Source organism: Saccopteryx bilineata, chromosome 2, assembly GCF_036850765.1.
Source record: "Saccopteryx bilineata isolate mSacBil1 chromosome 2, mSacBil1_pri_phased_curated, whole genome shotgun sequence".
Classification (NCBI taxonomy): Eukaryota; Metazoa; Chordata; class Mammalia; order Chiroptera; family Emballonuridae; genus Saccopteryx; species Saccopteryx bilineata.
In genome coordinates, this window is record NC_089491.1 from 19,994,328 (window position 1) to 20,066,416 (window position 72,089).

Below are 72,089 nucleotides of genomic sequence, written 5' to 3' on the forward strand. Positions count from 1 at the left end.
CTATAAATTAAATTCTGCCCATCAGCCTTCAAGTCCTATTTTATTTACACTTAACTTTTGCTCACTTCCAGAATCGGATTCTTTAATATCACACTTCTTTTTGAGAAATGTATCCATTTTATATGGGTGTATTTATCTAAAAATAATATAATGATGTGTTAATCATTAATATAATAATGATGTGTTAACAAAAAGAGTAGTATTTCCATAATGAAATGGTATAATACAGTGTGTCCGTAAAGTCATGGTGCACTTTTGACCGGTCACAGGAAAACAGCAAAAGATGATAGAAATGTGAAATCTGCACCAAATTAAAGAAAAACCCTCCCAGTTTCTGTAGGATGATGTGGCAGCATGTGCGCATGCGCAGATGATGATGTAACACCGTGTATACAGCAGAGCAGCCCACGGCCATGCCAGTCAAGATGTGGACGGTACAGAGGAAAGTTTAGTGTGTTCTGTGGCTCGCTAAATTCAAATCCGTGACCAAAGTGCAACGTGAATATCGGCGCGTTTATAACGAAGTGCCATCGCATAGGAATAACATTACTCGGTGGGATAAGCAGTTGAAGGAAACCGGCAGTTTGGTGGAGAAACCCGTTCTGGTAGGCCATCAGTCAGTGACGAGTCTGTAGAGGCTATATGGGATAGCTACCTAAGGAGCCCTAAAAAATCTGTGCGTGAGCCCACATCGAACTGCACTGAATAGGTATGAAACTGGGAGAGTTTTCCTTTTATTTGGTGCAGATTTTACATTTCTATCGTCTTTTGTTGCTTTCCTGTGACCAGTCAAAAGTGCACCATGACTTTATGGACACACTGTATAGTAACTATATTTATTTTTATATCTGGGCACATGCCGTGAAGCAGCACAGCTAGTAATTCCAGGTCCCAAGTGGGGAATGGTGTGGAATTAAAAAAATACAGGGTTGAGAGGGTCCTGTAATTGCTGCTGGCAAGAATAAAGCACGCCCAAAAACCACATCTTGCTTTATTTATAGGGCAAGGTGGGCCATTAGCAAATCAATGAGATCTTTGATCCTGTTTCCAAGGCAACCCAAGAATTTTACCAAGTGCAGAAAACCTCCACCATACATATTATCTTAACTTTACACCAAACAGAGGATAGAAGAAACTTGCCTCCAGTCTTTCTGGGGAACATGGGGGGGGGGGGGTAGTGTAAACAATCCAGCACCACAGTTTAACAGCCTTTTGCAACCTAATCAGGCAAGTGAGGTGGGGAGTTGGGCAGACTGTCAGTTTACAGGCAATTCCCCACACCTCTGTCCCCCAAAAATCTAAACTCCAAAAACCCTGTTGGTTTTTTGGTCCCCAACAGGCACATATTTCTCTGGAATACCATAGGACGTACCTGGAAATCTTCTAGGGTGCACCAGTGTACCCTGACGCACACTTTGAGAACCACTGCCCTAGACAATAACTTCTTATGCTCCCGTTGTCTCATCCATGCAATGGGGTGGGGGGTAGAGTTCATCTGCCCAAAGACCACAGTCTGGACCAGACAATCTCTTGGAGGTTCATCCTGGAATAGACTGTTCAAGATCATTTCCTTAAACTAGTAATTTCCAAATGGTTTCAAGAATCGCAGCTTCCTAAGGTGCTTGTTAAAACACAGATGGCTGGACCCCAGACTGAGTTTTAATTCAGTAAGTCTAGGATGGAGCCCAAGAATTTGCAGTGCCACCAAATTCTGCTACTGCTGGTCTGGGAACCACACTTTGGGAACCACTGGTCTACATGCTAGAGATTTCATAGTCCCTTCTAAGGGGAAACAAACATTGGTAGCGGGAGTTCTAGAGCTTTTTCTTCTTTTAAAAATGGGGCTCCTTCTTGCAGGGATAAGAAGTCAGTTTTTTCTAACCGAGTCTCAGATGTTACAGCCATCCCTCACTACTAATTACAGGCTAAAAGGAGGCTGGTGGTCACCCTCATAAGCCCAGGTGAGCCATCAGGAGAAGGACAGGGAAGTGGGGGACAGTGGAGAAGTAAGAGACAAGTATGCCATTACACAATTCCTTTGTATAAGCCAACCTTCTAGAAGTTTCTCTCTCCATAAACGGAGTCAGCAGAGTCAACAAAAGCATTGACTGAAGTCTGACCATGCCTAGGCCCAGTGCCAAGTAATGCAGGATGGGGTGCAAGGCATCAGAAGGGGACTGGGAAAATGCAGGCTGCTCTCAGGGACTCTGAATCTTACAGAGGAAGGCAAAATTACACGTGTTCATGCACTTGACAGTCATACGTCAAAGCGGTTAGTAGATAATTAGATGCAATGTTAGGTGTCACAGAGATAGAGTTCTGGAAAGAGGATATTGGTGGACCTGAGAGATCTGGACAGGCGATTCCGGAGGAGGTGAGGCAGGCTGCCGGGGGCCTGGACAGACAAGAGGGACCCGCAGGAAGGGAGAGGAGGACATGGAAAGACATTTCGGTGTTCCTGGAATATCAGCAGAGAAAGCACGAGAATGAGCACAGAGGACTTCTAAGTTCGTCGCTGCCTTCCCCTTGTGAACTCCCACAAGCCATTTCCATTTATTTGTCTCAGTTTCCCAGTTTGAGCAATGAGGGTTTTGAACTACATCACAAGTTTCCAAATGTTGCTCCATCTTGAAGAGACCCCAGACCGTGGAAAGGTAAAATGAACAGGCGGGTCTCAGCGCTTCCTCTTGATCCGTCTGCTTCTGCCCGAGAAGCTCTGCTTTCTTACAATTTTCACTCCATGTGCAGTTTCACTTCCAGAAGGGACTTGAGAATCACTCAACAAGAAATTATTGTCAAGGCTTTTTCCATTGGCACGTTGGGTGTCTGAAAAGAACGGAGAAAGCAGCCAGTTAGCACAATGGGTGGCGCCAGGTCGGCTGGCCTCACTTCGGGAACTTCTTGTCAACCAAGGGGGGCAGAATCGGGGAACCATTGAAGGTGTGCAAGTGCAGGAGTCCATAGGCACAGAAGTGGAATCAGGCCCGCAAGCTGCCAGAAAAACCGATCTGAAAATCTCAACTGCTCAGAAGGTTCTCAGTAAACACACAGGTTGGATTTTCCTCCTTGTCAGCCTTCCCCCACTCAGGACACTAGTACTGTATGCAAAACAGGTAACTGTAAAACAAAACATTTTTTTCCACTGCCCTTCTCAGCCCCACAGGCCTTCAGGAAGACCGGCACTTCAAGTAAAGCTTTTTTATTTTTCAACACCCACAGCTTCCATTCGACAATCAGAAGTTTTCCACTTTCATCAAAGAGACTAAAGAGAGGGGCCAAGATAGCAGCCTGTTCTCAGCAGCTCTGGGCCGATGACTGAGCTGCCTGCTGCCCACTCACTGCCTATGCCCACCGCGGGACACAGCCTTCTCCCCAGATCAGCCAGGTACACGTGCAAAAACAACAACAACAACACTGGCTTGTTTTATTCCCACCTCAATTACCAAGCCAAATGAGGACGTGTACTGACTAAACCAAGTTTAGATGTTCACTCAACCTACTGTGGGAATCATTTCACCATTAAAAAAAAAAGCCACTGTATACCTTAAACTTATACAGTGATGGATTTCAATTACTTCTCAATAAAACTGAGTGGATAGGCCCTGGCCGGTTGGCTCAGAGGTAGAGTGTCGGCCTGGCGTGCAGGAGTCCCGGGTGTGATTCCCAGCCAGGGCACACAGGAGAAGCGCCCATCTGCTTCTCCACCCCTCCCCCTCTCCTTCCTCTCTGTTTCTCTCTTCTCCTCCCGCAGCCAAGTCTCCATTGGAGCAAAAGTTTGCCCCGGTCGCTGTAGATAGCTCTGTGGCCTCTGCCTCAGGTGCTAGAATGGCTATGTTTGCAGCAGAGCAATGCCCCAGAGGGGCAGAGCATCGCCCCCTGGTGGGCATGCTGGGTGGATCCCCTAGGCACATGCGGGAGTCTGTCTGACTGCCTCCCTGTTTCCAACTTCAGAAAAATACAAAAAAAAAAAAAACTGAGTGGATAAAAATCCAGCTTGGGATCAAGGGGTCCTCAGCTTCTTTGAGTGCAAAATAGGTATACAGCCACCACTCTATTTAGCCCAAGAAAACAATTTGCTTCTTGATGGCTATTCCGTATCTAGAATCTATGGTTGGACAGATTCCCTGGGAGGGAATATCCAGACCCGTTCCTAAAGTCTGACGGAACTCAAGTGACGCGCAGCAGTCTGGGATCCCTGCCGAGGTGGCAGTGGTAATAATCCATGCCTGGCTTGGGACACAGGACGTTTACTTAAGAGGATCTGGGATTTCTGCCGGCTCTCAGAGATACACTACAGCCAAAAAGTGAGCAGAAAGGGTAGGGGTGCTCAGAGCATTGGGGTACTTCCAGATGTTTTCAAAGAGCTTTCTCTGGAGGCACTAGCTCTGCAATGCTTCACATTCTAAATGGTGTTTTGACACGGAGAGCATTAGGGAGCACAGAAGTGACCAGTTCTGTCCCCCAGAGGATCTACTTATTGAACTCTCTAAATTCCAGACTGGGCTCTGGGGACCACTTCAGATGTTTGACCGGAATGGTCCAGCATCGCAGCCAAGTCTATTCCCGCTCACAAAGTCTTCTTTCATCACTAACCCATTCCATGTTCATGGCAGCTGTCACTGCAGATGGGGAAGATGGAGGGCTGTCAGGATCTGTACCAGGACCCAGGGCCAGTCAGGGGCAGGGCCAAGACCCAACCTCAGGTCTTCAGCCTTCAAGCGCAGTGACGGCTGAATGATTTAGCATCAGCTCGGAGGCTAGCCAGGTGTGGCTCTGCACCCATGTTGTCACATTGATCAACATTTGTGACTTTGGTTGAGACGGTTTTCATTCTCTCTGATACTCAATTTTCCCATTTGGGAAGAAAGAAACATGACCTGCCGCAGAGGGTGGAGGTGAGGGTAGAATGAGGCCATGTGGATAGCTCCCAGCATGTGCCTGGAACAGTAGAGGTTCAACTCTAATAGTCACATATGCACACAGCACACAACATGTACATATGCACACAACATGCCCCACACATCACAGATACACGTCACACACGACCCGCCCACATGCAGCACATGCACACACACCCAGACCTCTTCTTCCCCACCCTCAAGGCCCATTCCTTCCCCTTTCTGTGAGTCTTATGGCGAGCCCAGGTTTATCTGCAACTTCAACAAATCCCAACACACTTCGCAGAAGTTTTTGTTCCAAAGATCAGTGTTTCCAGACTTCCAGCTCACACACAGTCTCTTTGCACCTGTCCCCAAATCTCATAGTGCCATGAGCCTGTCCTTCTTCGGATGACTCTCCACATGGGTCAGCTCTTCCCTCCAGATATCAGGGAGTGCTTCGTTTTCAGCAGGAGCGAGACTGTCAAGCTGAGCCTGAGGCTGAGGAAGGCAGCCCCCCCCCCACCCCCCCGCCAAGGTCCAGTATTTTCTGTGATGAGGTCTTCTGATCTGCCGGCCTCCCTAAAGAGAATGTGCCACTTCTCAGACAGGAAGGCATTCTTGTGGCTGAGTCTAAATGAAACAGAAGTGACTGCGCGCGTGCGCACACACACATATACACACACACACACACACACACACACACACACCAGAATAGGGAAACTGTCATTTTCCTACTCGCCCTCTGACATCAGTCACCTTCTGTGTCGCTACTGTTTCTCTGCACTCAAATTAATCCCTGGCGATGAAAAATGAGCCTCTTCCCCACCCCTGCTGCTGCCTCTCGCCACACGCCCCCAGAGAAGAGTTTCTTCACCAGGCAGCTGGTGAAGTTTTTTTTTCCAAGTCACATGATCCAGGATGCAGGGGAGAATCCTTCTTGGAACGGAGATGGGCCCAGAACCGAATCAGATGAGGAGAGATAAGGTGTGATGCAGAGAAGACTATATAAGAATGGGCCCAGGGCTGCAGCAGGCACTCCACCGAGTGGCCCCCTCTCACGACACAGCCATGCACGAGCCCGCCGGCTCCGTTGCCAGCCACTTGGGAACCACCGGCCGCCACCACTTCTACTTCACCACGGTCACGCTGGCTCTGTGTCTCATCTTTGCCGTGGCAACCATTATGGTGTTGGTGGTGCAGAAGTCGGTAAGTGGACTTCTCTTCCTCACCCTTCCTTCCCAAGTTATGTTCGGTTTTCTCCAGAGAGAGAGCTTGCAAAATAAGCTAATAAATTAGTTGAGAGTTTACAAAAAAAAAAAAAAAAGAAAGAAAGTTACATAGATCATGTAGAGAAAGGGAGAAAAGAAACAGGAACTTCACTCTGAAATATTTTGGCTTTTTTGAGAGAAAAATCTGTTGAGCCTTCATCTCAAAACTTTCCGGACTCTCAGGAGCCAAATGAGAGCAAGAGAGCAATAAACTTTGAGAAATTAAGATTTACATCTGACGGAGCCGGACACTCGTACCTAGGAAGGAAACAGTGAGAAAGCCCGGTAACATATTTGCACAACTTATTATCATATCTTCAAGTTCTACAGACCAGATTCCCAGGTTCTGTATTCTCAGTCCATAAGTTCATTGCCAAGGGCTTTTTTATTTATTTATTTATTTAAACAAGGAGCTAAATTTTAGAAGCCAAGGATCGTAAAGGAAGGAGACAAAAGAGAAGACCAGGGTTGCTTTAGTGCTTTGAGCGTTTCAGCATTAAAACCCACAAGACAACTTGAAAGCTTCCTCCTAAATTACAGCTTTGAAGAGCATAGGGCGTCACAAGAAGCAGAACAGAGAAGCAGAAATGTTTTTTAACACCTGTTCTCTCTGAGACTTCTCAGCAAACTGAAAGGACAAGCAATTATGGGTGCACACAGTAGATCAAACTATCTCAGGAGATTAACTTGGTTTGAAGTAAAAGGTAAACTTTGTTTCAAAAAGCAGAAGAGATGAAGGAGGAAGCCCTCTTCAGATTTTAGGAGATTGGAGAGAACCCACCAGTCTGCATTCTTTAAAAATCTTGTACTGAAAGTACATATTGCTGATGAATTTTTAAGTAAAGTTTTTGTTAATTTTGACATTTTAAGAACTGTACCCTCTCACCACCCTGCCAAAGTGAGAACATTTCTGCCTAGTCCTGATTTCCATGCCTGGTGATTTGGCAATCCTGCAGAATCTCTCTGCTTTCCTTCAGCTCCTGTAGGCTGAATGCTCTATAATTTAAGGATTACTGAAAAGAACCAGGCTCTAAAAGGCTTTGGTATCTTTTCTCAAGAGCCCTCAAGCTTTGAAATTTAAATGAAGCTTTGAGTCTCGTGTCTCTATAAAAGTAAAAGGAAACAGCATTGCTAATATTTTATTTCAGTGGTAGAATTCATGAAACTCATCATTTAATGGCCTTATCTACATCTACTAAGAATAATACTCCTGAAAACACTCTAGGGCAACTTAGCTTTTGGCAAAGGCTCTATGATTTCTGTAATTCTAACTTGATATAAAGCAGGGCTGTATCATTTTATAGCAAAGGTCAAAGAAAAGAAATTGAAGTGGCCTTTAAGGTCTTTAATTAAAGGTTGTATGTAGAACTGCTGAGAGAGAAGCTGAGAGAGAAGGAGAGATGATGATGATGATGATGATGATGATGATGATTGATGATAATGATGATGAGGGTGGGGGGGTGGAGATGGTGACATATTAAACTAGAGGGAGCTCCAGAATGGTTCTATCCTAATTCAACATTTAGTTTACTTGATTTTTTTAATATGTTATAAAGGAACTGGTCTGGATCTTTCAGCCTCATTTTTGCAAATGTGGAAAATGAGGAACAGAAAGGGGACAGGGTTTGAACCAAGTCATCCTGAGAAAGTGGTAAAGTCAATTTGTTTGATTATTTAAAGAGAAAGCATTCCCCTTTCCAACACAAACAGCAACAGAAGCACTAAGAAACATTGTTCTCCTTTTTCTCTGGGGAGTTTTATCTTCTTGTGCATCCACTTCTTTGACTTAGTCCTCATGTTTGGATATGAAAAGATTCACTTCACGATCGGGCTATATGGTTTGGTATGCTGTGATTTCCTAGCCTGAGAAATACCAGTTGTTTATTTAAAAGCATTGTGATATTAAGTGTTAAGTGTTTTACACATGTCATTCCCAATAAATCGCTCAGATATTAACTGTTAAAAGAGCTAAGAAGGTTTATCCCTTTGAGCTCATGCTATCAGGGAAGGCTTCTTGCAGGAAAAGGGAATGCAGGCTGACTTTAGGATAGGAATAACTTAGACAAATGAAGAGACTTTAAAAGGATTTCTGATTTAAAAAGAAAATCAATAAGGGATATCCAAGAAACTTAAACTCACATCCCAATTATTACAAACGAAATGTGTTGAGGGCTACATAGCACTCTGTGAGGTTGGATGGGGCAGGAGTGGAGAACTACAAACATAGTTTTACTGGAATAAGAAGTCACAGTTGTAGGAAAAAAGACATATATATAGACAAAATTAAAACAAGATAAGTCATAGTATATAATAAGTGACAGAGGTAGACACCTAGAGCTACCATGAGATCCCAAGTTAAAGCAACAGAACATTTTCCCAGACAAGTTTACAGAAAACTTCACTGAAGATTGAAGTTTCAGGTTGGCTTGGGAGAGATTGTATAATTTCAAACAGGTAGAGAAGGTCAATCAAAGGAGAGGGCACTCTTGGCCAATAAAACCACGCAAGCAAAGGGATGGAGAAAAGACAATACAAGGCATGTAGGACAATTCACAAAGATTACCTTGAGATTTGTCCTGAAGATCAATTAACTCCAAGGTCAACTCATTGGGCCTTGGGCAAGACAAAGAAGGCACTTAGGTTTCAATCACAAACTTTTATTGAGCATCAGCTGTGCGCAGGACCCTGTGCTAAGCAACGGGGATGTATATAGCCTTCAATCAGGCCAACAGAAGTCCTGATTTTATGTTGCTGAGGGAACAGTAGTCCAGTACTGTCTCTAAGTCTGTGTGGTAGTTGTACTTTGTTTTATTTATGTTTAAACCTGTATATTTGTTATAAAATTATTATATTGAAATTATTTAAGCAAAGTAAATAAGAAACAATGAGAGAGAAAAAAGTAAAAATCTCTTATACCCTCCCCACCTAATCACCAATCCCTCTTTCCTGAGATAACCATCATTACTGTTGACCGTTTTTTCGTTGTCCTTCCAAAAAATTGTGTACCTACAAATATATGGTACACACATCTAATTATTTTGTACCTCACTTTATTGACCTGACAGTATATCTTGGCGATCCTTCCATGCCAATACATGGAAATCCACCTATTATTTTGAGGAGTCTCAGAGTATCCTATGGTATGACTCCCATGATTTATTTCATCTGTACCTAGGAAAGGACACATGTTTTCCCCTAGAATTTTTCTTACCGTGCCCGTCTATGAGTAAATCAGTGGGATAAATTCCTAGTGGTGAGAGTAGAAGGTGTATTTTTCACTTTAATAAATATTGTCAGTGAGCTTCCAAAGAGACTGTACTTGAGGAAGCAAAAGTACTACCAACAAAGAGACACCTCTTCACCTCAACACGGAAAGAAAAGTGATGCATTATTGAGTTAGGACAACATACAGTACACACGTGTATGCCAAGATGAAATTTCACACTATTTACACAGCAAAGCAAAAGCAAAACCAACAAAATTTCTCTTATCTCCTCCAGAGACAAAGGGTTCGTTAGATAAGGAGGGAGGCTGCCAGGTTGACCCCAGAAGGGTTTACATTGCAAGGGACTCTGGGGACTTGGTCTCAGGGACATCTCTGTTACAAACCACAGAGTTCTATTTACATTCAGAAATTTGAGAGCAAAGGGAAGGCTGGTGATCCTCACGCTTTCAAGGAGACCCTTTCTCCGAGAGAAAGTAGCTTCCTCCTTTCTCTTTATAAGCAAAGGAAGTTCCTGTTTAAAACAATGGATTCTTACCGCCAGTCAGTGGAGCTGACTGCCTGTTTAAGAGTAGTGAGTGAGGTGGTAGTATGGATTTATCTGTTTGTTTGTTTACTTTTACGCTTACATTTAAAATGGGGGGTAAGCTGAAATGCTTCTCTTTGCCCAAGTTACTCTCTTTAATGGAATTGATCAGCCAAAATGGTCCTCTGAACATGTCAGGGTAAAGCCCTGTGTTGGGAGGGCCGTGTGAACAGAGTAAGACTTGTGTTTCCTGGGAAATATCTAGACTGGGGGAAATGAGACCCAAATGTCCAAGAGCTTGAGCTTGGGGCAGAGTGGCACAGGACGTCATTGACCACAGAGAGGAGGACAACTTCCGCTGAGAGTGAGGGAGGGGTTCACAGAAGAGCTGGGATGCAAACTGAGCCTACTTTAGGGTTAGAAGGATCCTGTCTTATACCCAAAGTTTTATTTTGAAAATGTTCAAACCTCCAGTAAACTAGCATGGCAAATGCCATATAACCTAACTTCGTTGGGTTCATAGTTTGCCGTATTTGTGCTCTCTTTAGATATACATGCAAGGAAGTTGCAGATGGAGTGACCTTTCACCTGCATGCATTTCAGCTCCCATCTCTTTCTTACGGCAAAGACATTATTATAGCCAAGAAGTTAATGTTGATTCAGCAATATCATCTAATAATGATAAACATAATTTCCCCACTTGTCCAAAGATATCTTCTACAGGCGTTGTGCCTTGTTTTGCTTGGGGATCCAGAATCCCCTCTCAGGCCATACACACAAATCATAACATTGGGTTATGATTGTTCAGCAAGAACATTGCTGTTTAAAGGACGGTCCTGGATGCTCATTAGAAATGCAGAATCTCAGGCTCCATTCTGGACTTACTGAATGAAAATGCATTTTCACAAGGTCCCCGGGTGCTCTATGTGCACATTCAAATTTGAGAAGCAATAATCTACCAACCTCCTCTCCCCTTTGTTGTTTTCACGACATTGACTTCTTTGAAGGCTCCAGGCTAGTTCTAGTGCAGAATAAATAGTTTGCCTTTTGGATTTGTCTTAGTGTCTACTCATGATTATATACAGGTGACACATTTGTGGCAATTACAGTGCACAGGTAATGTTATAGACTTCTTATGTAGCACGGCTAGGGGCTCATGTTAGGTTGTTCCATTACTGGCAAAGATGTTTAGTCACTTGATTAAGGTGGTAACCACTGGCTATCTCTTTGGTAAAGCATTTTCTCTCTCTCTCTTTTTTTTTAATAACTAATCTACTGGGTAACACTCTGAAGACATGTAAATATCCTTCACTCAGTGGTTGTAGTACTCCTTGATGCCCCTCATCTGAATCAGCTAACACACTGAAGACAGAGGAATAATAATTGCCTGATTCTATCATTTCTCCTACATTGATTAGCTGGCATTCTTCAATGGAGATGAGCTCTCCATTGGAAAGGTGGTGGCAGGTGGAGTCAAGACAGGGCATCCCAGATAAGGCAAAGAGTGAGAAGAGAGAGATACAGTCCACAGGAAGGCAAACCGAGGCACAAGGAGGGGAATGGCCGAGCTAGAAGAGTGGGCAGTCCAGACCACACAGGGAGGCAGCGGGAAGTAGACCCAGGTGGCAATAAGCATTGCTAGAGGAAGGTGAGAGGAGAGGATGCCACTCCATCAGCAGTCTGGGAAGTTTTCCTAAACCCACATTTGGGCCCAGTCCACACTCAGCCTCTTACAAGCATTCCCCATTCCTTGAGGAAGGAAGATCTCAAATGTTCTAATTGCCTGTTGAGTGATGTCTTTAAGCCCTTGCCATTCAAAGTATGGTCAGTGACTCAGCAGCACGGGCATCATCTGGAAGCTTGTTAGAAATGCAAAACCTAAGGACCTACCTCAGACCTAATGAATCAGAATCAGCATTTGAACAAGATGTTTTCTGGGAGAACCACTGCTTTAAGCCACTCTATTCCAATTTCCACTTTCACTAACCACACCAATTCAAAGGCTGCCAATAAAAATCATCTTTCTCCTGGAGGTTTTCTATGACCTTCATCCACTTTCTCATAGAGTCACAGGAGAGCTTTCTGCCTCAGCCTAATCCTGCCTTATCCTAACAAGGCAATGTGGCATCCCATCCAAGTCAACCCACCTGGATTTGAATCCTTTCCCTTCCAGTTCTTATCTGTGTGACCTTCTGTAATCATTGAGTATCGTTTCTAAGTCTTCGTTAGTCACCAACTCTTGAGGTAAAGACCAAATAAAATAATGCATGTAAAGCATTGAGCTCCAGAAGATTAAGTGCTTAATCATGTTAACTTGAAAATAAAAGAGGCATGACTGGCAAAGATCTCTGTGGCTCACCATACAAGACAGCATGAGGCCAGCAAGGAAAGGGATGTAGAATCCCCTGGCATACTGCAAATATTTTTTGCCTTTGGCCACTTTCAATAAGAGAGAGCATCCTCTGTCAAGAGCAAATTTGGGAGCTGATTACCCTGCACCGTGAAAGGAAATAGCCTTTCAAGGTACTGATGCAAATTAAGCACATCATTAGGATCGAGAGAATAGCCAAAATGGGTACCATTTTCAAGCATCCACTAACACTTTATATATAACATCTTATTATGTCTGCAACAACCCAGTGCAAGGAAGGATTATTAGCCCTGTAATCACAATGATGAAAGGAAACGGGAAAACAAGAGTCCTCAGCAGGGAATATGACTGGGTTTGGGTCATTTTGGCTGGACGAGAAGGTTAAATGTGCCAGTTCTTCCATCCTAGCACAGAAAAGAAACATTGTTGGAGACATCCATCACATACCAAGTCTGAACCCAAAGAGGTACACTGAAGGAAGTATAGCCGGCTGGTAACCAAGGAGATGAAGTTTCCTGAACTATTCAGTGGAGCTGAGAATGACAACCTGGGAGGGTCTGTTGGCTTGTGTCTGTGTCTAGCTTATGCACTTTTCACATCAAAGCCAAGTCACTGAGCAAGATGGTTCACACTTCCCCATCCAGGACCCCAATCCCCAGGCGAGATATGGGAGAGAACTTGAGGACTGGAGGCATTCGCCTAAGAGAAATCAGTGAACAGCACTTAGCACAGTGCTTAGGGCACATACAGTCCTCAGCAAATTTTAGAAGTCATCATCCCTTTATACCCTGCCTTTTCTGTCTCCAAATGGGTGGAGAGAGCAGGGAAGAATGAGCTTTCCTATCATTGGCTTCTAAAGCTAGCCACTGCTCCCAGGGAAGTGGAAAGAGCCACAGAGAACTTCAGTTCAGATCTACCACTGACTCATAAGTGTCTCCGTTTCCTCTTTGGTAAAATTAGCTTAATGGACTGAAGGAGGTCTTGACTGCCTTCTGGTGCTGATCCTCTGCTCTCATTTACATTGGGCAGCCAGGAGAACTAGGAGATTTTGTACCAAAAGCCCTTCAATACAGGAATAGTCGCATTCCTGTCGTGGATGCCCTGGGCCCCAGGCGAAGGTTTAAGCCATAGGACTCTTTCCTATACAAGACGCTTCATTTCTAACATCTCCTGCCGGAAGTTAGGAAACCAGAGAGCCTTCCAATGACACACAGAGCCCACCCGTGACCCCCATATAAATGAGGTCTTCTTCCCAGACATCAGCTCTTACAACCTTGCTACCCAAAGTGTGTTCTGTGGGCCAGTGGCATCAGGGTCACCAGGGAGATTGTCAGGAATACAGACTCCTGGGCTCCACCCAAAACTGCTGAGTCAGAATTTGCATTTTCACAAGTGTCTGAGGACAGCAGTGTACCCTCCCCACACACACATGCACACACACGCCACCCCTTATCTGTGGTTTCAGTTATCCGTGGTCAACTATGATCTGAAAATATTAAATGAAAAGTTCCAGAAATAAACAATTCTGAAGGGTGTGATAAAATCTCACCATGTCCCACCCCACCCCCCTCTGTCCTGTCCAGGATGTGAATCATCTCTTTGTCCAGTGTCTTTCTGCTATATAGATAGGCCCCACCTATTAGTCATTTAGTGGCCATCTGGGTAATCAGATCTCCCTGTCACAGTGTCAAAACACGGCACTTGTCTTTCAGTCCTTCTTTCACTTCATAATGGCTCCAAAGTCATCATTTGTGCTGGCAATTTGGAGATCGTTTATGTGAAAAGGTATGTACGTGCAGGAAAAACATGGTGTACCTAGGGTTTAGTATCATCCATGGTTTCAGGTACCCAGTAGAGGTCTTGGAATGGATCCCCCTTGGATAAGAGGGGGGCTGTGCTACCATCTTGAAGTATTCAGACTCTTCCTTTATAGCTCTTGCCGCAACTCAAAATTCTGATTACGTACTTATTTTTGTATGTTTTAAATAACTGCTTTAATAATGAAGCCATAAAAGCCACAGGATGTCTTCCAATGACTAGTGCTTGGCACGCACCGGGTGCTCCTTCGATAGGTGCCAGACGTGTGATTCTCTGGTGTTTCCCCACTGCTGGTGGGCCTGCGATGGCTCTGCTGGCGTTGCTCTCCTGCTCTTCTTTCACTGGACCCGCGTACTTTCCTGCACAGCCAACGAGTTCAGTGTTCTTAGTACCACACCCAAACGTCAGTGATTGTCTTTGTACATTTGAACATCACACTAACCGATGGCCACACTTGGCCGTAAACTAGGTGCCCCTTAAATTTTGCAATGCAGTTTATCATCTTGTAGAGGCAACCCAGAGGGGAATTTTGTGAGGTCAGCTTTTCCTATGCACTGCATCACTGAGAGACCACACGTGAACAGACAGCATTGTTAGTTAGGTTAACAGCTTTTGGTTACAAGCAATAAAATCATAGAATATTAAGGCAAAAAAAGGAAGGACCTTCCAAGCCAAGTTCACTTCCTTTCCCTTGAAACACTGAAGCCCAAAAGATCATACTGACCTCTGCCTTCTCCAGATCAGTACCGTGCTAGGACTTTGCCTCAGGTCTCAGACACATTCCCACCCACTGGGGCTAGAGAAAAGATCTGTTTCCCAGGAGAGAAGAGTGGTCAGGGGTAGGCAAAAAACAGAGCCCCTAGGGAAATGGTAGAACAAAAGGGAAACTCCATCTGACCCTAGGTGTTTGCATCTAGCATTAAGACAATAAAACCTAGGCAGCTGCCAACTTCTTCCTCCGTTGGGAAGGTGTTTTCCTCTGTGGAAGTGCTCACACCTCGCCAGGTCTTTATTAATATTTCAATCCAATGGACCATAGGAGATCCCAACCTGGACAGGTCAAAAGATGAGTAAAGCATTTCATTCCTTCTTGGCAGAACACCTGAGGGGTGGCCAAGGTGAGGGAAAGGGGGAGGGAGACTGGGTGCGCAGAAATTAGTCTCTGAAAAATGTACCAGGAGTGAAGAGCTGTGCCCATTTGCTCCTGTTGCCAGCTTGCCCAGGGCACCACAACGAGACCTCCCTTTCACTCCCTGCCCTCCCTCAGCCTAGGAGGCCCCCCTGCGGGAGGCAGCCTATTTCTATTGAGCTCTTCCTTACCTGTGTCAATCCTGACGCATATATTTATGTTCATTATAGAATAAACCATATGAAACATATAATGAGTATATAAATATATCATGATATATTATCTATTATATAAATATATAATAGCTATTTGCATTTGTTTATGCTACATGTTTATAAATATTTGAATGTTACTTTCCATTTTTAGCCTGTAATAAAGCCAGAGGGGCAGGGACTCTAGCTAATTATTTATGTTATCCTCACAACGTTTGGCATGTAAACATTCCATTAATTCAGAATTTCCAACCACAGGAGGGATATAAATGTTCCTTCCCGTGTAGGGTTACAACTTACTTTTACTGCTTGATGAATGAAAGATGGAAAAAAACCCACATATGTTTATATACTATACTTGATTGGTTTTATGTTGACCGAGGGGGGGGGGGTAGATAACGCGTGTAGAGGTGAAAACATACCCAAAGCGCTGGACTGGGAGTGGAGTTTCAGACTCTGGTCCCTGAGCTGCTGTAAACTTTTCATTTTACCTCTCAGCCCCTGGCTCCTCGCCTGTAAATAGTGGCTAGTCATTGAATTGCTTTCCTGATAGCCATGTTGTCCAGCAAATACATAATAACTACATTGGTGGATTTATCTTTTAAAACTTGCATGTCAGCTAGAATGTGTATTCTCACTTACTTTGAGGACAACATAACTGGGAAAGAAAAATGTGACTTGTTTGAATTGACCATCACCCTCACACTGTGTTGTTTTCTTTTCTTTCTTTCTTTCATCTCTTTTAGGACTCCATTCCCAACCCACCAGGAAAATTCCCCCTTAAAGGAGGTAAGACCTTGGAATTAAGAATGCATGTGTAGTGAGTGATCCATATCACAGCATAGTTGGCCCACTACCAGAAACATCACGGCCATGCCCAACAGGAGAGTCGGCAGAGGCGGAGGTGGGCGCTGCTCAGGGCAGAGCCGATGCAAGTTGATTCATCTGCACTCTCATCCCCACAAGTCTCGCACCATCCCTCAACCCTCCCACTCATGAAAATTCCACCGCTGGCATAGGCTGTCGCATGGACGTGGACAGGAACACAAAGCAGTGCTGTGTTAAGAGCTTGAAATCTGGAGTCAGGATAGCGTGGGTGTGAATCTTGGTGCTCCATCCCTGGGAGCCTCAGTTCCTTATCTATGAAATGGGAATAACAATACTACTGTATGAAGGTGTTCAGGAAGCCAATCAGATCTCACCCATAAATTGCTGGGCATGGCGATCAATACTTGGTAATTATTAAATAACTGGTAGTAGCCAGAATGCATAGCGTAGTTGAGAACTTGTGAAAACAGGCCTTCTTCTCCACACGCCCACATTCTCTACCATCGAAGTCACTAATAAATGCATTGTCTCTACTAGCGCCAGAGATAACGCAGAGTTGGGTTAACACTGAAGGTGACAAACTTTGCGATCGTATGATTAATGTTTTCATTATGCAGAGGAGGAAGAGACCCAGTGAAGGGCTGTCTCCAAGGTCATAGGGAGCCAAACCTAGAACCCAGATGTCCTCATCTCTAATCCAGTGTTCTTTCCACCCATGAACATTAACTCATCTCAGTTCTGTAATATTTGGAACCTAGGGAACTACAATAGTATAGCTGGATAACTAGACAGTTCTGAGAAAAAAAAAAAAAGAAAGAAAGAAAAAGAGAAAGAATGGGTCATCATAGGCACCCAGGTAGAGACACCAGAACATCCTTGACTCCAGAGGAAGACATAAGTATCTGGACACAGCCTCTCACATCCACAGCCTCACACTTGGAGTTCCCTTAACCGTGTCTCTCCTGCTCTCTGTCACATAGAGACTTAGAAAGTAGAAGCAAAATGCCCAAACAGACCAGCATTCTGGCTCTCTCAAGGCAGACCAATAATTATAGCTTTGTCAACTATATCTAACCTTGTCTCTAATTAGCATCTGACCTCAATTCCCATAATGCCTCTGTAGGCAGTCATATTAAATAAAGTAAAAAAAATTCATGGTATAATACAGAGGTAAGCAAAAAAAAAATTATTTTTCCATAAAGGGCCAGATAGTAAATATTTTAAGCTGTGCAGGTTGTGCAATCTTTCTTGCAACTAGTCAGCTCTGCTGGTGTCATGCAGAAGCAGCCACGGACGCTGCAATTGAGCGGGCAGGGCTACGGGTCCATAAAGCTTTAATTACAGAAGGAGGTGGTGGGCTGACTCAGACCCACAGACCAGAGCTCGTCGGCCCCTATTATGGAAACAGCATAGGCGTTGAGATCAGAGCACGTCACACACGTTTTCCAGGAGCCTTGCAAAGAGCCGAGGGCACAGAGCAAAGGGCATTTCCCCTCCCCCACGCTCACCATTCTACCAGCACATCCATCCAGATTTTCCAAGAACAGAACTTTTCATTTTCTGAGTGGGGGAGGCGATCTTGAACAGGAACGTGATCTCAGTGACAAGGACAGTTTTGATGAGGCAGTGTGTCCATAGGATCTCAGTTCGGCACCCAGAGAGAACTTCCATCGCAGGCTACCCAGCACAGGCGCTCTGCCTCAGGTTTCTGCCCCTGTGATAGTTCTCCCCAGTCCAGAGTGGAATCAGAAGAGGAAAGACAAGCTCGCCCCTTTTCCTGTGACCATCTCTCTTTCATGGAAGGGGCACTGATTTGCTCGGAGTGTATGTCCTTTCTTTTCAACATGAAGCTGATACGGGTGGAAGTTAAGTTGGTTCACTTTTTGTCCAACTTATTTTTTTTTTAATGGCTGCAACAGGCAAAAATCAAAAGCTGACCACTCTGTCTAGGTCACTGAATTTTTATTTGGGTGTAAATTTCATCCATCCCTGAAATCCTAAATTGTGGGCACCCTAGACTAGATCACTTGCCAGATGCCTTCTTATCTTGACCATCACTGTGAATTATCAGAACACAAACTAACCCCAAACCAACCTCAGTTCATAATTTACGGTTTCTGCAATAAGATTTTTAGAAAATGCTAATAATAATAATAATAATAATAATAATCCTTACCATACCTATGAAACTTTTGGTAAAAACCTTCCAGTACCTCCCTCGGGTAGGCCTTAGCCTCCCCCCCTCTACCACCCCACCCTCCCCCCACCGAGAGTGGGGATTAGTGGTCCCATTTTGCAGATGAGGAGCTGAGGCCCCTGTAATCAAGGTGACTTGCCTAAGGTCATCCAAGGAGTTGCCAGCAGAGCAGAGACCAGGATCCCAGGCTCCTCTCTATTTCCCTGCAAGATGTGCGTCAGCCTCGATGTCCGTGACCTGCTGTGTGTGGTCCCTGGCTCTCCCCTGCTCTTCCCTCCATCTGGCAAGCTACAGATGTGGTGGGAGGGTGAGGTGGAAAGCACAAAACCCTGGGGTAAGACCCGGTCTCCAGAACCGACCTTCACTGCAGCAGGCTGTTTCTCTGGCCAGGTCTTTCTTCTCCTCCGGGTCTCGTCTCTAACAGAACGGCAATGTCCTCAGTGAACTGAAAAGTCCTTCCAGCTTTGACGCTTTAGGATAATTCTGTTGTTTAACATGTAAATATTTAAGAAAAAGTCAAACAATAACCTGGAGGAAATCTGCCACCATAGCTGCTGCCTGCTGCCAACCCATCTTAACCAGGCACAAGCAGCAAGCGGTCCCTTCTGAAAAACCATTGTGAGCTAGTCCGGGGCAGAGAGGAATCATCTCCCAGAAACTCCTAGGAGAAAGCTCCAGAGGCAGCCTGAGGTTGTCACTGGAACGGACAAGGGCAGAAGCCAGACACTTTCCAGGGAGCCCTTTGCCACCAGTTGATGGAAACTATCTCCCATCAGCTGAAAGCTGGCAGCAGCCCAACGCCCGGGAGGCAGGGTCATGTATGAACACTTAAGTAACTTAGCACCGCCTGACAATTAGCTGCAGGGAAACCATGGTAAACCAAGCCATTTTTGTAGTGAAAGGATTTCTCAGTCCCAAGACAAAAGCTTCCTATCCCAGCCAGGACACTGGTCATCAGCAGACACCTCACATTCGCTCCATTGTATTTAGGACTCAGTGGACCACTCCTGGGGTTCAGCCAGGACTGTGGGCCAGGAGGAGCACAGGGAGGAGAGGCTTCCACCACACCCTCCTCTCTCATCTACAGAGAGAGATTTAAGAACTCCCGCACAGGGCCGCAGTGACGGTGAAACGGAACATCAAATACCACCCTCCTCTGCTACCTGGCTGAGCCCGTGTCCTTTGGACACAAGATCCACTCTGTTTCCTCATCACCAAATAAGATGGTTTTGTCCCAGCCCATATATGGGGAGGAACCCAGGAGGGCTGCAGGGAGAGGGAGGCTTGTGCTGCTTCTCTTCAGTTCTTGTCCCGACTGTCTGTTTCCACCACGTTCTGAATCTTGCTTGTGCTCACGTTACCTGGCTTATTTGTCCAAACCACAGAACACAGACGTGCTGCCTTAATTTCCCCAGAGTCCCCACAGCACCCTGCTGCTGTGTATAGTGATATTTACAGCAGGGTTTAGGGAACGGAGAGAAGCTGGCAGGAGGAGCATGCCACCCCTTTGCAGAGGACGATGCAGGTGTGTCCTGTGCACCTCTGTTCATGCAAGACCTCTGCCACTCCAGCCGCTGGGAACATCCTGAGGGATAGCTTTCCTCCAAGGGTTCAGCCCTCCGCCACGCATCCTGACCCCCTCTCCTTCCTACCTAGCCGTCTGTCCTCCTTCTCCCTGTTTCCACCCCTCCCGCCTGTATGCATGACTGCCCCTCACAAACTCTGCTGAAATTCATTTTCTACTGACTGTATTTTGCAGAAAGATTCTGTCACCTAGCTCTCACTCCCAAGCCTTCCCAACATACCTCCAACCAAATGACAGTTCCTCTTCCCTGCACTTGAGAAACTCCATAGACAAGTTTTAAATCAGTTTTCCTTTTATTCCTTCACCTCATGTGAAGGAGGATCTGTCAGAGGGGAAATAATACAGGCTCGTGTGCAAAGCGTTGGGCGGAGGGCTTCGCGATTTACTCCTCACAACAAGCCCTGGGCTTATTATTATCTTGGTCTTATAGGTACAGAAACTGGTGCACAGAAAGGTTTACTGGCTTGCCTAAGATTGCACAGCTAGCAAGGAGCAGGGCAAGACTTCAAAATCCAGGCTGACCTGCCTTGGAGCCCTTTTGCTCAAGCAGGGTTGTAGCAGCAGATTCTTAGTAAAACTGTGCTTTCTTCCAGCGCCCCCACCCGTTCTCCAAGGCAGGGAGCCCCCCCAACACTCCTCCTCCCCTCCCTTCCTCAGCTCCTGCTCCTCTGTCACTGAGCTCTGAGACAGACAGGGCCAAGAGCGTGAGCACATGTGTGGGTCTGCAGGAGAGGTGGGGTGGTAGAGAGCATCAACAGCCCAGGACAGGAGTTCTAGAAGCTGAATTTAAGCCCTTGCTTTGCCTTGGGGGAGCCCTGAAACCTGGGATGGTCCCCTCCGCCCCCCCCCCTGCCATTAGTTAAGTTTGTCTTGCCTGTGAATGCCATGTGCCCCTGCTCCCCAGAGGCTCCTGGAGGCCCTGGGGAAAGTGGATTAACCACACAGGGGTCCTCCCAACCCCTTCCTCTCCTTCCCTACCCTCGCCTGAATCCAGTCTCCTGCTGAGGACCAGGTGCAAAAGGCAGCGAACTGGCTGCAACTTCGGAATACCTACACTCCAGGCTGGGGCCTGGAGGCAACTCACTTGCCCTTGCAGGAACGGAAATTTCCTGTTTTCTAAAATATCAGGTGTGGTGGGGGCAAGCCAGCTGGCCTGACCCTGGCAGTGGCTTTGCCTGGAGTATAACATGCCAGGAATCAAGCCAATATCTTAATTCTTTGCCCATTCTACCATTCTCACAATTACAATCCCCGCGTGGCTTGCCAGGCAACCCTCCTCCCGCCCCCCTACCTAAAAAGAAAATGTGAATATTGAGAGAGATCAAGTAAGGTTGGCTCTCTAATTGTACCTAGTGCTTCCGACCCCCAGGGATACAATAAAATCTGCCCGGTGCAGGCAATGAAGCTAAACCAGTGAGGCTGGCTGCTCACGGACCCCCAGCTATCCCTGAGGTCCCGTGGCTGTGACCCACAGGGTCACAGCCCCACCAGGACGCTGTGCTGGAGTAGAGGAGACAGGTAGAGGGACAGCAGCCCCTTCCCTAGACAGACTGAAAGTAGCAAACAGACCTCACTTCTATCATCTGGATTGATCTGAATCTAGCTCAACTCACCAGATGTTGCTTTTTTTTTTTTTTCCATAGCAAGAAGGGATACCCTGCTTACAGGATAGATTGCTTTTCAGATAGTCACAGGCCTCAGAGAGCCTGGGTGCGTCTTCATTTACTTTAAACACACTCACTCCAAACCCTCTCTTAAACTCACTGGCTTTTCCTTAAGGCAGAGCTAACAGGGGTCAGGAATCTCTCCACAACAAGTAACACAGAAAATGGTCGACTGGGAATAAAGTGGAATGGGGTCCTGGGGAGGCCACTCACAGTGCTAAAGGATCGACACCTAATCCCCACCACCTGCCCCCAGGAGGAGAGAGGGGGTACAAAGGAGGGGGGAGGGGAGGGAGGAGGAAATGGGAGGGGAGGAGAGGAGAGGAGAGGCGAGGAACAGGAAAAAAATATTCCGATCACTGAGACACATTAAAATTTATACTTGAACTTAGCACATACAAATCACAAGTCTCTACACCCACAGGGAATTCTCATTTTTCAAATGCTTTGAGGAAGGAAGACAGAGAGAAATAAAGGTGGGAAAGGGAGGAGGGACAGAGGGAGAGAGCGAAGGAGGGAGGGAAAACAGGCCTATGCCTCAAACTGGCTTCATTATTTATTTCATCCAAGGCCTCAGGATACGAGTAGTGACTTAAATTTCTACAAGCCCTGCAATGCATGTCCTGAACCATGGAACAGGAGCCAACCATGATTGTCTAATGTACTTTGGCAGTGGTGGATACAGGCTCATTGTCATGCATTATCTCCTTTACTCTTCCCAGCAACTCTTCAAAGGAGGTTATCATTATCCTCACTTTGAGGAGAATTCAAAGAGGCTGAGTGACTGGCAAGTGGCAGTGGAAGAATCTGAACCCAAGCCAGTTTGATCCCAAGCCTAGCATGCTAAGTGAGCTGTCATACTTCTGCATCGAGAATAACTTTTTCAAAAAAGTTATTTAAAATGTTGGCAGATGCCACCAGAAGACTCTCGATTTACTTTGCCTTTTAGCTTCTAGCCTTTAAAGGTGCTTCTTAAATGCCCCCAATACTATCTATTCAACCTTCATTTAGTAGAAGTGAATTCCAAAGAAATGTCCATAGGGTCAGACAGGTTTATCTTACATACTGCCACAGGTCAGGATTGAAAAGGCCCCAAAATCTTAAGGAATCTTCAAGGGATTCCAATGAGCCTCAACTAGATCTCAATGTGTACTACAGATGGCTTTCTCTGTGCTTACCACGGTGCCTGCCCGCTTGACTGTTCCCCCACCATCACTAGTTGGCCTAGGGACGGTTAAGTTGGAGACAGTTGCAATGACCCTTAAATTCAAGGAAGGATTCACTTGGGTTCCAAAGTCTACTGACAATGGAGAGACTGTCCCCTAGATGTCACTGTTGGGACTCTCCTGGATATTCTGCCAGACAGATGGAATAAGAAGCCAGGTAGAGGCAGAGTCATTGGAATGGTTCCTCTCCTTCCTCGGAGGATTAAAATGTTTTCAACAGATGGAAGGAGGACTCGGCACACTTTTTTCTGGAAGTGTCAGACGGCCTCAAATACTTATGTACATAATTGAGAAACTCTAATTTACCAGATAATGCCAGGGGCTTTGCTTTAATGAGCATTTCCTCAACCAGACCGCTCTGCTCAGCAGTACTGTTAGGCTGCGCCACTGTAACAACTAGGGGAAGAGGAGGAGGGGAGGAAGGCACTAACTACCATTTGTTGGCCGTCCCCTCTAAGTCACGTGCTGCACTGGCCACTGGACATCCATAATCTCGTTGCATCATCACAACATCCCCACATTTGGGTTGACTGCTATGCCCACTTTATAGATGCCGTGACTGAGGGGCAGTAAGAGGCAGTGACATGTCTGAAGCTAACAGCCTTGGCCAGAACTCAGGTGCTGGTTTTGAGATGCACTGTGTCCGTCTTGTTTTGAAATCAATCCAGGTGGTACCTGACAATCAGACCATATACCATCCAGCTACAATGGTTGGTGTGGTTTGTTTTGCCACTTTGGGCATTGTTGCGTCGTAATGTAGGCCTGATGGCCCATGAGTGGTGACTTGGCAAGGGTCAGCACAGGGGCTTGAAGTCACCTTCTGGCATTTCCCAGCAGAGGGAGCCCAGAGGTTTGTTTTCCTAGCACATTCAGCTGCCTCCTTAGTTTCCAGCCCTGTGTGTGTGGTGGCCGCAAACCCACTCCTTCCTATGTTTAACCCTCTCTGCTCCATGGCAAGACCAAAAAGCAGCAACCGAGCGTTGGACTAGGAGTGCTCTCACCCTGCTCTGCTGCTAACCTGCTGTGGGGTCCTGGGCCACACTGGCAGCCCCTCTGGGTTCAGTCTCCCCACTCAGAAAACTAGGACTGTGGTCAAGTTGGCATCTAACAGCCCTTTCAGGCCAAACTTTTGGAGAGCTCAAGGTGGCGTCCAGTGTTCAGGTTGCCATTATTCTGACTTCTAGAACATGATCCTTTCAGTCACCTTATACAACATCTCCCTTTTGTGCAACTGGCCAGGATGTTGTCGTTGGCACATATTTCTCTTTGGGTTTCCACAAAAAGTTTTAAAAAGTTTCATGATCCTTCCAGAGTAGCCCAGAGCTTGGGAAAAGAGCTTACACACCTCTCCCATCCGGAGGCCTTGGTCCTCAGGAGAATTCACACAGTACGTAAGTTGGCTGAAAGGTGGAATGCCCCACAGGAGTAAGGGGCGCTGGACTTGGTCCTGCTTCAGTCACTAACTCGTGGGCTGACCTAGGACAGGTATGCCGTGGGGCTAACATTGAGGAGCATGTGTATTATGTGGTCACCAAGCCTGGTCCAGGTGACTTCTCAGGGAACTTCCATTTCTATGAACCATGTAAATATATACTTAAGAAACCAGGCTTTTTGGAACTTGGATTATGCCCAGAGCTAAAATGTTCTGTCTTGCCATGGTGGGTGTCTGGCAATCTGAACAGGTGAAGACAGTCTCCTAGCCGGGTAGAGCAACATGCCCACAGAGACAGACAGCTGGAGCCGGGACTGCTTTCCCCCTGCAGCAGGCCTGGGAGTACACAGCTGAGTCGACAGGGTTTGCTAGACTGAGCTCAAAGGGCCTAGATCATCAAATCCACACTGCTCTTCATCTAGCTGGGAACAGGGAGCTCAGAGAGGGGAGGGTCCTAGATTCTAACTCCCAGACCTGATATCAACTCAGCCGTGACTTAAAGAAAGTTCTCATTTTCCACACATCAGCTCTTCAGACTAAAGGCCCAAAGACATGCCGTTCACCTGGGTAAGAATAGAACAGGGAGTGTCTGGCTCCCTGTGCTCCCAGCATTCAAAATTCCAAGACCATTACAGGCTTCCAGCTCATGTAGCACTATCTATTGATAAGTCACTCCTTTCTGTCTTCCTAACCAAGAAGGGAAGTCAGATCATGGACTCCTAGGGCAATGAGGAGACATAAGCCACATAAAGTGTTCATCTAGCTCTTGACAAGGGCCTCATGACCCTCAAAGCAGCCCCAACTCCTCTGTGAGCAGCACTAATTAGTCAGATATTTGAGGTGCCAGTCCTGTGACTTCCGGTGTGATTTGTGTGTTCTTAGTGAGGTCTTTCCATTGCATCGTTGGAGAAATGGGGATGACAACATGTTAGCCATCAGCTGAGTGTGGCATCTCCTTGAACGTGCACTTGGAGCCTTAGAGTCTGGGCCCTGCAGAGCGGCTGTACCATCTTCCTGCTGGTGGCCTTGCAGACCCAGGGGCCAAGGCCTCCTCCGGGCCTCTCTCCAGGTTCACCCCCCATTCATCCCACTGACAACCCTACATCTCCTCCAGTATCCTGGGTCCCAGCCCCCTTTCCTTAGCGACGTCATTGTCAACGGGGGTGGCCCATGTATTTCCTTTCACTTAAAACCATTCTAAAAGGCTCTTTAAGAAAAATTAAAATTAAAAAACACCCCACCATTTGACTCCAGGAAATGCAAATGCTTCAAAATAAGGTTTGCTTTTTTTTTTTTTTTTTCTTTTTTTCCATCCTTGGGTTTCTCAGAATTACAACTGAGGTCAACCCATCAAACATGCAAAGACCAAAGGGGAAAGAGAAAAAAAAGCTGCATGTGTGAGAAGCAAGCCCCGGCTTGTACTTTTGCAGTCATCTGTTTACAGAAGATCACCTGAGGTGGCATGGCCTGAGGGGACCTCTGGCCTAAGAGCAGAGCCTGTCCCTGGTGTGATAGGCTGGCCTCAGTCCGGAAAGCCCAGGTCTTATCCTCTCATTGAATCTAAATTCCATGCAGGACCAATGGGGAAACAAGGCCTGCTGTTATCTCAGCCACGAGGGGAGAGGCAAGCCAGACACCCCCATTCACCTCCCTAGTACCTTAAGAACTTACCTGACAGTCACGGAGGGAAGGAAGAGAGACGAACTAGGTGATTCAGTTCAATAAACACGGGCAGAGCATCTCTGGGCTGCGCACTGGGGAGTACATAGACGGTAATCTACTCACGGTCTAATGGAGGAAAGTCGGCAAACAGAGGGAAGGGTCAGAGAAGGCTTCCTGGAGGAGATGGCCACCAGGCTATGCTGTAAATGGGTCATCACCTGCCCAGTGAAGGGGGATTCCCAGTCGGATGGCAAATCAACACGGTACCAGAAGCCCCCAAACTCCAATGGAGGGGGGAGCAATCCACTCAGGCGTAGGCATCAGGCAGCCTGGGTTTGACTCTCCACTCCACCACCCCCTGGCTGTGTGAATGTGAACAAGTCATTTAAGTCCTCAGTTTTCTCGTGTACAAGATAGAAATTATTATCAGACCTTTCTTCCGAGGTGGCTGTGAGAATTAAATGACAGGATGCATGTAACGTGTTTAGCAAAGTCCCTGGAGAACAGCCATCACTCAGTATGCAATAACTTTATTATTATTATTACTAGCACTGCTGTTACTACTACTGCTGCTATGATTTTTTTTAAGTGAGAAGAGGGGAGATGGTGAGACAGACTCTCACATGTGCCCTGACCTAGATCCATCCAGCAAACCCATCTGGGGCTGATGCTCAAATCAACTGAGTTATTCTCAGGGCCTGAGGCTGATGTTTGGATCAACAAGCCACTGGCTGCAGGAGGGAAAGAGAGAGCCAAAGGGAAGAGGGGGAGGAGTGAAGAAGCAGATGGTCACTTCTCTTGTGCACCCTGACAGGGAATCAAACCCGGGACAGCATCCATACTCCAAGCCAACACTCTATCCACTGAGCCAGCTGGCCAGGGCCAGTTTATTATTACTAATTAGGACAGAGGGTGAGGGATGAGAACACAAGGGAACATGAATGCCATGTGGAGGAGCTTGGCCCTAACCTTGAAGGCACTCTAGAGTCGGAAAGGGGGTTCAAGCAGAGAAGAGACGCAGACAAATGTGCCTCTCTGTGATCCCTCCCTACTTGCTGTTCCACCTCCCACAGAAAAGAGGCAGGACCAGAGAGGTCTCAACAGCAGTCACGGTGCATTAGACAACGAGAAGCCCTTGGTGTTTTTGTTCTGATCCCTCACACCCCACCAGTGTGCGGTGTGGCTGAGACGGGCAGGGCAAGAATGCTCATGGGAGGGCGAGTGGGAGACAGGATCAGAAGTGGAGCAGCTGGCTTACCAGCCCTCATCACCAAAGAGACCTCTGGACCCAGGCCTCTTGAAGGGGCGAGGGCAGGCAAGGATGAAAAGTGCCCCTCCCCCATCCCACCCCCACCCCTCCTCCTGCTGAAGGTGACTCTAGCAGCGAGCTTTTCCAGACAGCAGAGGGAACTCTTCACTTAACAGTGAGCCATTCCATCAAAATTTATTTATTAAAAAAACAAAAACAACAAAACAGTAAGCCATTCCAAGTCTCCCGCTATAAAGGACCAGGAGGGATTTTCTCAGGCCTGGGAGGGGAACCCAGGGAGGGCAGGGGGGAGATTGTGAGCCCAACAAGTACTGGTCAGAGAGCCAGCAAGCAAATTCACGGGTGTGAGTGGCTTCAACTGAATAGACTATGGCTGCCTGGCTTCGGATTATGATGACATCATCCAAAAGAAGTCAACGTCAGGTCCTTGATCTACCAGTTTTACAGCCAGAGAAACCAAGCGCCCCACCCCCACCCCACCCTCCAAAAAGGAATTTGCCCAAAATAAGTTGAAGTTATGATACACTGCAAAAAATGTATAACTTGGTTCTTTGCATGCAAAATAGTTATTATAATAAGGAGAAGCTAAGCTACCATCACCAGTGAATATATTTAAAATATTTTTATATCTTAAATGCCATGACAGAAACATTATCTTTTTCCCCCGCTAAGGAAGCTCTTGATAGCAAGCTCCCTGCTCAGATCTTTTTCATCCTTTATCCTCTTAAAATTGAGCACAAGGATATGTTTATCTCCACTGTCTAGCAAAACAGCTTCAAGAAGGAAACTGGCCTCTGGAACCTTACAGACTTGGAGGTGAATTTTAGCATTTCCAACTTGCTTGCCCATGTTTGTACCCCTGACCATGTCTAAGCATCAGAATCAACCTTGCAGAGTTGTTCAGAGAATTAAATCAGCTAAAGGAGGTACAAGTACACAGTCCAGTATCTGGTGGACTCTCAAAGAAGGACAGCAACAACTACCATCAATATTGTTGCCCTGACTCCCATTTCCTGGCTGTGTGACGTGGGACAACGTGGCCCCAGGCTTTCTTCTACCTGTCAAAGGGACTTTAAAACACCTCTCTCGTGAAGTTGCTTCAAAGATTAAGTGAGATGAAATATGTAAGAGGACTAGAATGGCACCTGGTACATACAGGAACCCAGGTCAAAGATGTTTTCATTCCCTAACTGCCACAGTCTTTTATAAAAGCCCAGGTGGAAACAGTCAATTAAAAAAAATACAAAGGTACTTGATGACAAAATGAGAAATGAACAGATTCCCTTTTGCCCTCAAATGGAAACAGAATGGTAATTGTCTCCATAAAGGGTCACGGAGAAAGGTCTGGTGTTTCCAACCCCCGGAGCAGAGAAAGATAGTTCACATGTGATCTCATTTTCAGGAAGTTGCTCAGAGGACATCTCCTGCATCCTGGAAAGGGCTCCGTTCAAGAAGTCCTGGGCCTACCTCCAAGGTCAGTAACCAAGCCTAAGAACCCAACCTCCGAGGGCCACATCCTATGGCCTTTCTAAAACTTCTAAACCAGAGGTCACAAATGGTGGTCCATGGCCAGATGTGACCTGCAGATGTGTTCTACTTAGCCTGCAAGCTATTTTTTTTTTTTTTTTTTGAATGTGAATTAAAATATCTTAGGAGGAAAAGAGAAGAGAGTTACTGTACTTTAAAACTGCAAGGCTCCTCTTTCTTCAGCCCCATTCACTTCTTGGAGTTGCCTATCTGGTCCCTAAAGGCATCTGTGTCCACTGCCCCCCACCTCCTATTCAGCCACCTCTAAGTTGCAGGCCAAGGGCATACTGCTTTTCCTCATACAAGGGAAGGAGGCTCTTAATCTCTGCCTCTATCAGGTTATTCACAAGGGGACCACAAAATTACTCTGTTCCCAGATTGACAGCTTAATGAACATGTCAGCACAGGGCCGATTTGCATATTGCAGCAAGGTAAGAGGCCCCTTATAAATGAAATAATGAAAGCTACTTACACTGGGACAGATGAGATATGGAGGAGACGGCCAAGATTCTTGGAATAGCCATTCTGCTCATTTTAGAAATTCAATTTTGCAGTTAGATTAGCTTGCCCTCTTCAAATGCATTGCAATGAGGTTTAAAGTAAAGGCACAGAGGCGATTACAACTAAGACACCGGCTTCCCGGTTCTGAAAGGCACCCTGACCAATCAGTGCTGCTTTTCATTTGTTAGGGCTCAGAAGGACTTGGCTTCTGACACGAACATGTTGGCTTAGAGGATCTGCTAACTGTTTCCCTCTAAACCCCAGCTGGGAAGAGCCAAAATATGAGGGACACATACAGGGATGTTTGGCTGCCCTTTCAAAGAGAGGGAGACATTTAAACATTTAGACAAGGAATGCTGAAAGGATGCATCATCGTGTGAAAGTAAACAGACTGAGATTCTCCTGGGCATCTTGATGCCTGAAGTGGTGACTAATTGAACAAAAATAAATATCCTGTTTCTAATATTTTGTGCACTACCTACAAAATAGTAAAAAAAAAACAAAAAACTATTGATCAAATATTGATTGATTGATTGAAAAAAATGAACATGATGACCCAGAACTTGTGGGGAAGACAGTCTAGGAGCTTATAGTCTGAAAAGGCAAAGATAATAACTATAATAATATATTATGTTATATATTATTATAGATTATATTATATATAATATAGGAGATAGAGGCCCAATACCTTGTGTATTCTGACCCTCAGCTTTGAGCATTAGGAAAGGGAAGAGGGGCAGTCTTATCCCTGTGCCTTGAATATTAAACAGCACCTAGAAAGAGTAACACAGAAGACATTCCAGATGGTTGGAACAGCTGACAATATTATAGAAGACTTGGGTCTTGAATGGAAACCCTTGAGTAAAGACATCAAATCATTTCAATCTGCCCAATAATTTCGTTTTGCTTTTCCTTCCCTTTCCAGTGTCAAAGCACATAAACAAATCCAAGTTGTCTTGGAACGAAGATGGCATTATTCACGGAGTCAGCTATCAGGATGGGAATCTAGTGATCCAGTTCCCGGGTTGGTACTTCATTATTTGCCAACTTCAGTTTCTCGTGAATTGCCAGGGACAGGCTGTCGACCTCAAGTTGGAACTCCTCATCAACAAAGATGTCAGAAAGCAGACCCTGGTGACAGTGTGTGAGTCGGGAGTGCAAACCAAAAGCTACCAGAATCTCTCTCAGTTCCTGCTGGAGCATCTCCAGGTCAACAGCACGGTATCAGTTGTGGTGAATGAGTACCAGTACGTGGATACAAACATCTTTCCTCTTGAGAATGTGTTTTCCATCTTCTTATACAGTAGCTCAGACTGAAAACCCTTTCTCCTGGCCTCTACCCTCCAGCACTTCAACCATCTAAACACGTGGGCAAAAAGGACACTTGAGACCGGGACTGAAACCAGACAGGGTGTTAAATAGCATGCTTCTCCTTCTGTCTCTTAGGAAGATACGCTTCTGGAGTTAAAAAGAGAGCTTTGAGGGCAGTATCTTCCAGATAGAAGGCAGGGAAGCAAGGACGCGTAGGGGACAGAGCCCCACATGGCAATCAGAAGGATGGATTTATGCCCCAACCACTAGCTAGCTGTATGCCCTGGAGCTGTTCCTTTCCCCTCCTTGGAACTCGGGAGCCACGTCCGCAAAATAAAGGAGCTGGATTGGAATCTCTCCAAAGTGTCCTCCATCTTAGAAGACCAGCGTCTCTCGTCACACATCTGTGAACTAAGATTCCTGACAGTGTTCTGGAATTCCCCAACCAAAGGGAAGGCCCCCCACCCCAGTATAAAACCAATGGTACTGGCGGCACCTGGCTGCACATTGCTTCAGCAGAGTCAGAATTTGCAGACCAGGTTCAGGGCACCTTGCCCAAATGGTGTGAATTGGAAGACCTAAAATGTATAAAAGAAAGGACTGACTGCCAAACTGACCGCCGTGAATCTAAGAGGCCGTGTGGCCTCTTAGAAAACCACCTGTCCAGGCTAGACTCCATTCCAGCTAAGATGGACCATAACTCAACAACAGACAGTTTCTGTGTCCTCTCAGGAAAGTGCTGTGCATTCAGCAAGCTCTTGAATCAGCATCAGTGGTCAAGGGCACAGCTGCTGCCACCACGCCCACAGGATCTCACTCTGTCTCCTGCATCAAACATGTCTCTGAAAACCATTTCTGTGGAGGGTTGTTGAGGCTCCACAAAGACAGTGATGACTAATAAAAAATGGGGGAAAGGACTTCCTAGAAATGGCCACCTTGTCCCCTGATGTGGGCAGCACAGAGGTTTCTCTAGCTCCATCCAGCTTTGCATCAGTCCATCATCTTCAAAGGAGCATCTCATGGTGAAAAGGACCACTGGACTTGAAATATAAGCCCCTGAGCTCATGCCTCACAAAGAAAAGGGACCCTTTAACTGCCATGCCAAAGAATGAAGCAACATTTGCATTTTTTTCTCTAGAAGGAGTAGAGAAAAGAAAGGAGCAGGAATGCAAGAAAGTGTGTCAGAGAAAGATTAGAAAAGATTGAAAGAAAGAGAAAGTTGGCCGTGGCAGTGTGGATGGGAGGCACTTGGGAGAACAGAAATGGCTGAAGGGAAGTTGTAAGTCATCTGCTGGGAGCAGCATGCTCTATTGAGTCCGCCACAGTCAATGAAATATTCAGTAAAGTCTACCTTTCTCTTAAATGCTTTCTGTGAGTAGATTCTTTGGGAGCAGGGGGCATTTGAACAGGTGTGGAGCTCAGCAAGCCAAACGGTATGTGGTAAAAAGCTAAGCAGGTTTTGATGACCCAAAGCTAGAGAAGGAAGCCTCGGGCATCTGAGATACTAGCTCTGCAGGACAAATGAATCGTGCCTTACACCAACTCATGCATTCTTAAAAAGCTATCTGCAACCTAAGCATGTGTAAACTAAGCAAATTTTCTTACTGTGTCGTATTCCAACTCAAGAAAGATTCCATTTGCACTTTTCACCGACCATCCTCTGAGCAGAGGTGTCTGGCTTTGACACTGTGAGTAGTTCCCAGCCTCAGCCTCTATCAGGCAATACTCTGAAGCCAACAGCTGAAGACACAGGGGGCCTGGCACTAAACGGAATCTTGTAGCAAGACAAAACAGTAAGAGAATAGTCTTTAGTAACTCACCTGAGAGATAACATTGAGAATAGACAACCCAGGAAGTTCAAAAGTAAAGTTACTCCCTGAAGGTTAGTCAGTCTGTGGGAATATTGTGAGCAAATGACACCATCTATGCAAGTAAAATAAATGAATTTTGTTACTGGAAACTCAGGCTACCTGAAATGTGCCTCTTTGGTAAAAACTGTTCTTCCCTCCACTCCTTAACACACACATTCAACACACACACCCATAGTATTCTTATGGAATTTGTGGAGGAAGATGAGTTGATGAAAAGTAACAGGTCAATATAGACTAAATGTATTCCTGCCCTTGAGAAAATGTATAGCACTGATTATTCTGACACAAGGAGAAAGCCCTTAAGAGGATAGAGTAGTCAGTCTGTGTCATCTCTGGACAGATCCTGAGAGATCAGCCAAGCCAGCATTTGAATGAAAGCCCAATGGAAGGCAGGGATTGGTCAGGTCCTTACACATGATTAGTAGTAAAGCTAGGGTTTGAGCCCCACCTCCTGACTCTTGTTTCCCACCAGGCTTTCTCAGTCCCCTTCTACAGCCTTTATGTAATTCTTGAGGTCACATCTTTTAAGCCCGTCATTGGAGTGGTCCCCGTACTCCGGGCATCCCTCTGTGCTGCCCTGGCCCCTCCAGTCCCTCCAGGGTCATCATTCCAACAGGAGACACGGCTGATCTGTAGGTCCAATACATGGTCAAATCTCAAAAAACAGGTTCAATTCCCAGGATATAAAAGTTTTATCTCTTAGAAAGTGAAGAAACATGTAAGGCCTGAATTTTTCCAATTAAAAAAAAATTAAAAGCATGTTTTAATTTGAAATTATGTGTATATGTGGATATGAATATCATGTGTGCATGTAACTGCATATGTATATACATATGTGCATATATATCTACATAAGTATATGTGTGTGTCATACACATATGTGTATTACATATACATACAGTATATGTGTGTGTGTGTATATACTTTCCCCTAGTACTTGTTTTAAAGTCATCTGCTGAACTCAGGGTCAGGGGAAGAAACCTGATTCTTGCTCTGGGCATTACAAAATTTATATTCATTTGTATTTATTTTTAATTGTAAAAAACAGAAAATAATATTGCTTCCATGCTTCACCAGCTTATTTAATAACTATTAAAATGTTGCTATATGTCTTTGCTTCTTTTTAAAAATAATACATATAGAACTAAAGTCTCATTCTTCCATCCATGTCTCCACACCCTTCTCAGAGAATAATTATTGTCTGGAAGTTTGTGTCCCCGACATTTACATAAATTTATATTTGTTCTCCCATAAGAATATATAGTAGAATTTTGTGTGGATTTTAAATTTTCAATAAATGATGTCATACTTTATATAACATCATGTGACTTGAATTTTTTCATATAACATTATTACCTTTTTGAAATTTATCCAGACTAATATATGTAGATGTAGCTCATTCACTTAACTGCTACATACTAGTATTTCATTAAATAGACCACAGTTTGTCCATTCCTCTATGGGTGAACATTTTCGTTTGCCTCCCGGTTTTGCTGTAATAAGCACATCTTCCTGTACAGCTCTGACCTCGTGTTGCCCTTTTTCTATACAACAAGAATGCTCTTTAAAAATTATAAATACAATAGTTTCTCTTTTATCCATAAGGAATACATTTCAAGACCCCCAGTGGATGCCTGAAATCATGGCTAGACCAAACCTAATATATACTGCTTTTTCTTGTAATACATATACCTTATCACTTAAAAAAACAAAACACTTTATGGCTTCTCTTTGGTATATCTGAATTGCCAGCATCATTACTCTTGTGTTTTGGGGTCATTATGAAGTAAAATACGGGTGACTTGGCCACAAGCACTGTGATGCCCAGACAATAGATTTAATAACCGAGACGGGCCTGACCAGGCGGTGGCTCAGTGGATGGAACGTCGGACTGGAATGAGGAGGACTGGGGTTCGAGACCTCGAGGTCGCCAGCTTGAGCGCGGGCTCATCTGGTTTGAACAAAATTCCACCAGCTTGGTCCCAAGGTCGCTGGCTTGATCTGCTGAAGGCCCGCGGTCAAGGCACATATGGGAGTGCAATCAATGAACAACTAAGGTGTTGCAACACACGGTGAAAAAATAATGATTGATGCTTCTCATCTCTCCATTCCTGTCTGTCTGTCCCTGTCTATCCCTCTCTCTGACTCTTTCTCTGTCTCTGTAAAATAAATAAATAAATAAATAAATGAAACAGTAAAAAAAAAAAAAATAACCGAGATGGCTGCTAAGTGACCACAGGCGGGGAGCGTGTAGAGCGTAGATACAATGGATGAGTCATGCCCATGGTGGGACGGAGCTGGATGGCGCGAGATTTCATCAGTCCTCAGAACAGCCCACAACTTAATGAACTGTTTATTTCTGGGAGTTTCCATTTAATAGCTTCAGACCACTGTTGACCGTGGACCAGTAAAAGCAGGAAAAGTGGAAGCCCGGAGGAGGACCGCTGGAGTAGCCTGAAGCCGCTGTGTCAGCCTCGGCTGGGGAGGTTAGAAGACCTGTGGTCACAGCTCAGGAGCTGGGGCTTTGCGATCTGAGGAGCTCTTTCCACCTTCCCTAAGAACGTCGCTACTCCGTGCATCCCTTCCACACACGTCGTCAGTGCCAGCATGGTGCCCGGCCCCAGACCAGGCGCCAGTTTATGATCCCGCATGGCATGTACCGCGGCTCTGCCTGGCTGATGCAGAATCAGCCGTGGTTAGTGTGTGTTTGGAACACGCCTTTCCAAAGCACTCTGGAGCTTCCCTGGAGCCAGCTGTCTTTCTGGGGAGTATATGGAAAATACAGGTACCAGATGCACGGAGGACAAGCAGAACTGCAGAAGAAAATTTCTGCCCCAGCGGAAATGTCTAAGTTCCCTGGAGTCTGTTTCAGACCTCCTTCTCTTACACTCCACACTGTCTCCCTGGGTGACTTAACTCCCATGGCTGCAAATGTCATCTTCTTGCCAATGACCATATATATATGGTCATTATATAATATAATAATCTAGATATCCAGCTTTGACTTTCTTCTAAAACCCAACCTTCTGTATTCAGTAGACTCCAGGCTCTATCCATTAGTTCTTGCTGAGACCTTGCAATGGGAGATTGGCACTCAACATCTAGTGCCGTGACTTTTGAGGGGATTTTTTTCCCACCATAACCCAGAGGGAGAAATATTCTAGTTTGCAAACTAAGATGCACACACACACACACACACACATCCCTAAGACAAAAGTTTCATGTTTCATTATATTAAGTAATAGTTGCTTTTACTATTTGTGACTGAAGGGGAAAAAAATCTCTCTGTGACCACCTGAATTGATTTTATGATGCTTTCATGAGTTGTAACTCACAATTTGCAAAATACCATTCTAATGTGACCTTCCCCGCTCTAGAAATTGGGAAACTAAAGATAGACTTTGGTTTAGTCTCTTGCAGCGTGGGCTCTAGAATAGTTTCATCTGAGACGGACAAGGTTTAGGAACACTTGTCCCTTCTGCAGCAAGCCCAGCTGTGGAAGCGGTCGGGTTTTCTGCAGCTGTTTCTGCAGAGGTGCCCGTGTTCAGACACTAGCTCAGCAGGTGTGGCAAGTCTGGGTGTAGGGAGAGGAGCATCCATTCTGCTGACTCGGTCTGTTGCAGATTTCCATTGGTTCTAGAACTGGCAGCGGCAGCGGCTTCCTGATTGTCACCGTTTCCTGTTCAAAACAGCAGTGTTGTGGCTCCTGAGGGGGCAGCTTCCTGGCTGCAAGATTATTACAGAGATAGCAGCTACCCAAGCAGCCCGGTTCCTGGGAGAGGGGTTAGAGGTTGCTTCTGAGAGCTCAAGCCAGATCCTGTTTCTTCGGCCCTCTTGACAATTCTATAAGCCATCTAATACCCTGGGATAAATGCCTTCCTGCTGAACAAGCCAGGGTGAAGTCTGTTTCCTGTAACAATCTCAACATGTGCAAAACCGACTTCATGATATCCCAAATTTGTCATCATGCCTACGTTCTAACTCTCAAAGTCTATGTGAGTTTCACATGACCCTTCTCTCCTATTTCCCATCCAATCCACATCTGTCCAGTTCTCCAGTCCCAGCCACCATCATCTCATGGGCATTTACTCTTATCACCTCCTAACTTTCTTCTCACAAACTCCATCTCCAAACAGCAATAACAACCCTCCAATGCTCTTGGGCTTGAGAGTAATAACCATTTACCCAGCTCTCACATGTTGTACACTTTTCTCGTTCTCACTCATTTAATCCTCAAAACAGCTCTCCGAAGTAGACATTATCATTCCCACTCAGCAGACAATGACACCAAGATTCAGAGACACTGAGTAGCATGGCCAACATCACACAGCCAATGGGTGGTACAGCTGGGACTCCAGCCCTGGTTTCTGAGCATCCACCTTCCAACAGTTCATGTTCCAGTCACTACAAACATAGGCCTCCTAAAATCTGAGGTCTCTAAACTAGCACCCTCTCCATTTAGATCCCGCCTTTTCCTTGAGCTTCATGACACCCCCCACCTCCTGGTGCTCCTTGCTCAGATCACACTGAATGGCTCCCGATTCCTCAGACCTTCTGCGCTGCAACTCCCCACCAGGTGTTGGCAGATGTTCTTCCGTCTGCCTGGAATACTTGTTTCACTCACTTTGGCCCGGTTAACTGCTATCATTGTTCTGATCTGCTCAGAGAACTCTTCTGATTCTTGTGGCTTGCTGACTTAAAGAAAAAGGAAATTTTCAGAAAATAAAACTCACTGCTTCCCCCCAAGAGTTTGGAAGGAAAAAAGACAAACCCTCAGTTAGTATACTGAACCCTTGAAGAGCCCAGGGTCGTATATCCTCATTGCTATCCCTATCTCTATGGGATCGCTGGATGCTATCCTATTCATTTTGTAGGCAGGAATATTAACCCCAGAGAGTTTCAATCAAATTTTAGTGCACCTTACAATCAACTGAAAGACTTCGTTAAGTCCTCAGGTCACCCCTCAAGCCAATTAAGTTAGAATCTCAGGGTTAGATCCCAGGCATCAGGATGACTTTAACATCCCCCCCCCCAACTTTAAGCTAAGTTTGAAAGCCAGTGGTTTAAATCCTTGCTATCCAAATTGCGTCCTGGTCCAGCAGCCCAGGACCTCACACCCACCCAGACCTATTAAAGCAGAACCTCCATTTTAATAAGTTCCACCTCAGTTTAATAAGAAACTCACAGACACCCACACCCTATGAAAGCTCAACCTGGATTCTGTCTGCTCGGCCCTCTTAACAATTCTATCGGCCATTTTAATTTCTGAGGGACACTGATTTTGGTGACTTTCCCTGCAAAGTAGAGAGGACTGCACTGAATCCAACCTGGCTCTGGAGACGGGTTCTCCCTCTTCTTTGGCTGCTTTATGCAAATGTGACAGTCCAGACACTGCCCGGGGCATCCTGAAGTCGCCATGATGGTATTCATTTGCAACTATCATCACTGAGTTTGTTAAGTTGCTCTTGGTCCGGCTCTCTCCTTTGGGAATCTTAGGCAAGATCTGGAACAGGTTCTGGCCAATATGTTGAAAGCTTCGGATAGAGTCCGGAGTGGGTTATGTACTTTCCCTGTGGCTGAGGAAAGACAGAAAACAAGTCTGGGGGCGGCAGATGGGAAAAGACAGTTTGGGAACTTGAGTTTGAATCCTAGCTCAGGCAATTGCTTACATTAGGATCTTGATGAGCCACAAACACCCTCTAAACTTAAATTTCCACAGCTGTAAAAATGAGAAGCATCATCTGACCCCAAGTCACGGAAAAAACAAACACACAATAAGGTTGAAAGTGTACAAATGGGCGGTATTTTTACATTGATATTCAGTATCCTCGGAGGAGCCCGGCTGTGTCAGGAAGGAACAGGCAAACAAATCAACAGCAGGTGTGAGAGGAATGAAGCTTCCACAAACTCACCGAATCTGACTCCTACCTGCATCCGGAAAGAATAGCCGCTGGACCACCAGAAGTGTATGTGAGGCCAATGTGCCCAAGAGGCTTTCGTGCTTCTGTACCTCTGGGAAAACAGGCCTGGTTGAGCCGACTGCATATTGAAAGATGGAGCACTGGGGATCCTACCCCTGCCTCCTTCTCGGCAGCACTGGTCACACTGGAGCGCTGGCGTTTTCGTGTCTCTTTTCCACTGAGAGTGGAGCACCATGGAGGCGAGAATCTGCCTCTGAACAGCAGCACCCTGACTAGTGTCTGGCACTAAGTCGATACTCAGGAAACCAGGACACTAGCAGCAAGACAGGGAATCACCAGCTGAGGGCATCAGCACAACTAGTGAAGAACACACAGGACCAAAGCCCCCTCCAGCTTCACCCCCAGAAGGCTGCCAGTGAAAACGAGCAGAGGTATTTCATCATCGCATCCCCTGGGCCGGCGGTACAGATGACATAATGGCCGTGACCGGTGACTTTGCCTTCTGCTGTCACAACTGGTTTCATTTGACCAGCTGGCTCGATGCACTCAGCATCAGGTGCAGAAGGAGTCAACGGAAGGAAGGCCCCAACCTGTCATGTGATCAACACGTCGAGATGAGGACAGAGCAAGAGAGCGTACAAGAGGGCTGAGTTCCCCCTGCCAAGGCGACATGGGGATGCTCCTGTGCACAGCCCTCGCTGGTGTCTGATCTTTTCCTGTTCCTCCGGCATTAACGAGGGTGTGTTTATTTAAATAGCTTTATCGGATATTAATCTAGACAGCTGCTAACACTTTCTGAATGCTTGCTCTCCGCATTGAAGCCTTCGATACTGTTCTAGTCTCACAAGCCCTTATGAGAAAGCTGGCCATTCCCACGCGGCAGCGGAGGAAACACGACCTTGAAGAAACGCATAAGCATGTCTGACTTGACGCAGCTTGGAGACAAAATGTAAATGATTGAAGTCTGACTCCCCAGCCGTGTCCCCGAAGGACCCCGAGCTGCCCTACTCTGAAACCACCTGACTCTGCCCACGCCGTTTCCTTTTGTCTGCCAGGTCCTCGCCCTCTCATCCCAGCTTGGTTAACTGACCTCGTTCATAACACATCAACTCAGAGATTTTATTATTTCTCAAAAGCCATTCCCAAGCTAAAGTAGGCATCCAACTCAGGTCCTGACATCCTCACTTCTAAACACTCATTCCTCGGTAGGTAGAATTGTCTGACTGTGTGTTTCCTTCCCTTGCTAGACTGTGCCCTTGTGGTGATAACAATGGTTATACATGGTACGCTTCTCCCACCAGGGTCTACCGCATAAAGTGAGGCTTGCTTCCAAATGATTTTGACCTGGTTCCCCATCTCTCACACCTTCCTCTAGACTCTGGAAGGGGCATGGCTACCTTGAGACCTTAACTACACCCTGAGCCTTCATGCCCGCTGCTCCAGAAATGCTGGCCACTTCTCCTCTCAGTCACTGTCAATAACTTAGTAGAAAGTCGTAAACTTAATGATACCGATCACTCTAGGCCCAGGTCCACATAGCCAGGAAGCCTCTCATTCCCCACAACCAGGGTGACCGAGGCCTTTCTGTGACTTAGAATCTTGGTCCAAACTTCCTGGTTCCAGAGTGAGAAAGAAGTGTGACCACCCCCAACCCAAAGTGCCAACTCACTTCCTGCCCAGGATTAACCACTTCCCAAAATAAGTGACAGTGTGAACATGAATTCCCTTCAGGGGAAAACCCCGCCTCCATCTACTAGGTTGTCATCTTACCCTATGACCCCGGCTTGACAATCACTCAACAGTCGGATATAGGTACCCTTCTCAAAGTTTATGTGACTCATCCTTATTGACTACCACCTTGTTGGTTTAGGACAGTTCTTAACACGCATTGGGCATTTGTTGAATAAATAAAAGACTGAATGAATAGCATCTTGGATGTCTGCATAGTCCTTTTTTAAAGTTTATTCTTAAATTACAGCTTATATTTAGTATTATTCTGTATTAGTGTCAGGTGTACAGCATGGTGGTTAGACACTCATATACTTGACAAAGTATTCCCCTGATATTTCCAGTACCCGCCTGGTACCCACCACACACAGTTATTACACTATTATTGACTCTATTCCCTAGGTTGTAATGTACATCCCTGTGACTATTTTGTAACTATCAATTTGTACTTTTTAATCCCTTCACCTTTTTCACTCATCTCCACAAACCTTCTCCCCTCTGGCAAACATATCAGTCTGTTTTCTGTATGCATAGTAATTTAGAGCCTACAAAATTATTTTTTCAAGTGACAGATGAGGGAAGTAAGCCTATCAGTCAGCTGGTAAGGCTCAGAGCTGGGGGTTCCTGGTATCCTGATTTCTTACCCATACTATATTATATTCTGGGATCAGCAAACTACAGCCTCTGGGGTTTCTATGTATTATGGTAAACAAAGTTTATTAGAACACAGCTCTGTCCACTCATTTACATATAGTTGATGGCTGCTTTTGTGCTATAATGACAACACATTGAATAGTTGTGCCAGAATTCAAGAGAGCCTGTATGGCCTGCAAAGCCTCAACATATTTACTGTTTGTTCCTTTATAGAACATGTTTTTTTTCAGTCTTGCTATATATGTTAAGGTACATATGCTTACATACCACACACACAATCCTGAATTCACCTACAAAGTGAATGGTTCGGCTACTACCTCTATCTGAACCTCTCAATACTGTCTGCTGTCAGAGGGGAGGGTCAAGTGTTTTAGAGTCGAGGGCAGAACATGCCTGTAGGCATTTGATGGTTGCCAGATGAAAGGGGGTTAGGAGGACAGGGGAATAAGGGGGAAAGGGTTAAGATGTACAGATGGCCAGTTCTGAAAACAGCCACAGCAACATAGAATACAGCATAGGAAATATAGTCAATAATGCAGTAACTATGTATGGTGTCAGATGAGCACGAGACTTACCAGGGTGATCTCTTCCCAAATTATATAAAATGTGTAATCACTATGTTGTACAGTTGAAACTAATATAATATCAAATTGTAACTAAAAAATTAAAATTAAAAGTAACATGTCTGTGAGTCATGCTAATGGATCCTTGTCTTGCCTTCGGTAAACTTGGGTGAGTTTCTCCTGGAATTCCGGACCTCCCTGTTTTAAGGTAAGAGGCCCTGACTTTATCTGAGCTGCTTTTGGAAGTCCTCGATGGGAATCTAAAGGTTAGGGCTTGAGAACCTAGGTTAAGGCAAGACAGTTTCTATGAGGGGATGCTTAGGCTTTGACCGTGGTAATATCTATCCTAATGTAGACAAAAAAAATAAAAATGGGGCCACGAACCAAACCTGACAAGCTCAGGGAAAGGCTGCACAATGGACTTGCAACTCCGAGACTAAAGGAAACACTCAGGATGGTCTGAATTAAACCTTTCTAACTAAAAGCAGTTTACGGTGGGTAGTCATGTCCTAGGGAGGTGTTCTCTCTCTAAACAAAGGTCAATGCTTACTTTTACTCAAGCCTGTCTGTTGTCTTTTGCATCTACTATTGATAGGATATCAATATAGTATACAATCAATAATATATGTATATATATGTGTGTGTGTTTTATTAGAACACAGCTCTGTCCACTCATTTATGTATAGTTGATGGCTGCATATATATATATACATATATATATGTATGTGTGTGTGTGTGTGTGTGTATATATATGATTGCTAGTGCACCATATGTAACCTATTTCCTAGATTGTCTTTAGCACCCCCTACCAGGAATGCAGAACTACTGAAGCCAGATGTTCCCATACTCCCTGAAGAGATGACTGGTGCCCAAAAGGCAATAAAGACCATAATGAGGTCAGAATACCATGAGAAGAAATTACGATTCTGGGAACCAGCCATCCTGCTTGATGAGTCTTACAATGCCAGGAACCAGCTATCCTGCTTTATGAATAACTGCACGTCCCCCATTATATTAATTTCACCTGAAAAAGTATACCGCTCACAAAAATTAGGGGATATTTTATCGCTTCGTATTCATTTTGAAATATCCCCTAATTTTTGTGATCAGTATATATAATCAACCCTCGCAACTGAGAGTGTAAGGCAGGTTTGGGACTGGGATGTGCCCCCTGTCTTCTCAAGTTGCCTGCAATCTTGATTAAAGACACCTGTTTCTCTCTCAGACCCGGCCTCTGCTAATAGGTTAATGCGGCAGTGGGGGAACCAAACCCCAGACCCCGTTGTACTCTGGTAACACTATAATGTACCTGCTTACATACCTTTGGAATGTAGGGGTCATCTTCTTCTCCCATCAGGCCAGACCTCCCACCAGAGTGGGAACCCACAGACTCCTCGTTGCCATTGCTATGCGAACCATGAACTCCTAACTGTCTTGTTCCTGCCTATGTCAAAGAAGTTTCAGTTGTACATTGTTACTGTTTACCCAATCCCAGAGATTTCCCAGCTTTGCTTTCTCCTGTCCCCTTATCTATCACCAATCAATTTTATGGAACCCCCTTACGTCTTCCCCTTTGATTCTGATGTATAAGATAAATGGTGGAATCACCGTTTTCTGGAGAACTTTCTCAATCCATTAAGACTTGGCTTCCCGGCAATTGTCAACAGTTTGGTTCAAATAAATTCATTAAAAAAAATCCTACAGGTTTGGAAGTTGTTTTACATCAACACTAACAAAGAAAGGAATGGCCTCAAAGGCAAGTTCACCAAATGCAGTAAGAGGGAATGGCTTGCAGTAAGAGGAGACAGAAGAACCATGAAAAACAGAATAATTTAAAATCACAACATGGCTCGGGGGTGAGAGCCCCACACACCCTTATAATGACCCAATTCAGATCAGTGGTAATATGGTGGCTGACACTGAACCACATTTCTTGTATTATTATTATTTAATCCTGATTATTTGAGTTAGAGGAAAAAGCTGCCAGGAGCTTTCTAACTCCAGAAATGTGAATTACCCTTTGAGCTTTTTGTTTTTTTAAAAAAAACAAAACCTTTTTGTTTTTGTTGGACCTTTTTGTTATACAAAACAAAGCAAAGATTTGGTGCTAAATAAAAGAGTTTTGAGATGTGAGAATTTGAACTTCTTTATAATACCAAAAAAGTTTTGTGGAAATGTCTCTTTCTAAAACATGGATTCACAATATACTGCTCCAGGAAAATTACTGTTTGCTCTTAGATGTGTATGGTTGTTGTTTTTTGTATTTTGTTTCTTGGTTGTTATTTTTTTTTCCAATCAGCTATCCAGGAGAGTTTGGAAACAGTGACTAGATGGTGACTGAAGCAACATGAAAATGTGCCTTTCATTTACACTAGTAAAGGAGACAAAAGCAAATTCTATGTGAATTATGGAACCCCATACCCGGCTATTTTCCAGGATAAATGATCCAGATTCCAGATATATACTATGAGATATGGGGTTGTATATAAGCATAAAGCCAAACCCAATATAGTAGGTAGTAGAATCATTTAGTGCCTGACCTGTGGTGGCGCAGTGGATAAAGCCTCGACCTGGAATACTGAGGTCGCTGGTTCAAAACCCTGGACTTGCCTGGTCAAGGCACATATGGAGTTGATGCTTCTTGTTCCTCCTCCCTTCACTCTATCTCCTCCCCTCCTCTTTAAAATGAATACATAAAAATCTTAAAAAAAATAAAACTAGAATCATTTAGCAATTCAATATGACAGGGTATCATTATTATTATTCCTCTTTGAATCACATGATAGGTACTTATGAAATACAGTATTTATTGATTTGAATAGAAGCTAAAATTGTAACTGCACAGAAACTTTATTTCTTTAATATGACTTTTCTCTTTTCTTTTCTTTTGGCTTACACTGACTGGCCTCACCCAGCACCCTAACTCACCTGCCTCCTTCTTTCTTGCACATCCACTCCCTTAATCATTAAGCCCTCAGGACAATGAGGTTCAGGTCAGCATCAAATCATCTTAGGAACAAATCCTCAGGTCTGTTAACTACAGAGACAGAATTTCAGTCAAACTAGAGATAACATCTAGGCCTTAGTTGTATTTCAGCACCGGACTCAGAAATGTGGAACAACCCCACTGACCACACACCCTCACAAAACCTGACAGAGAACACCATGGCTGCCATCAGGACCAGATGCACGGATCAACTACCCTAGACCCGACCAATCAGTAGAGACCATGGCCCTGACCATAAATGACCCTAACTAACTCCCTAGTCCCCTGTATAACCTACCCCTAGAAGACAGCATGGATTCCGGTCTTGAATCATTAGCTCACTTGTGACTCTGAGTTTGGCACCATTTCCTTAAACACTTATTTCCTTTGCTGCAAGCTTATGTTGGCATGTGACTGGGCTTTGATGCATGAAGGCGAACAAAGCCCTTTAATTCAGTAACAGAATCACCTTTAAAAGAAAACTTTTTATATTAAATTTTTCCTTTTAGTTTCATCTCTTTTCCAACTGAAATATTCTATTCAAGTACTCATTATAGGAGATGTGGGATTTCAATCTGAATATTGAAACATACAAGAAAGCTAAACGCTGCATTAAAAAAGACATTATTGTCCTCATTTTATGGATGTAAAGAAACTGAGAATCAGAGATGAAAGCCACCAAGCTAACAAATAAATAGGAAAACCAAGACTCTAACCCAGATTTCCAGCAACCAAATTAATTTTCCTTCTATTTCCACATCTCTTCCTCTGTACGCAAAGAAATTAAATCTCCACAGAGTATAGACACATCTCTTATCCCCAAAATAGCTCCAAAAATGATCAGGCTTATGGTATTTTAGAAATACAGGTAAAAAAAAAATGAAATATCAAAATGATCATTTTGCTGTTCTATTGCAGATAGTGAATTGAACTAGCCCATAGGAAATGCAAGGTAAGTATCGCAGTCCTATGCGCTTTTATAGAGCTTAAAAACTAATGTGGAAAATAAGTTATTTATAACCAAAACATCCCGATGAAAGTATAAAATGATACATTAAAATGCTCAATAAATGCAATAGTATCAGCTAATAATAATAGCTGACTTGTAATCTACATAAACTAAGTGCCACATACTAGCTTAAATGCTTTTACATCCAAATGACTCTTTTAATCTTCTCAGGTATACTATGAGGTGGGTCTTCTGGACATCTCCAACTTAAAATACAGTGTGTCCATAAAGTCATGGTGCACTTTTGACCGGTCACAGGAAAGCAACAAAAGACGATAGAAATGTGAAATCTGCACCAAATAAAAGGAAAACCCTCCCAGTTTCTGTAGGATGATGTGGCAGCATGTACACATGCGCAGATGATGATATAACACCATGTATACAACGGAGCAGCCCACAGCCATGCCAGTTGAGATGTGGACGGTACAGAGGAAAGTTCAATGTGTTCTGTGGCTCGCTAAATTCGAATCCGTGACCAAAGTGCAACATGAATATCGGCGCGTTTATAACGAAGCGCCACCACATAGGAATAACATTACTCGGTGGGATAAGCAGTTAAAGGAAACTGGCAGTTTGGTGGAGAAACCCCGTTCTGGTAGGCCATCAGTCAGTGACAAATCTGTAGAGGCCATATGGGATAGCTACTTAAAGAGCCCTAAAAAATCTGTGTGTGAGACCACATCGAACTGCACTGAATAGGTGTGAAACTGGGAGAGTTTCCCTTTTATTTGGTGCAGATTTCACATTTCTATCGTCTTTTGTTGCTTTCCTGTGACCGGTCAAAAGTGCACCATGACTTTACGGACACACTGTATATGGAAATGAAGCCCTGAGAGATTAATCAACACCAAAGCCTGTCGTGAGAGTGTCTAAGGGAGAGAGCTCTTGTGGTCACTGTGGGATGTGACTTTGGAGGACCTCACCCCCGGCACAGCAGGATGAAGACCCACAGGAGAAATTAGCCACACAGACGTGGTGGTGCTGAGGGGAAGCCCAGTCTTTCAAGGGAGTAAGGAATGATGCAAGCATGGCTAAGGCCCAGCAGGAAGATAGAGGGGAGTGAAATGTTGCCAAAAAAAAAAAGTCCCAGGGCCAGATAAGCAGAATAAAGAAGGATGCTTAAATTGTCTTATGAAAACTGTACCTTTACAAAAAGTATCTTGCCTTAACAGACTTTTTAAAATTCTTTGCGAAAAAAAGAGGGGTTTTATCTTAAAATGCTAAAAATTACACATCAAAAAAGTAAGGCCCTGGCCGGTTGGCTCAGTGGTAGAGCGTCGGCCTGGTGTGCAGAGGTCCCGGGTTCGATTCCCGGCCAGGGCACACAGGAGAAGCGCCCATCTGCTTCTCCACCCCTCCCCCTCTCCTTCCTCTCTGTCTCTCTCTTCCCCTCCCACAGCCGAGGCTCCATTGGAGCAGAGATGGCCCAGGCGCTGGGGATGGCTCCTTGGCCTCTGCCCCAGGCGCCAGAGTGACTCTGGTCGCAACAGAGCGATGCCCCGGAGAGGCAGAGCATCGCCCCCTGGTGGGCAGAGCCTCGCCCCTGGTGGGCGTGCCAGGTGGATCCCGGTCGGGCGCATGCAGGAGTCTGTCTGACTGTCTCTCCCCGTTTCCAGCTTCAGAAAAATACAAAAAAAAAAAAAAAAAGTAAAAGTATCCCTTGATATGACTGTTAAAATATGGGTGTGCCAGGGAACAGGAGGACACAATAAACAGCAAGTCCTTTCTCTCTCCATGTTCTGGAACAAACCACAAGTTAAAGCAAAGACTAAGACAGATGGGAAATTAAAATATTAACTGTGTGATGGTGGAAGGTCAAGTGGGAGGATGCCACTCCGTTTGAGAGCCAACTGGGCCAGCCTTGCCAGCCGAACCCCAGAGCCGGGCAGACTTCCCAGTCATAGCATCGCCGAGTCCTGGACAAGGACAGGGATCTCCCACGCGGAAGAAAAAGAGAGGCATTGACAGGAACATGCCCACTGTGTTCTTTTCAGATAAGTCGCTCCACCATCCTTGCGGCAGACCAAACCAAAGAGCACAGAGAGACATGAAGTTATGCTAACTGAGCACCCTTCATGTGGAAGAAACATCTGGACAAGAAAAGTATTCCTCACTGACACTCATGATTCTTTTAAATATTTCACACTAAGAAACAAGGGAAACATATTTACCAAGATGCCTACAATGAAAACCATACTCAGTGATGAAATATTAAATGTTTTCCCCTGGTTGGTAACAAGACAAGAATATCCATTGTCACCACTTTCATGCAACACTGAACTGAAGGTCCTTGCCAGAGCTATAAGAAAAGAAAAAGAAATAAACTGTACAAAGATCAGAAAAGAAGTGAAACTGCCCTTATTAGTAGATAATATAAATATTATACTTTAAAAATTACAAAGGGTCTACAAATGAATTTTTCAAGGTTGTTGCATATATATTTCTGTATACTATGAACAATTAGAAGACAAAAATTCAGAAAAATATAACATGTACAGTAGTATTCAAAAATATCTAATACTGAGGAAAAACTAAAGAAAGCTATAAAAGAACTTTAGACTAAAAATTATAAGATATTGCTTAAAAAAATTGAAGACCTAAACAAACAGATGTTTCAGGTATATAAACTGCGCGTCTTAATATAAATATATTATGATGTGAATTCTCCCCAAATTGATCTATAATATGAAAGCTATTCTAACTTAAATCCTGTAGGTACTTGTGCCTGGAAATTGACAAACTGATTATAAAATTTATTTGAAAATGCAAAGAAACGGTAATTGACAAGATCTCCTCAAAGGAAATGAGCAAGTTGCAAAATTTACACTATGAGATTTAAATTTACTATAAAGTTAAGATACTCAGTGCAGTGTGGTCTAACAATAGATCCACACACATATGATTGCTTGAATAGTGATGCAAACCTCTGTAGAGAAAAAATATTCTTTTTAATAAATGATGCTGGAACAATTGTATGAAAATGAACTTTTACCCTTACCTTGCACTATATATATAAAAATTTATTTGAGATGGACCATTAACCTAAATGTAAATAATAAAGCAATATAGCTACTGCAATAAAATATGAAAAGATGTTTTCATGATCTTGAGGTAGACAAAAATGTTTTCTTTAAGATATAAAATATACAACTATAAAGAAATGATAAATTGGTACTCATTTAAATTAAGAACTTCTGTTCATCAAGACATCATTATAAAAGTGAATAGAAAAGCCACAGATAATTTGGAAAGATGTTTGCTACATATTTTGAGAAAGGATTCACATTCACAATGTGAATAAAAACACCTATAAATCAATTAATCTTTAAGTGGGCAAATTAATTGCTAAATGGGCAAAAGAATTAAACAGGACTTAAAAAAAAGAGAATGCTCATATGGCCAATAAGGATATGAGAAGGTGTTTGGTATCATTGGTAATCAGGGAAATGGAAATTAAAACCACAATAAGATCCCACATGCACCCAAGTTACTAAAATTAAAATGACTGACAGCAAGTGTCAGTGAGGATGTGAAGCAACTAAAAAGCTGATAAATCACTGGTGGAAGTGAAAATGGTACAATCACTTTTGAAAACTGTTTGGCAATATCTACTAAACCTGAACATATGCTTGCCTTATGACCCAACCATTCCACTCCCAGGCATATTCCTAAGAGAATTGAGGTCATATATTCACAAAAAGGCAGGTAGAAGAATTTAGCAGCTTTATTCATAATATTCCTAAAGTGAAAACAACTCAAATGTCCATCAACAGAAGAATGAATAAATAAATAGTGGTATATTTATACAATGAAATACTAGACAGAAACAAATGAGATATAGTATGCAACAACAAAGGGAGGAAAGCCACACACAATAATATAACTGGGTCTTTTTTTTTTTTTTTTAATAAATTTTTATTAATGGTAATGGGATGACATTAATAAATCAGGGTACATATATTCAAAGAAAACATGTCTAGGTTATTTTGTCATCAAATTATTTTGCAAACCCCTCGCCCAAAGTCAGATTATCCTCCGTCACCCTCTATCTAGTTCTCTGTGCCCCTCCCCCTCCCCCTAACTCTCTCCCTCCCTCCCTCCCATGTCCTCCCTCCCCCCCCACCCTTGGTAACCACCACACTCTTGTCCATGTCTCTTAGTCTCATTTTTATGTTCCACCAATGTATGGAATCATGTAGTTCTTGTTTTTTTCTGATTTACTTATTTCACTCCTTATAATGATATAACTGGGTCTTAAAGACATTTTGTTAAGCAAAAGAAGGCAGACAGAAAAGAGTGTGTTCCACTTGATTGCATTTGATGAATGGAATACTGTCATGCACGATTGCATTTATCTAATGTTCAGAACGGGTGAAACGAATCTGTGTTGATAGAAGTAAAATAGAGAAGACTTGACTTGGGGTAATGAACACACAGTACAATAGACAGATGATGTATTATTGCAGATGTGCACCTGAAACCTGTATAATTTTATTAACCAATGTCACCCCAATAAATTCAAGGAAAAAAATCACCCATGGTGAAAAAAGGAAATCAAAATAAAGTTTGGGAGAGAGTACTGATTGTTCTGGGGTGATGGAAAAATTCTAAATCTGTTATGAATGATGGTTACACAGGTTATACACATCCATAAAAACTCATCAGACTCTGATCTTAAGCCTTGGGCATTTTACCTCAATTAAAATACTAGATTAAATTTAGAAATAACTGGCTGTAGTTGGTTGGCTCATTGGTAGAGCATCATCCCCTAGCATGTGGATGTCCCAGGTTTGATTTCCAGTCAGGGCACACAGAAGCACCCATCTACTTCTCCACCCCACTCCCTCTTGCTTCTCTCTCTCTCTCTCTCTCTCTCTATCTCTATCTCTATCTCTATCTCTTCCCCTCCTGAAGCCATGGCTTAATTGGAGCGAGTTGGCCCAGGCACTGAGGATGGCTCCATGGCCTCCAACTCAGGTACTAAGAAGAGCTCGGTTGCTGAGCAACAGAGCAATGGTCCCAAATGAGCAAAGCATTGCCCCCTAGAGTTTGCAGGGTGGATCCCAGTCAGGGCGCACGTGGGTGGCTGTCTCTTTGCCTCCCCTCCTCTCACTGAAAAAAAAAATTAGAAATAATTTTAAAAAGGAAATAATCCAGCCACTGTCATTTCGATCCTACCCCTGAAGACAATCTCTGGTAACTATTTGATATGTACCCTTTTTTCTTTATATATTTTTATCTTTCTTTCTCTCTACTCAATCTGTCTATCATACTTCATCATACCTAAGTCTCTGTCAATTTCTGTACCACCAAGAAAGAAAAAACACTACTGTCAAACTAACACATCACACATTGTATGATACACCCTGATTTCAAAGAAATGGAAACATGAAAAAATATAAGTTTTAGAATTGGTGAAATATACATATGCACACACCCCTAGATAATACATATATGTTGTTTTTACACAAAGTACAATCATGCTAAACGTACATACACATATACAGTGTGTCCGCAAAGTCATGGTGCACTTTTGACCGGTCACAGGAAAGCAACAAAAGATGATAGAAATGTGAAATCTGCACCAAATAAAAGGAAAACCCTCCCAGTTTCTGTAGGATGATGTGGCAGCATGTGCGCATGTGCAGATGATGACGTAACACCGTGTTTACACTGGAGCAGCCCAGGCCATGCCAGTCGAGATGTGGATGGTACAGAGGAAAGTTCAGTGTGTTCTGTGGCTCGCTAAATTTGAATCCATGACCAAAGTGCAACGTAAATATCGGCACATTTATAACAAAGCGCCACCACATAGGAATAACATTAGTTGGTGGGATAAGCAGTTGAAGGAAACCGGCAGTTTGGTGGAGAAACCCCGTTTGGTAGGCCATCAATCAGTGACGAGTCTGTAGAGGCTATACGGGATAGCTACCTAAGGAGCCCTAAAAAATCTGTGCGTGAGCACACATCAAACTGCACTGAATAGGTATGAAACTGGGATAGTTTTCCTTTTATTTGGTGCAGATTTCACATTTCTATCATCTTTTGTTGCTTTCCTGTGACTGGTCAAAAGTGCACCATGACTTTACGGACACACTGTGTGTGTGTGTGTGTGTGTGTGTGTGTGTGTGTGTGTGTGTGTGTGCATCTGCCATTTACTGTTTTGATGATATAGCAAAGACATCCTTCTACTCAGTGCCTATAGATCTGTCTTTGTTGTTGATCCTTTTACATGACTATCTAGCATTGATTTGCGAGAGGGAATTTTCAAACCATTTCTCCACTGATGAACAAATAGTTTGAGGGTTTTTGCCATTTCAATAATACTGCAATCAACATCCGTGACATATTTAGACACATAAAATACAACAAAAATTTGTTGTAAATTAGATTCCTGGAAGTGAAATTTGATGTCAAATAGATAGAGACATTTAAGATTTTAAGAGATATCATAAACTCTCCTCCATAAATTTTGAGTCAAGGCATTCTCCATCCGTTAGTGTTTGGTGGTGCCACACTTTCACCAGCCATGAGTGCTACCAATCTTTGTTATTTTTGCTAATACAAGGGGGATCAGATGACATCTTACTGACATTTCATTCAGCATTTTACAAATAACTTAATCACACATTTATGCTGGACTCCGCCAACACTAAAATAAGCTAGACTCTAGAAACGCTGTTATATTGATTAGACATGTTTAAAAATAAGTTACTGACAGTGGTGAAGAGAATAGTTCTGTTTTAAAAGGATAGGAATTGGTTGAGGCTTTGTACATAGTTCTCTCCTTATTCACGTGTGATCCATTCCAAGAGCCGCAGTGGGTGCCTGAAACTGAGGGTGGTATCGGACCCAATCAACTTCAATGCGGAAGCAGCTTCTTCAGAACCAGCGCAGCCTCTCTAGTAATTTTTATATCTTTCAGCCCAAACCTACTCCTGAGTCTGTGTAACCATCCCGTACTTGCAGGAAAAAGCACGGTGTCCCTCCTTCCAGGGGGTCCGTTCCTGAAGTCAGTGCTGTCTGTACCCATGTTGCCTTCAACCAGAGCACATTTCCTGTCCGTGTCCTCCACTCACAAATGTGATGCCTTTTCCACCTGAATTGATCACTTACCTACCACCCATTGTGGCCATAACTTTTGCAGTTGGAGGTGTGGCAGCAAAACTAGCACATGTTTCTTTTTCCTTCTTCACAATTTCATGAATGGAAGAGTTCTTCCTGCTGTCGGTCTTAGCGATCTCACTGTACATTTTTTTTTTCCTTTATTAAGTGGAGAACCCTCACCTTTCCACATAAAGTAAGCACGTGACAGCTTCTCCTTGGCATATCTGAATTGCCAGCATCATTTCTCTTGCGCTTTGGGGCCGTTGTGAAATACAATAAGGGTTACTTGACCAGAAGCAGGCGACACTGTGACAGTCACTCTGATAACCAAGACAGCCTCTAAGTGACTAAGGGCAGGGAGCGTCTGCAGCGTGGAGACACGGAACAGAGGGCCAATCCACATCCCCCACGAGACAGAGCAGGAGGCGTAAGATCTGCCCATAATTTAAAACTAGAATTATTTCTGGAATTTTCCATGTAGTATTTTCGGGCCATGGCTTACAGGTAATCAAACTGTGGAAATAAACCCCAGCTCAGAGGTGACTGGTGTTCAGAAAGCCGTTGCCCTGCAAGTGCCTGCCCAGCCCTCGGCCTTGGCTGAGGGAAATAGTTCTAGGAGGCAACATGGGAAGCCACATTGCATACCCAAATCATCACTAGCTGGCTTTAGGAGTTGACCAAGGACAGATGACCCTTATGGAGTGGGCAGCGGAGTCGGTTCCCTGTACATTAGGCTGGCTCCACGGGGACAACAGAGAATAAGTGGGGGCACATCTCCAGGCTGTTTTGCGTATCTCTTGGTCTAACCCCACCCCTCCAACAAACCCTTCTGCAGTGCCGCTCTGGAAATTCTAGTCTGGGGTCATCAAACATCTCCACATCAGCAACTTTTCTGGGTAAGCTCTTTTTACCTTTTTGCCTCAGTGGGAATAGGGCTGATCTCCAAGATACCATGGTTCCTACCCTTTCAAGGTGAGGGTGCTTTGTTCTTTCATGTCCCACATCAGCAGAGTCTTGAGATGGGAGTGGGTGTCCTCCTGGTTCCCCATTTCTTCTTCCATACTCTCCCTCCCCCTTTCTCTTGTAAAACACTCAGGCTCTTGTGAACTCACAACTTCTCCTTGTTGCGATTATCTAGGACCACCTGCTCACTCCCTTATCCTTAAAGACCTGAGCTTCCCAGCCCCGTTTTCCTCTTTTATCCCAACTTCCGGGTTATGCTCACGGGTCTCAGCATCCACACAATGGACCACCCAGCATGCTGGTATCTCAGCTCCTTCACCTTTCCTCCGTCCCCACGGTCACATCCCAGACCTCCCACCAGCAGAAACTCTATCATCTATGAAATATCATCTTCATCACCCCACACCCTGACTACCACCTCCCAGCATCCCAAGTCACATGCTCCAGAGCAGCCCCGGCCACTCCCACCCCCACAGCTCTTTGACCTGAGTCTCCCCTGACTTCACTTCCTTTCTTGCCCATCCTACATTTCATGAGCACTCGTTTTGATCACTGTCTGGCAGTCCTTCCCTACCTCCTTGCCCAGAGTCCCCTTTATCATGCTTGTCTGCACACCCGGCCCTCTGCTACCTCGGAGGCTACCCCAGGCAGCTGTCTGGTGCTGGAAAGAGAAACAAAAAAAAAAAAATCACATTAATGTAACAGTTCCAAGTTCCGATGGGCTTGCACATCTGCCCCGAAAGCTGACTTCTTTCTCTCACAGGCTCACTTTGTCACTCACCGAGGTGAATAACTTCTCTCCCCCCAGGCCTCCCCCACCTTCTCCTCCATCCACAGTTTCCGCTGACACCCTCACGTCATAGTTAGTGGAGAACAAAGTACAAGTCACCGGGAGTAAAGTCCCTCAGCTTCTCACCACCCGTACTCAAGCCTACGGTATCTGTACTCATTTTCCTTTTCTTTTAACTCTCCGTGATAGAGGAAGTGTCCTCAGACCTCACAAAGCCAACCTTCCTCTTGGCTCTGAGTCCTATCCCATGGAGTCATCCTTGCCTCCTGATGGACCTCACTTCTTTAATTAATCCATTTCCTGTAATGTGGTTAGTCTCTCCCTCTTTCTGCTACATAATTCCCATAAATGGGCACACATGCTCTAGTGTCAGCTCTTTACCAAAAGCACGTCTTGACCCCTGAAGTGCTAACAGCATTCCTCTATCCCTATTCATAGCCAAACTTGACAACAGTTATCTACACACAGTATTTCCAAGTTCTTTCTCTTCTTGCTCTTTCTCACTTAATGTACTCTCCTCAAAAATTTAAAAATACAGAGAAAGAGTTGGCTATGTATCTGTGTATGTATTTCTTTTAAGATTTTATTTATTAATTTTAGAGAGATGGGAGAGAGAGAGAGAAAGAGAGAGAAGGGGGGAGGAGCAGGAAGCATCAACTCCATATATGCCTTGACCAGGCAAGCCCAGGGTTTCAAACCAGCAAATTCAGCATCCCAGGTTGATGTTTTATCCACTGCGCCACCTCAGGTCAGGCTGTGTATGCATTTTTTAAGTTGAATGAACAGGATCCACATGAACATCATAATAGCAGTAGCTCTCCCAATGGGGATATCAGAACAAAACTGGAAGTGAGGGACCAAGGGGACTTTACCTTCAACCTTTTACTCTCAATAGTCCCTACTTTCGGTTCCACCTCCACCACTCAACAGAAACTGCTCACGTTAAGATCATCAGTCAATAATCCCCATGTTTCTAAATCCAGTGGACATATCTCTGTCTTCATCTTACTCAAACTCTCAGCATTTGTCACAGTAGACATTTCCCTCCCTGGCACATGCTTCTCTTTCAACTTCCATACACCATCGCCTGGTGCTTTCTCCATCCTGGGGTGGGGAAGGGTGACATCTTTCTCCTTGATATTTCAAATGTAAAATGCACAACATTCCTTATCATAACATCTATTCCTTGCCTGCTCCACCCATTCTCTACACTTGCTCAGTAAGTGTTATCTCATCAACATGATTGCTCAAACCAGGAACCGCCTTTTCAGTAAGAACCAACATCCATGCAGCAAGTAATAGGCTCTCACATTTTTCCTCTTGTCTTCATTCCTGTTCTCAGCACTGCAATCCAAACCATCATTCTCACCTGGATCCTGAAATAGACTCCTGCTTGTTTTCACCTCCTCCTTGCTGTCCTCTCTACCCATCCCTGATCTCTGGCACATTCTCACCCATGAAAACAAAATCCCTTCAAAATAAAGATTGCATCATATTGGCTTATTGTCCCCCCTTTCTCTCTCTTTCCCTCTCTCTCTCTTACACGTACTCATTACTCTTTCATTAAATTTGGAACCTCCAGATCTGAACTTAATATTGACACATAGCAGGAGCACCATAAATACTGGTTAAATAAATCAATGAATTAGAACAATCAGGAAATTTTATAATCTTGTGAAATCCAGCCACAGTGAGCTGAGAAGGTAATGATAGAGCCAGAAACCAAAGCACACATGTAGAAGATGGTAAAATAGCAGCCAAGAAGTAGCAGACAATGTGAAGATGAGAAAATCGTCACGAATGGAAAGTGGGTGGGATCATGCCTGACCCTTAATAGGCATGCTTATTATTAAAGAGAAATTGGTGGTGATAGTGGCGGAAACAGTGGCCATTGTCAAGTAATATTCTTGGAAGGTCCTGAATCATCTAGTGCCCCCATGATGAGCCAGTCTTTTTTTTAGGGTCTAGCTGTGTGACTGTGATTCTATTCTTCCTTATTCCTACGTGTATCCCAATAGCAGGCTAAGGGATCTCTTGAGTCCCCTGGAGTTTAGGTTGTCCATTCAAGTATTACTATACTATTGAGTACCTCCTGAGCTGACATGGGAGAGTTTCTGTTCTTACAACTGGAAGAGTAACATACTAACAGACTCTGTATGGACCCTCCCAGAGTTAGTGTTCTGTCTTGTTGGCAACTCTGTCCGTGGTGCCAGCACAGAGTAGGAGTCTGAAAGGTATATATTGAGATGGATTCAACCAAGCAGAATGCTCCAAGAAACTGATTAACCCTGGACTTTTTAAAATGATTTTTCCCTTCCTTTTCAAATAAAAGAAGGGATAATTTCTAGTGAAGTCTAATTTACAGTTAATAAAGCTTTAGCAATGTTGTGTAAATGTAGAGTTGGCTTTAGAGTATTACTTGGAATGACAGCCTGAACTCTATGAAACTCTTAATGGGGCACATATTGGGAGTGCTCCATACACGTGACCGTCTGCTGTATCATAAGGGAAGGCTTTTTCTAGAGAAGCTGGTATCATCCATCACAGCCTAGAAAAGCTGACCTGCCAAAGCACCTTTCACTGCTACCTTCTTAAAGGGACCTTAAACAATCACCTATTGTTGTTTCGTAAAAGAGGGGACTAGAATTCCTAAAACTAAACCAAGGGACACCAACCTAATCAAAGCAAACGTAATTATTCAGACCTCTCAATTCTCTCACCTCCAAGTTTCTGTCCTATAACCCACTGACACTCAACCACATAGCTGACCATTGTATGGGACCAGTGTGATGACCTGGAAGCAGCATGGACATTAGAGCCAGAATTCTGATCACACTTCTAGTATTTGTTTGGATTTGAACACTTAACTTTGGTAAGTTTGTTTACTCATCTGATAAATGTATACAATTATGCCAATCTTGTAGTGTGTTTGAAAGAATTAGAGGTGTAGGTGAGCCCCTGCTGTTTGGGTCATAATAGACGCTCCATACAGAGAGCAATGAGATACCATTGTACGATTGTATGCTGGTAGACCTCTTTCTCCAACTTTCTGCCAAAGTTCCGAAGATGTGTAACACATTTTCCCAGCATAAAATTTTTTTTTTTTCGTATTTTTCTGAAGCTGGAAACGGGGAGAGACAGTCAGACAGACTCCCGCATGTGCCCGACTGGGATCCACCCAGCACGCCCACCAGGGGCGATGCTCTGCCCCTCTGGGGGGTCGCTCTGTCACAACCAGAGCCACTCTAGCGCCTGGGGCAGAGGCCAAGGAGCCATCCCCAGCGCCCGGGCCATCTCTGCTCCAATGGAGCCTCGGCTGCAGGAGGGGAAGAGAGAGACAGAGAGGAAGGAGAGAAGGAGGGGTGGAGAAGCAGATGGGCGCCTCTCCTGTGTGCCCTGGCCGGGAATCGAACCCAGGACCCCTGCACGCCAGGCTGATGCTCCATTACTGAGCCAACCGGCCAGGGCCTTTCCCAGCATAAATTTGATGTTGGAGTGCTTTTTATGAATATTTTGCTTTCCGTAATTTAGCGTTATGTTCATTGGTGCAGAACTACTCATGACCATATAGTCCATTATGGATCACACTCGCTATCATTATATAAGGTTCCTTTGTGACCTATGTCACATCTTTTGCCTTGAAACCCACTTTCCTGATATTAATACTGAGATCCTTCTGTATTCTTTTGGGATGTCTTGGCCTGTAGACCTCTGCCCAGCCTTGTAATTTCAATTCTCGATATCTCTTTGTTTTAAATCTATTTCCTGAAGCACTTTAGTGAGCTCAGCAGTGAATCTGTGTGCCTTGAAGAACCATCAAGTTCCTTAGCATATTCTTTTTAACAACACTAATCCCCTAAATATTTATAGCACACTGCAGCCAAAAAAAAAATTACTTTCTTATCTATTTTCTCCTTAATCTGTACAACCACCTTTGAAGTGAAAGGGGCAGATATTGTCATTCATGGTGATTCTGAAGACAAGGTGATTCTGAACATTCAGGTATTATAGTCCTGGTGTAAATTAGCTCACATACTTTCCGGGCAAACACACTAATCCAATAGGAGGAAGGCGGGTCAGGTCAGGAAACTTTACGGATTGGGGGAATGGGGTAACTCTAGAGAGTTGTACTTTTCATCTTTTACGTTAAGTATAGAGGTTTGGACTTTTATTCATTCAAAAAACATCTCTGCTCTGAGACACTCACAGTATAGTTTAGGGATCCTCAAATTTGACTGGTCATCATAATTAACTAGAAAATTGTCTAGATTACAGATCACCTCCAAGCACACTCAGTCATAAGGCTAGAACCAGAAATCGGATGTTCGAAAGCTCCCTAGTCCCAGATAGAGGTGAGAACACTAGACAGTCAAGGAAAAGAATAAACTTTTGTCACACTTAGCAATTCCCGCAATATTTTTGCTCATACAACCTCATTTATGCCTCACAGCAGAACAGTTAGGCAGGACTGGGTTATAGTTGCTTCATAAATGTGAACATTGAGAAGCAAAGTGGTTTCACAAAATCACAGCCAGTGAATGATAAAGTTGCGCCTGGACTGAAATGTATTTCTCTCAGTGCTTTACTCTTTACTCCACCCACATGTGATGAAAGGAGAGGAAGGAATGACATAAGCAAACAGGCTGAGAGGAAAGAGAGAGAGTCCTATCCTTATTACTAAGAGTTTGGCTAAGAGCCTAGTACAGTGTCTGGATTATCACAGGAGATTAATACATGTTTTTCAGTTAAATTGAATGGAAACTCTTGTGTCTATTATGAATAGGAAAAGGCCAAACCAAATGAATTCTGCAACTCCCTAAGCCCAGAATCCAAGCCCTGGGATAATGACAATGCCCAATCAATCAAGTAGTGCTCACCAAATGCCAGGCCCTGTTATTATGGTACATTAAGTATTACGTGTGTGTGTGTGTGTGTGTGTGTGTGTGTGTGTGTGTGTGTGTGTGTTTTAAATTTTATACACACACACAAATAATATTTAATCCTCATAACAATGTTAGGAGATTTGAACCAGTATTAATCACATTTTCTAAGTGAGACAACTGAAGGACAGAAAAGTTACTTCGCCCGAGGTCACAGAACCAACAAGCATTGGAGGAGGGATTGGGAGGCAGCTAGTCCTGGCCCAGAGACAAACTTTTAACCATTTCACCACGCAGCAGCTCAGGATAATTCTGCATTTCTAGCTTTCGGCCATTTTCATAGTTAGACTTAAATAATAACAGTTTGGGGGTCTATCATTCTATTTTTCGGTTGTACTGTATTCTCCACAGCCCCAGAATCATTACTCAGCTAAGCAGAACACACCTGGCCACATCCCCTCGGCCTTGGCCTGACTTCAGCACACATCAGTCTATCCCACACACGTGGCCAGTGCTCCATCTATGTGTGTGGTGGGGGCTCTCTGTTTCTCAGTCTCAGGGTTTTCTCCAAATTCATGGAAACCTGCTCAGCCCTAATTCACGTGCAGCCTGGTGGTCTGAGGTCATTCCCGCTCCCAGAGGCCACCCGGAGGAGATGGAGTTGATGGGTAGATGCTCTGCTCAGCATTCGCGAGAAGGATGATTTGGAGGCAGCTTTCTCCACATTTGGACCACTAATATTTTGTTCTTGGGACTATCCTGTGTATCACAGGAGGTTTAGCAGCAGCCCCGGAAGCCAGCCACAACTCCCAATTGTGACAATCACATATGTCGCCAAACATTCCCAAATGCCACAGGGGGGGGGAATCATTCTTGGTTGGAAACCACAGAACTACATGATTTGACAGCAGGTCCCCCAAGGGACTGAACTCTAACCTCTTATATTCGCGACCAGTTCAATGGTCACTATTTAACGGCTTTCTTCCTTCTCTCCTTTCTATTTCCTGGAGTCACCTTCTAAACAGACAAACTTCTCACCTAAACCCTTGCCTTAGGCTTTGCTTTCATGGGAACTCAGATATTAGATTATTAATTAGCATATATCCCTTAATTATACAAAAAATTCCAATCAATGGAAATTGATTGTATTAACCTACTAAACATAAAGAAAGGACTCCCAGTGGGTTCTGTCTGAGACCCTCAGACAGATCCTCGTGGAGGCCACATTTTCAGAACCGCAGCAGAGGCGGCCACCCTGGGAAAGAGGATACTGACTGGAATTCTCTCACATTCCAGTAAGTGGAGGAGGCGCGCCCCATACCCCGGATCGCACACCTCGAGGACCTTATGTGCAGGTTCCTAGGGTCAGGAGCAGTGACTGACAAAGACAACTCATCTTTCATTTCTCTAAATCAGGCTCTCTGAGAGTGGGCTCTGAACATGTGTATTGTTAATAAAATGCGCTTAGGTACGGCTGATGTCGGTGACTGCACATTCATTCCAGCCTGCCCATTTACAGGTACAGACTTTGAGCTAGGCAGAGGGAACAAGAGACTCCCTCAAGGATGCATGGAGCATAGAGGCTAAAGAACCAGAACAAAGTCCCAAGACCAGATTCCCAGGCCTGCCCCTCGGCAGCTGTGTTGCAACTGTGGACTTCTCCTTAGCAGTGCTCCGTTCAAGGGACTGGGGAGGGAAAACAAGGGATGGAGGCGAGGAAAGCCTGGACACCGCTCTTCTCTGGGAAGCTGCCCAAGACAGAACCCAAATGTCCTTTTTTTCATGCCAATTGTTTGCACAGAAAGTGCTTGCTCAAGAAATGGAGGTCGCAAAGCCCAGCTCTGGGGGGAGGGGGAGGACAATTCCTCACCAGAGACCTGCCCTCCTTCCCAGATTTTGGACTCTAGTTATGACTCCATTCGACAATGTAAAATATTGATAATTTTTCAGCTTTGAATCTTACCATTCAGGTATAATATTTGTCCTTTTGTTCTTTAAAACTTGACTCCATAAAAAAATATTTTTCTTTCTTTATTTTTTTAGGTGAATCAGACCAAAATAACTATAAAATAGAAAGAGAATAAAAATGCACTGACAGAACTAAGCTAGAACAAACCATGGGACATACCAAGGAAAGGGGGAAAGATTCATTGGGACCAAAATTATAAGGGAAAGATAATATGGCTAACTTTTATTGAGATCCTAAGTACACTATTTTATCTACTTGTCAGAATAACTTCATGAGACAGGTATTATTATGATTAGGATGATGATTATCATCTCTATTTTATGAATGAAGAACATGAGTCCCCACAGAGAATAATTCACAAGTTCAAGAACATAGAACCCAGCAGGAGTTGAATGAAGTAGGTCCAGCTTCAGACCTTTCCTTTCTTCAGAATATTGGGCATGTTTTCCTGAATGCTAAGTGAATGCTAAGACTGTTTTCCAAGCCCCTGCACAGATCCTGTTCAATTTAGCCACATAAGAAATATAGTTCTTTCTAGATGTAGGTCAACTTTTCACTAGGTGTCTTCTAAGAAGGTTCCATATAAAAGCTTTATATTTTTGCAAAGTTGCAGTTGGAAGGGCTCCACAGATTGAAGAACAGCTTTCTTTGAACAGATAGGGAAGCTGAAGCCCAGAGAGAGCAAGGACTTTCCCAAGATCACACAGCAAGCCAGTGCCAGAGGCGGCTCGAGGTTCAAGTCTCCTGGTGCCCGGTCTAGGTTAGGTGAGGAAGAGTAGAGAGAGAGGGAAAGAGAGAGAGCAGTAGGGCCAATGAATTCTCAAATGTCTTCTTTGCTCTGTGTCCTCCCAAAATTTAGAGCCCATGATTTCATAAATGGAAAAAGACAAACATTTCTCCCCCCCCCCATCAAAAAGGAATTAATTTTCCTGCAGGACAAACAGCACATACTTTGCATTAACTCAGCAAGTTCTCAGGAACAATGAGAGCCCTGGTGTGGTTTTGTTTCTCTACCACCTCCCAAAGTTTCCGTTTAAGTGGAACAGGGAGGATTCCTTTCCACTTGGCTTCAGCGGGCTACTCCTAAAATTTGCTGTACTTAAACAGACCTCGACAGCCCAAAGCAACCATCAATATTCTTTTTTTTTTTTTCTCTCCAAAGCAAGTGAGGTCACTCCCCTGCCTCCAGCACCACCAATAGTCACATCCCTAGCTCGCAATGCTGTATTCTGGGCACCTTAAACCTAGGAAGACACTGCTAATGGAGTCTCGTGTGAGTTTCCTAGCTGATTCTGGAGCTGCAGGGAATGTGGTACAACCGAAGGAATAATAATGGATCCAAAAGTCTCCTAAATTAATTCTAATTAGCATCAGCTTCTCTTTAGTTTGATCATTTCACTGTTATTAACTAGGTCCCTGCAAGTAAGGCCTGAGCAGTAGTAATTTTTTAAAATCTCAGTAAGGGTTCAGGGTTGGAACCACTGGTAATGGGTTGAGTTATATTGCCCAAACTTGTCTATAATTAAAAAAAGAAAGAAATGAAAGAAAGATAATCACTTGTCATGCTGATAGGGGAGCCCAGAAGTTAAAAAATCGCCTTCAGTAACACTAACTTTTTAGTTGTAATGAATAGGAGATGGGTAAGGATTAGGAAATAGTTCATCCGCTTGCTCTTCTCTCCTAATGGCTTCCCGGCCTTTACTCTGAAACACAGTGAAAGTTTATCTTTGCAGGAATGTTAGGGAAAGCTTACTTTGGGGAAGGACCTGACAATTAGGGGAGTTTAAATCATAATAGTTGTTTGTAAAAGCCTAGCCATAGGATTTACTGCGTATAAGTTAAAGCCTATAAATTAATTAGAAACTGAGTTCACCAATCTTAAATCTTTACCTTGTATTCTAAGAAAACAGGGAGTCTTTTCACAGATAATTCCCAGAGGCAGATGGTCCCGGAGGTGCCAGGTCCCGGCTATTCCTGGGAGACACCTGACCCTCGCTGCCTTGAAGATTTACCAAGGACCATATTAACTGGGCCTGTGTTACATCAAACTTACAGAGGAAACGTTTCTGCAGCTGAACCCCCACCTCTTGCCTATTATTGTTATGAGACTAACTGCATGAACTTTTCCCTTTTTTTCTTTTGCTCCTGAACCCTATAAAAACCACCAGCACCAGGAGAGTGTTAAGGCAGTTCTTCTGGACAGGAGTCCCCTGCCTTCTCAAGTTGCTGCACTTAGACAACACACCTTATAGCTACTCTGTCCTCCTCTCTCTTTATTGTCATTAAGCATGGCGAGTAACCCCAAATCTGGCTTTGTTTTCTGGATATAATGCCTAATAAAGATACAACATCCCAGACCCCTCTTTAGATCAGTGTCTTTACCAAGTACTTCCAGATAACTCTTTTTTGTTGTTGTTGTTGTTATTATTATTCAGTAAGAGGAGGGGAGGCAGAGGACAGGCTCCCACATGCTATCTGACTGGGATCCACCCAGCAAGACCACTAGGAGATATTGTTCCATTGCTCAGCAACTGAGCTCCTCTAAGCACCTGAGGTGGAGGTCATGGAGCTATCCTCAGCACCTGGGGCCAACTTGCTCCAATTGAGCCATGGCTGCAGGAGTAGAAGAGAGAGAGAGAGGGAGAGAGAGAGAGAAGCAAGAGAGGGAGCGGTGGAGAAGCAGATGGGCACTTCTCCTGTGTGCCCTGACCAGGAATCGAACCTGGGACACCCACACACCCAGCAGACGCTCTACCATTGAGCCAACTGGCCAGGGCCCAGATAACTCTTGTTATTTGGGAAAGTTTAGGATCTAGCAAGTTTGGGAAATGATGGTGAATGATGGCATAGACTTTTAATCACACCCAAGAGAGACATCTGCTGACCAGTAGTTTGGAAAATGGAAGGCAATTCCCATCAGCAAGCAAAGAAAACTCAGTCTTGGACAAGGAGTTCCTCACCACAAGACTGTTTTTATTTTCTGGCAGGCCCTCCCTTTCCCTACACCCTTACAATGATCTTACCTCCACAAGCCTGCACCTCTGCCCCCTCTCCCAGACTGGCCCTTTTCTCTCAGCTCTGCTATCTTAAACCTGCCCGCCCTTCCAAGCTCATGTCCAATCCCAGAATCCCTTATCATACCAGCCCACACTGATTTCTCCCTTGACGAGAAACTCCTTAGGGGCTGTGGTAAAACTAGAGTCCACCCTGAGTGTAGCTGCTGAGGGAAAGCTGCATGAATGAAGGCCAAGGCTAAGCTCTGAAAGAGCAGGTGAGTTGTTCTTCATTGTAGCCCCGAGGCCTCACCGGGCACCCAGCACACAGCGAGTGTTCACTAAACCCATTGACTAGAGGAATAAATAAATGACTACACTTCAAGCTATAAATATCTGAGCACATACACAGAGTTTAAATTGTGATCTTGGAAGCTAACCTGGATACAACCCCTGACTTAGTTTTAGTGTCTCTGTACCAGCAGTTCTCAAACTTTTTGGTCTCAGAGCCCTTTTTACTCCTAAAGATTATTGAGGATCTTAGAGAGCTTTTTGTTTGTGTGAGTTATATCTATTGATATGGACTGTATTAGAATTGAAACTGATATTCAGGAATGTTTATATGTAAAAATAACAGTAATAAACCCCATTATATGTTAATGGGTTAACAAAAACAATGTATTTCTATGAAAAATACTTATTTTTCCAAAACACAATAATGAGAAGAGTGATACTGATTTACATTTGCAAATCTCTTTAATGGCTGTCTTAGTAGAAGCCAATTAGATGTTTAAATCTTTTTTTAATATTTTATTTATTTATTCATTTTAGAGAGGATGGGGGAAGGAGCAGGAAGCATCAACTTCCATATGTGCCTTGACCAGGCAAGCCCAGGGTTTTGAACTGGCGACCTTAGTGTTTCCAGGTTGACACTTTATCCTCTGCGCCACCACAGGTCAGGCTAAATCTTTTTCTGCATCCAATCTGTTGCCTCGGGCAAACTCCCTGTGCACTCATAAGAGAATGAGAACAACCAAGTCAAAGAACATCTTAGTATCACTATGGAAATAGCCTTGGCCTCATGGACTCCCCCAGGGATCCCCTGAGCACACCTGAGAATTGTTGCTACATACATTTCATAATACAAGTTCTACCCACAGTTGAGAAAATTAATCAAAGAACTGTTTTCCTGCTTTGAAAGAGATAACAAGGGTTTATCCCACAAGGATAAAGCCTGATATACTAAGATGTATAACAGAGAAATTTGAATGCGCATTCTCATTAAATGACTAAAATGTCCTAGATACTAAAATTCATAAAAAGCTTATCTTCACGAACCAGAATATTCACAGCACAAAATGGGAGTGTCTGAAATGTTCCTTCTAATTTCTACCTTATCATCTTCCTGCATCTTTATGACTGTGCCTTAGAGATCAGCAGGTGTTCTAGTAAGGACATCAAAAGTAGCAGGAGATGATAGAGGAATACAGCCTTTCATTCTCATAACGGTAGATGGAGAAGAAAAAATCCTCATGTAACTATTTTTCTTTTTGTCCTCCTGTCCCTCAAAGCTTAAGGTTGTTGAAAAAGTAATTTATATTAAATGGCTTTGAATTAACTACGTATCTCCTCAGTGGTCAATAAAAATACATCTTAGATTTCACTTCCAAGTACAAGTTCAGAAATTCAATTGCCTGAATTTAACTTTGCCTGGTTAAATTCCACCTGATTAAATTAATTTGCCTGGTTCTTTCACTTACTAGTTGTGCAACATAAAGTAAATTACTTATACTCTCTGTAAGGTCGGCCGAAGGAAGACACCCAAGTTCAGGTAAGAAAAGTTTACTAGAGGGTCATCTTCCAGGCTGACTCCTAGGGCAAGGGCAGCAACCATTTCTCTAACAGGTAGGGCTAAATAGCGGATTTGAGAGTGGGGGCTGGTAGTCATTAAGGGAAAAGGGAAAAATGTAGTTTTCAGTGATTTATGTAAGATTAACCGTAAACAAGCTACCGGACCTTCCACATCTGGGTGAGTCAATCCGGATGCCTGGGGGTAGGTGATGTGGAACGTCCAGTTTGTCAATGTCCCTTTGTCCACTTAAGGAAGGAGGGGGTCATGGCCCCCACTTGCAACCCTATCACTCTCTCGCCACAGTTTCCTCATATCCGAAATAAAAACGGGCATTGTACGTACCTATCTCTTAGAAGGTTTATGAGAATTAAATAAATTAACACATGTAGAGTGCTTAGAATAGTGCATAGCCTGCAGCAAAATTGTCAATAATTGTCAGCTAGTATATGTCTTTTAAAGTTTCTCAAAAGGAACTAGAAAAGTAAATGTCTGCAATTGATTCATTCCCCATAATTTAAAATGACTTATAAAGATTTGTTTATAGATTTGTTTTAAGGCTGAATTCATTTAAAATAGCCTTACCCTACAAGGATCCATCATGTAAAGTCCCAATATACAGTCCTCTGCTAACAAATCAAAGATGGAGCTTGAAAATCCATTCTAACAACAAACTGCGGAAAAATATCTTCTTTTCCCAAAAGTATTTGTGCATATAGTAGTGATCAGCCTTGCTCTAGCAAGTGCTAAGTGGCAATTAAGTTGAAGTTGGCCTCTCTGTAAACTGTACACCAAGAGGAATTGTCAATGTGAAATATTTACTGAGCACTAGAGATGCTACAAGTACATGCTGATCATCGCTCCACATAAACCCTGCGAGGTGATGAGGACACAAGCTTACAGGAGACAGAGTCCCACCCTCAGGGACCGTTGGAGAGCTCCTCATGTACAGAACAGTGATACAGACAAGAGGTCCTAAATACGCCAACACAGAAAGTAAAAATGCCTATGAAAGAGCGAAGAGAAGCTCATTCTGGCTTGAGGAATCTAGACTTTGCTTTTGAGGAGGGCATTGAAAAAATGGGTGAGATTCACAAGAGAACATGAGAGAAAGGGAACTGTCGCTAGCAGAAGCAGAATTAGGCAAGGTAGATGATGTAATAAGATGTCCCAGTAGAGGGCTACGTGGACTAGGCGTCCCCGATTCGACTTCCCCACACAGTGGGACACTCCTGCTTATTAGCAGGGCCAGCAGTCTTTTCGAGACTACTCTTGAGGTGGCTATGAGGATGCTAACTTACTAGTGCTGAGACCAATTGCCACAGGAGGAAAAACACGACTGACACACAAAGTTAGTTGCAAGAATCACACAGGCAGTTTATTACTTCCAAATCCTTTTGGAGTGCCTGGGTACAGCTTAAAGGGGCCCCATTGGTGTGCTCTCTCTTGGCTGTCTTTGGTCAGAGCGCCGTGGAAATAGTCCGTGTTCACGTTGGAGTCTGGGCGACTACCGCAGCTGGGGGCTCCTCAACTTGGGTACCTTTTCTGGCCAACGCCTTCTAACAGGTGTCAATTTGTAAGATTATCATCTCAACCCACCTTCTAACAGGTGTCAATCTACAGGATTATCACCTCAAACCACCTTTTTGGGAGCTCCTCGAGGGAGCCTTTTTTATATTAATCTACTGAAATGTCATATTAAGCCACTTTTAAGGTGTTCCTAGGGAAGCCTCCTGTCTATGTCAACCCACAGAGTTATGACATCAAGCCGCTTCTTACCTATATGTAACCACACACACACTAACTGAACCCTGTGGGAAAGGCAGAGCCTGTTTATCATAACTGTACACACTATATTATTCCTCTCCAGATGGCACAACTTTAATTAATTTCCTTAATTGCTCTTAATATTATACCTTAATTACTTTTATATATTTTCCATATTTTTCTATATTTCTATATATTTAATTACTATAACATTATATTATTGCAGCATAAGAGCATAAGGCAATGATGGAAAAGGTTGTTTGGAATTGAATGGACTGACCAGGTGGTGGCGCAGTGGATAGAGCGTCGGACTGGGATGCAGGGGAATTGAATGGAGCAGGTCTTACATGCTAGGCTGAGCAGTCTGGGCTTAACAAGCAAAAGGTCAACCTCAGCCACAATGAGTATAAAGCTGTGTCATTCACACCTTAGTGCGTTGTCACTAAGGTGGATGAAAAGGAAGGAACTAAAAGAGAGGGAACCAAGGGTGAGGCCATTGCAACAGTGCAAAGGCAGAAGTAGTTGGGGCATCTACAAGGAGAAGAGGAAAAGAGGATGTGACCTTTGTTTTAAAAGAAGACTCCAGAAGATTGGGAGTCTGTCTAGACCAGAGCTCTGTGTGTTATAAAAGAAGGAATTTTTGAGACACCTCCAAGAAGCTAAATTTGGAAGGTATGTTAGATTGAGAACAAGAATGGACTCAGGATTACCTGACTCAGAGTTACAGGAATTGGAAAGGAAAGAATAACCCCACTAGGAAAATAATAAGCAATGAACTCTTACAAGCCAATAAAAGAAAAAATGAATATACCAATAGGAAAAATAAGACATGAACAGGCAATTCAGAAAGGACGAAATAAAAATGATCAAGCAATATGAGAAGAAAATAACTCATTGAATTTAAAAGATTTAAATATAAACATAATTATGAAATATCCTTTTTGCCTCCAAGATTGGCCAAAACATAAAAAATTGGCGAGACAGACACTGTTGCTTGCCTATTAGTTCAGTTATCTTCCAGCTGGCTTTGCTTTTCTCGGTCCCAGCCCAGTCCCGTACTGTTAGGAAAGAACTTTGCATAGTGAAAGCCAGAATTAGGATTTCAACACATCCTTATCAGTGATTGATTTCAGAAAGGACTTATGATCTAATTCTGGCTAATTATATGTGACAAAAACACATGGACAGAGGTGAAAAATCTATAAAGAACAGGAAACTTTTAAGGAATTTTTTTTATCTTATATAAAGAGCTCCAGGCATTTCAGTACCTACTTTATTTGCCCGCAGATGCACGAGAATGCAATGCCTGGAGCTTCAGCAGCTACATTGAGAAAATGAGGAGATCGAACTAATATGCTGAGAGAATGGCCCAGAGGAAAGGCAAAAACAAAACAAAACAAACAAACTTGGTATTTTTTTTTTTTTGTATTTTTCTGAAGCTGGAAATGGGGAGAGACAGTCAGACAGACTCCCGCATGCGCCTGACCGGGATCCACCCGGCACACCCACCAGGGGCTACGCTCTGCCCACCAGGGGGCGATGCTCTGCCCCTCCGGGGCGTCGCTCTGCCGCGAACAGAGCCACTCTAGCTCCTGGGGCAGAGGACAAGGAGCCATCCCCAGCGCCCGGGCCATCTTTGCTCCAATGGAGCCTTGGCTGCGGGAGGGGAAGAGAGAGACAGAGAGGAAGGGGGGGCGGTGGAGAAGCAAATGGGCGCCTCTCCTATGTGCCCTGGCCGGAAATCGAACCCGGGTCCCCCGCACGCCAGGCCGACGTTCTACCACTGAGCCAACCAGCCAGGGCCGGTATTTTTTTTTAATTAACCTATTTTGGAATCTATCTATTTTGAAACATGTTGTTATATAAGGTTTTTAAAGTTTTATTATTTAAGACACTTTAATTTAGATCTTAGTTTCTTGAAGACCTTTCAATATCATCTAGGCTAGTTAGGAAAATAAATTCTACATTACATAGTAGCTGCTTAATAAATTTTTCTGAATGAATGAAAGAAGTCTATGAGGATGGCAACGGGAAGTGCCAAGAAGGATAATAAACTTCAAGTTGGAAAGAATTCACCTATGTTCAAATTCACCCAAAGAGTCAGTGGAAAAATGGAAACTAGAACAGGTTTTGGACTTTCCCCAGAGAAGCCCTCATCTAACTCACAACTTTCCCCCAATATTGTGGCTCCCAAGATCTTAGTTTCCATTTCACACTGGCTAAGACAATCAAGGTCACAGAGTCAAAATCTTCCCTTATGGGCCCTGGCCCGAGAGCTCAGTTGGTTAGAGAATTGTCCCAATATGTCAAGGTTGTGGGTTTGATCCCCAGTCAGGGCACATATAAGAATCAACCAATGGTTGTACAAATAAGTGTAATAACAAATTGCTGTGCTTCCTCTTTCTTTCTCTCTCTCTCTCTGTTGGTCAAATAAGTTTGTAAATATGATATATATATTTGCTCGCTTGTAGTTTGCATTGAGTGTGGGGGACGGGCTATAGGCAGGCAGGGTCGTTATTGCCTAAGGCTTAGTTTTAAGACTAAGCCTTTCCCACCCTAAGTGACTTTGTATCAGAGACTTCTTTGTTTGTATATTGGATTAAAGGTTTTGATTTCTGCTCTATAAAGTGGGGCTGACCGGGGCTTGCTCTCGCTCTTGGTTCCTGAGATTAGCTTTAGGGAGGAGAGCAGAAAAAGGCCACGTGGAGGAGTCCAGAAGAAGCAGCTAAGATGGTGGAGTGCTAAGGGAGAAGCCAGTTTGTGCAGAGTTTGTGCAGAGAGAATGAAGGAGATGGGGAACAGAGGTGAATAAGGCTAGTGAGCTAGAAACCTTTGATTCCATGAAACTAGGATAAGTCAGTGGCTTTGGGAGCCCTGACTGGAAAGGGAAGTGTTTTCCCATTATGGGTATTTCTTGCCTGCTGGATGCAAGCTAGGATTAAAGAAGATGGCCCATCAGTTCTTGGCTCCATTGTTTCATTACTGTCTGTCAGAATCTAATGCGAATCTGCATGAGCCAGGCAGCTGTGATGGTGGTTGTGGCTACTGGCCTTACACTCTCTCTCTCTCTCTCTCTTCTTTTTTCTTGTTTCTCCTTTCCTCTCTGTCTAAAAATCCAGGTCATCCCTCATGGGACCCATGATGGCTGTTCACCAAAGGCCCCAAAGACACTAGCCCTGAGAGGGGTGGATCTCCACCCAGGGAAGTTAAGAAAGCTTCCAAATCTGGTATGCACAGGAGAATCCCTCCCTTGGTTCTTCCCTGGTTGCTACAGCAGAGCGGCCTGGCAGGAATCCAGCTGAGGGAGTCTGCTGGGAGTGGCCCTGTGGGTTCCCCTTTCATCACATAAATTTGTTCAAACCAGTTCTGTAAAACCTTGCGGCTTCCACTGGTGTGATCACAAGTGCATTCACTTTCTCTCACAGAAGCAGTTCTTCCTTGTGATGTCCTCAGCATTTCCTCCCGATGACGCAGCTTTTCTCTTTTTTCTTACAGCATATTTAGTTCCCTTGGATTCTGCAAGTGGACATGAAACATACTCCATCTTCCCTCCGACTTTAAAACGCAAATGTTAGCTCACTAATCAGAAAATAAATAGAGCCTTATTTCATGCCATAAGTCAAAATAAATTCAGTGGCATTAAACTTCAAATGTAAAAAAGAACTATAAAAGCAGTAAGAAAAATACAATGCTCACAAAAATTAAGGGATATCTCAAAATCGAAATGAAGTGATTAAAAAAAAGCATTTGATTGATTTCTTTAATTAAACAAAAACATCAGTAAAGCAAACGACAAGTTAAAGAAATTTGTTTGATCATGCAAATGAGATGCAAAACCAACTTTTATTTCATTGGTGAAAATGCACTATACAAAAGGCTGCAGTACTGGAGTTATCTGCATGTTCCCTGATCCTCTAATTTTTGTGAGCAGTGTAAATAAATATCCATAGCATCATGTAGAAACAACACACTTTCTAAATACGGTGAGGTATAATAGTAAAGGTAGTAAAGGTAGAAGCCACAAAAGAGAAGATGAATGGATTTGGCTATAAAATTTGTCTGACCTTCTGGAGTGAAAAGCTGGAACCTGGAAGGGGGAAGGTGACTAACTCATCATTGTGCTGCTCTTACATCGAGAGATTGGCTTCTCAAATAACAAAATGATGATGCCAAAATTTAAACTTTTGTCGTCAGAAAATTAAAGGCAAATGATACACTAAAAGCAAAATGTTTTTGCGACATCTACAACAGAGATAGGCTATTGTACTTAATATATAAAGAGCTGATGAATATTAATAATGCCATGTAGCCTTCTGTTCAGCAATGAACTTTGCAGGCAGACAGATCAAATCAGCTCCAGGTCTTCCTCTTGCCAAATGTATGACTTGGGCCATGTTCTCTCTCGTTGC

At 44.0% G+C, this 72,089-nt stretch overlaps 1 protein-coding gene across 1 annotated transcript; it reads left to right on the forward strand.

The window, feature by feature from the left end:
* The first annotated feature begins 5,664 nt into the window (after positions 1–5,664).
* TNFSF8 (TNF superfamily member 8) lies at positions 5,665–33,745 on the forward strand. The gene is made up of 4 exons (XM_066256400.1): positions 5,665–6,086; positions 16,174–16,216; positions 28,694–28,765; positions 30,245–33,745. The coding sequence occupies exons 1-4, from the start codon at positions 5,892–5,894 to the stop codon at positions 30,634–30,636; spliced, it is 702 nt and encodes a 233-aa protein (XP_066112497.1). The 5' UTR covers positions 5,665–5,891; the 3' UTR covers positions 30,637–33,745.
* Positions 33,746–72,089: the final 38,344 nt, after the last annotated feature.

Bases quoted from the DNA above. Each gene is read 5' to 3' on its own strand.
- TNFSF8 (XM_066256400.1), top strand. From the start codon at position 5,892: ATGGGCCCAGGGCTGCAGCAGGCACTCCACCGAGTGGCCCCCTCTCAC. The intron at 16,217-28,693 runs GTAAGACCTTGG...TCTCATTTTCAG, and splicing joins AAAATTCCCCCTTAAAGGAG to GAAGTTGCTCAGAGGACATC. The intron at 28,766-30,244 runs GTCAGTAACCAA...TTCCCTTTCCAG, and splicing joins GTCCTGGGCCTACCTCCAAG to TGTCAAAGCACATAAACAAA.